Source organism: Geotrypetes seraphini, chromosome 3, assembly GCF_902459505.1.
Source record: "Geotrypetes seraphini chromosome 3, aGeoSer1.1, whole genome shotgun sequence".
NCBI classification, from domain to species: Eukaryota; Metazoa; Chordata; class Amphibia; order Gymnophiona; family Dermophiidae; genus Geotrypetes; species Geotrypetes seraphini.
The window spans coordinates 236,643,769-236,715,857 of record NC_047086.1 but is presented as its reverse complement, the minus strand read 5'-3'; positions in this window follow the sequence as shown (position 1 = coordinate 236,715,857).

Sequence of the window (72,089 nt, the reverse complement as noted above, 5' to 3'; positions counted from 1 at the left end):
ATCAAGATGGTTCACAATAGAACAAAGTTACAGACCCAACTCTTCTGAGAATAACAGAGGCAAGAAAACGCAGGTATTATTATGGGATTATGTTTGTTTTGTTATGAGATGTGATGTTATTCAATCGATTATTACCTGTCTTGCCACCATTGATTCACAAGTCTATGCAGATAGTGGGTAAAACTAGGACTGGATCAGCCTGTCCTGAAACATGGAACCAACTGGCAACCCTATTTATTCCATTCACATCATTTACTAATCTACTGTGTTTTCTTGCCTCGGTTATTTTCCTAAATGTCACACTCATTATTCTTTGTGTTTTCTATGCAGAACATTGTTTTCAAATTGGTTAATCTTATCGGGTCTGAGCAACACTTGCAAACTATGGTGTAGGGAGCATTTAATAGGCTGCAGATAAGAATGAAGCAGAATACATACCCATATTTATATTACAGATGTTTACAATGAGATTTACTTTCCTTCTGCCATTATTTGGTTTACATTTCTATAGTTGCATCCAACACGTATTACTTTTTGACTCCACCGATAGAAACTGGAATCAAGGCAGCACCTCGTTTTTTAAATTTACTTATTTCAATTCAGAAAAATAAACTCATTCTCTACCCCCACAACTCACATTCAGCCCTGTCCATTTCTTGAGAATGCTGTCTAGTCTGCTAGCAGGACTTTTCACAGGAAAACATCTAACCTTGACCTTTCAAAAGATTTCTTGTTTTTCTATGTAAAGGAACGAAAAAAAAATGTCAGTGCAGAATTTGCCTGGACACACCTATAAATTAGACATAGAAGTTAAGTGGCATCTTAACTTAATATGGTACACTCTATTCTGTCAAATGAAATAGAGGTTTTCAAGGTTGTAGTCTTATTCATGGGACTGGAATGCCTCTTTTCTCTGACAATGGCATACTGGAGTCATAGCCAGGAAATTTGGCACCTAAAGTTAAGAATAATAGTGCACCAGCCTATACATATGGCATCATGGGCTGGGAGACTCAAGAATAAACCCCGCCCCCCCCCCCCCCATGGCTTTTTACTAAACCATGATAGTGTTTTTTAGCGCAGGGAGCCGTGCTGAACGCTGCGTGCTGCTCCCAACGCTCATAGGAACTCTATGAGTGTCTGGAGCAGCGCGCAGCATTCAGCATGGCTCCCTGCACTAAAAAACGCTATTGCGGTTTAGTAAAAAGGGGGGATCGTTTTATATTATTAATTTAAAAATGACATTATTATTGTCTCTAATTACAGCTTCTATTCTTTATTGTTTATGAAATATAAAAATAGATGGGGGGGTTTCCTGCTAATTACAGGTTGTTTGAGGGCATGAAAAATCCATGTTAGCATATTTGTAGTACAGGTATTACGGCTGGATATCTTTTATAATTGAATCAAATATACATATTTGTGTAGTTGAGGAACCACCAGCATAGAAATGGCCTAGAAAGAACGTGGAGAATTGAAGGAAGATGAAGAGAGAAAGAGTACTAGGGGAAGTGGGGATTTCCATTATCTTTACGGAATGCGCTCCCAAGCATAGGATGAACACAGAGGATCTCTAAGCAGAAAATAATGGTATATATTGAAGAATTAAGCCCAGTACTGGGCAGCCTTGCATGTTCTGTGTCCCATATATGGCCATTCAGTTGAAGATGGGCTGGGGAGGGCTTTGATGGCTGGGACAGTTTAGATGTGCAGTTGATGGAACCTAAGCACAGTACTGGGCAGAGCTCTGGTTTTCTGACCCAGATATATATAGGAAAAAGGACAATTTAAATTAAATCAGTAATTTAAAGAGAGGGTATGGTTGGACAGACTGTATGGACCATTTGGGTCTTTATCTGGCATCATTTACTAGGTTATTATCCAACTAGTATTTAAGCCCATTTCATTAATGGGTGCTAGAATAGATGTGTCTGTCTGTCTTTCTTTCTTTTTGTCACTCTCATTGGCCGCTATCTGTCTGTCTGTCTTTTTTTCTGTCTCTCTCTCTCTCTCTCTCTCTCCTTGGCCACTGTCTGTCTTTCTTTATTTCTATCTCTCTCCTTGGCCGCTATCTGTCTGTCTTTTTTTCTGTCTCTCTCTCTCCTTGGCCGCTATCTGTCTGCTGCCTCTCTCTTGGCCGCTGTCTGTCTGTTTCTCGTGCCCCTTCTCCCACCTAACTGTCTTTCTGTGTGTGTGTCTTTATTTCTGTCTGTCTGTCTATCTCCCTGCCCCCTGCCTGTCTTTTTATCATGCCTTCTCCCACGTACCTTTTTTGTTGTTTGTTTAGAGTGCAAAGGGCAACAGACGCACAGAAACCGCCCCTGGCTCAGCTGTAGGAAGCATAGTAGGAAAGCGCTGAAAACCGCCACCTGCGCACGCGTTGAAAAATGCCACCCACGACGCTACTACCATTTCTCTGCCACGGAGCTACAGATCACGGATCCAGAGATCATGGAGGTAGGAGTGCGCATGTGCGCTTAGGGTTTTATTATTATTGATGACCACTGATATTACTTTTTTGCCATCATGTTTATGTGTATTATCAATTAATCTACCACCTTTAATACCATGGACGTCGAAGTGGTATATAATACTAATGGAAAATAATAGGAAGAGACTGGAAACTGCACTATTAGGACCTGATTCTGGAAGCAGTGCCTGCTGCAGCAGGTGACTGAGAAACGGGCACCTGCCATGTGTCAATCACCAACAAGTGCTATGTCTTCTGTAGAATCAATTTTCCATACAGCACCCACTTTCTTATTATAACGTTTTTGTGAGGATCATCAATATATATCTCACCAAGATGTGTACCCAGACTTAGTACATATCACAAACTCCTCACATCCAACAGTAAATCCCCAGCTCCTCAGAAGTACTCCCTGGGCTCAAAGATTTTCACTGCCCTAGGCTTTATGTACTATCTCTTCACTGGAGCGAAGAAACTTTATTTTTGTTATTTTTATAATACCTCTAAGGGGATATTCTATCCTTAAAATTACTTAGCTTTTAATGTGGTCTTCCATTGAGGGATATAGGAGCCAACATGTTTCACCCGAACAAGGTTTTCTCAAGACTTATCCCTAGTTAAAAAGAGAAACAAAACCGTTTCCATTTTCCTTTGAAGTGTTTTTAATAATTAAATATACTAACAACTATATTTTAATTCACTCCCCACACTCCCAGTGTTATAAAAATATATGTTAAAATCAACTCAGTCATACCTTATTGGAACTTTACTCCTTCACGCCAGACCACTGAATGTAATTCAACATGGCTGTGGCGTCTTTTTTTCTCCCTTATACATCTGCCCGTACCAATCAGCTGATGCTTATGTCATTGTTATACTTTACAGTGAAAAGGACCAGGGAGCCTACAAAGGGGCTATTCTTGTGTTGGATTTGAACAAATTTAATAAGAAATTATAAAGCACTATCTATTCACAAAGATAAGTTTACCCTGACATCCACCCCTCAAAGTAAAGTGGCCCATTCAAGCTCCAGATTTAATCCTGAGGGAACAACAGTATTTAATCGATAAATCCACCTCTGTTCAGCAAAGTTAAGTTTTTCTTCCCAATTGGAATCAAGCTTTCTTTTTAACATGGGAGCCTTAAATGTAGGCCAGCATTTTAAAGGCCTATATTTAAAGGTGCCTGTCTCATGCCTGCGGAGGTACATAGGGACGCCTACAGGCATCTAAGGCCACTTCCGGTGTAAACCACGCACACACTGGCCTTAGGTGTCAGTAGGCATCTCTATGTGCCTCCATAGGCGTGAGACAGGTGCCTAAGAATAGCACTTGCATTAAAAAAAATAGTGACCTGATTGGTTTGTTAGATGGCGGTAGGATGCTTAGTGTGTGGCGCAGTGGTTAAAGCTACAGCCTCAGCACCCTGGGATTGTGGGTTCAAACCCCGCCTGCTCCTTGTGACCCTGGGCAAGTCACTTAATCTTCCAGAGCCCCAGGTACGTTAGATAGATTGTGAGCCCACCGGGACAGATAGGGAAAATGCTTGAGTACCTGAATGTAAAAAACCGCTTAGATAACCTTGATGGCGGTATATAAAATCCTAATAAACTTGAAACTTTAGCACAGTGTTTGGAAACTTTGGCCCTTAGTGTTTATTAGCTGGATGCGAAAATCAGAAATCCTAAACACAAGCTACAAAAAGACACAAAAATGACATTGATCCTAAACTTGTGACCTTTAATTTCATCCAACTGATCAGTAGTCTCTACCTTGATTAAAATAATTGGGCCTGCATTCAAAGTGATTTAACTAATCACCGACTGGTTAAATTGCTTGGTCGGGGCTAGCTGCTAATATCCAGCGGCACATAATCGGCTAAGTGTTACTAAATATCACGGTTAGCGCCTAAGTCAAAGCCAGCTTCGTTGGGGGCATTCCAGAGGAGGAGTCAGCACTTGACCGCTTAAGTGCTGATATTCAGCCCTTAAGTAGCCAGGTATATTGCATAAATGGGACCACATAAAAATCTGCCCTATTTTTACGCAGTAACCCATGGCTGCTTAAGTGCTGAATACTGACTTGAGTGGCTACATGTTAGTCAGCATAGAAAAAATGGATATTCAAAGGGAGGAAGATGCTGTCAATGGATGGTAGGAAGGGAAATGAGAAGGAACATGCTGAATATGGATGAAGAGGAAGCGAAGTGAAAAGAGAAGAAGATGCTGCCCAAGAATGGAGGAGAAAGGAAAATATGGAAATGAGATAGAGCTGAAGAGGCAGAAAATTGGAAGAAAAATGAATATGAAAAATGTACAGGAAGTGAAGAAGAGGAAAAAATGAAATAGTGAATAGAGAGGAGGCCCAGGAAAGTGAGTTCAGAGCAGACACTGAGAAGTCTCAAAACATACTAAGGGCTCTGTTTACTAAGGTGCCCTAGCGGTTTTAGCATGCGCTACAATGCCTCACATGCTAAGTGGTAATGCCTCCATAGAGCTTGCGTTAGTATTTTTCATTTAGCATGTAGTTAGCGCCTGCTAATCTATAGCGTGGCTAAAAATGCGCACGCCTTAGGGCTCCTTTTATTAAGCCACGCTAGCGGAGTTAGCGCACGCGACTTTTAATCATGCGCTAACCCCCGCACTGGCCAAAAAACTACCGCCTGCTCAAGGCAGGTGTTAGCGGTTAGCACGGCTGGCAGTTTAACGTGTGCTATTACGCACGTTAAACTGCTAGCATGACTTAATAAAAGTAGCCCTTAGTGAAAGGTGCCCTAAGCTTTAGTAAACATGGCCCGATATTAGCAGATAATTGATGGTCAAAATGTAGTCTTCATGTTCAAGAAGGTTTGTGGGCCGGTGCCTGGACCTTCCTTCTCTTTAGTTGCGGCGGTTGGCTGTCGGCAGCGGCGGCAGACCGTGGGGTGGGGGGGGGGGTTTGAAGCGGTGGTAGGCAGCAGCAGTGGGGGATGGTCTGGGGGGGCAGGCTTCAGCTGGCTTTAGCGCAGCAGGGAGGTAGGCTGGCTAGCTTCAGGAGAGGGGGTGGAACAAAGGCTGGTAGCCAGTGAGGGGGACATAGGAAGAAGGCACTGGGGGCATTAAGTTCATAGGAAGAGGCACTAAGGACATAGGAAGGATGAACTAACATAGTAACATAGTAACATAGTAGATGACGGCAGATAAAGACCCGAATGGTCCATCCAGTCTGCCCAACCTGATTCAATTTAAATTTTTTTTTTTTTTAATTTTTCTTCTTAGCTATTTCTGGGCAAGACTCCAAAGCTTTACCCGGTACTGTGCTTGGGTTCCAACTGCCAAAATCTCTGTTAAGACTTACTCCAGCCCATCTATACCCTCCCAGCCATTGAAGCCCTCCCTTGCCCATCCTCCACCAAACGGCCATACACAGACACAGATCGTGCAAGTCTGCCCAGTAACTGGCCTAGTTCAATATTTAATATTATTTTCTGATTCTAAATCTTCTGTGTTCATCCCACGCTTCTTTGAACTCAGTCACAGTTTTACTCTCCACCACCTCTCTCGGGAGCGCATTCCAGGCATCCACTACCCTCTCCGTAAAGTAGAATTTCCTAACATTGCCCCTGAATCTACCATCCCTCAACCTCAAATTGTGTCTTCTGGTTTTACCATTTTCCTTTCTCTGGAAAAGATTTTGTTCTACGTTAATACCCTTCAAGTATTTGAACGTCTGAATCATATCTCCCCTGTTTCTCCTTTCCTCTAGGGTATACATATTCAGGGCTTCCAGTCTCTCCTCATACGTCTTCTGGCGCAAGCCTCCTATCATTTTCGTCGCCCTCCTCTGGACCGCCTCAAGTCTTCCTACGTCTTTCTCCAAATACAGTCTCCAAAACTGAACACAGTACTCCAAGTGGGGCCTCACCAATGACCTGTACAGGGGCATCAACACCTTCTTCCTTCTACTGACTACGCCTCTCTTTATACAGCCCAGCATCCTTCTGGCAGCAGCCACTGCCTTGTCACACTGTTTTTTTGCCTTTAGATCTTCGGACACTATCACCCCAAGGTCCCTCTCCCCGTCCGTGCATATCAGCTTCTCTCCTCCCAGCATATACGGTTCCTTCCTATTATTAATCCCCAAATGCATTACTCTGCATTTCTTTGCTGAGAATTGGAGTTCCTGGGAAGGTTTCAGCCAAATGATAATTTTTCCTAGGTGTTGTTCTCCCTGAAGATGAACATGAAACCCAGCTTGGGTCGGAGGGCAGTGAAACATCTGATTTAGTTGCTAGCATGATTATGTTATTTTAATGTGACACTGGACAACACTTTATCACACAAACACTTTATACGGTTTAATTCAATGTGGTTCATGACACAGGATAGTTAAATGCTGAACAAGGATGGCAACAAGAACAACAACAAAATAAGTACAGTTTCTAACATAATTTTGATAGGAAGTTTAAAAACAACTGTATAGGTAATCGGAATAATAGTGATTTTTTCCAAAATGTCCTGGATGGAACTTAGATGCTTTTAAAACAGGTCCAGCCCCAAACGTCTAAGTGTCACAAAAGTATCCAAACTGACAAGATGACCACTGGATGCATTAAGGTATGACCCCCCTTGCACACTCCCCCACTCCTCACTAACTCCCCACCCAAAAAAAAAACCTCTATAACAGCAGCACTTGGTATAGTAAAGCCTAGTAAATCATCCCACAGGTGTCTTAAGTAGCCTGGTAGATGGGCTACTGAACCACAGAGGAGGACCCAGGCCCATAAGCCACTCTTACTACTACATATATGGTGGAAAGTTTTAGCCCACCTAAACCCATTAAAATCCTACTCTACTGCCATATAGGTGTCACCTGAAGCCATGAGGGCTATTGGAGTAGTAGACAGGTGGGTCTAGTAGGTTTTGGGGGAGTTTTGGAGGGTTCACCATAAATTAGAAGGGATATATGGTGAGATGCATTTCTGGCACTCTTTATGTGAAACTAGCTGATGCCCCGGCGTTGCACGGGTATTTAATTATAGCAATAACACTGTAAATGGATTCAAATAAAGATACTTTATAGTGGTGAAAGAAAGTATTTTTTTACAGCTTAATAAAAAGTACAATATTCAAATAATAATGTGAAATATTTGACAAAATGAATACAATACAACTAACGCAAAACGTGATTATAAACAACAATTTTAGTTTCACCTCCTGGAGCAAGAACATATAAATTCTTGGGTGAACCCACCCTTGAGCAAGCAACATAGAGTTGTGGGCCGCGAGACCCCCAGAACATATCACCCCAGGTAGTGAGGGATCTGCATACCAAGTTTCGTTAAAATCGGTCAAGCCGTTTTTGAATTACAGTGAGAATGGCAGCTTTTTACATATTTTCCATTGACATGAATGGATGAAATCTGATTTTCTGTTTGTAGCTCTGCCCACGTGTGCAGGAGGGCCGTGAGACCCCCAGAACATATCAACCCAGGTAGTGAGGGATCTGCATACCAAGTTTCATCCAAATTGGTCACAGTGAGAATGGCAGCTTTTTACATTTTTTCCATTGACATGAATGGGTGAAATCTGATTTTCTGTTTGTAGCTCCGCCCACGTGTGCAGGAGGGCCACGAGACCCCCAGAACATATCACCCCAGGTAGTGAGGGATCTGCATACCAAGTTTCGTTCAAATCGGTCAAGCCGTTTTTGAATTACTGTGAGAATGGCAGCTTTTTACATTTTTTCCATTGACATGAATGGGTGAAATCCGATTTTCTGTTTGTAGCTCCGCCCACGTGTGCAGGTGGGCCGCGAGACCCCCAGAACATATCATCCCAGGTAGTGAGGGATCTGCATACCAAGTTTCGTTCAAATCGGTCAAGCCGTTTTTGCGTGATTGCGGCACATACACACACACATACATACACACATACATACCTCCGATTTTATATATATAGAAGATTCATAGCAGTGCCTTCTAAGGTGACCCACTGCTCTGCTGGCATGTATGTGTGGCTAGTCCATCACAAAGATGGCCACTTCCATATCCAAATCATCTGGATCTGGACGTTTTTAACTTGGATATTTCTTTGGTCGAAAATGTGGTATAAAGCTAGGTATCCTAAGGGCTGGACATCCTGTCAGCCTAGACATCCAAGTAGTTAAGTTTTGAAAAAAAAAATATATTGGGGGGGGGGGGGGGACGTCTAGTGGTTTGGCTTTTGAAAATGTATGTTTCTGTGCTTCTGACTTTGTATGTTTAGTGGGAGATATCCAAATTGGACTTAGAAATTATTTTTGAAAATGGCCCTCTATGTGTTCTGTAATTTTGTTTCTTATAATAGTTTCTACTATTTTGCCTGGCACTGAAGTCAGGCTTACCAGTCTATAATTTCCCAGATCAACCCTGGAACCCTTTTTAAAAAATAGATGTTACACTGGCCACCTTCCAAACTTTAGTTAGTACAGATGATTTTAACGACAGGTTACAAATCACTAATAGCATGTCAGTAATTTCATGTTTGAGTTCTTTTAGTACCCTAGGGTGCATGCTATCTGGTCCAGGTGATTTACCACTCTTTAATTTATCAATTTGGTTCAGTGTATATTCCAGGTTCATTTGTACAGTCCTCCTGAGATCTCCATAAGTATTAGTACTGGTTGTGCTCAGTTAGGTGATTTGCTAGTTCCATCTTGTTTTTTGTCTCACTTCCTTTGTACCATGTTTGTGCACTATTTTATATTGCTGTTTATTTGATTCTCATCACTATTTAAATAGAAGAACAGAATTAGCTGTATTGGAGAGAATCCCCGTACCCCTCATTTTTATTTCTCCTCATATAGTGCGTTTTGGTACAAACTGAGGAGGAGCTGGAATGAAACCCAGAGCAGGAGGTGGAGCTGAAGAAGCATTAACTCCTACACAAATTCGCAAGTAGACATAAATAACCTACTGGTCAAGACTCCTGTACCCTTTGCATCAAAAAGTTTATATTGCTTCCTTAATTACTGTGATCTCTGCTGTGGCAGAATTGTCAATATCCCCTATTTAGAAGCATGGCTCACTTATGTTTTTGGTTAAAGGGTTCACTATGTTTCCATTGTATTCTTCTTGCAATTTGTTTTTCTCCAATGCTTATCAATGGAAGACTAAGATGTTTCTATCTTTACTGCAATAAATCTCGTGCATACTTCCTTGCTGAAACATTGTAACAATTTTCTAACACAGAGATAATATGCCCTTAATGGATGCCTTTAGAACACTGTCCCTATTTCACTGCCGAATAAAGAAAGGAGGGAGAAAACAATTTGCCTTCCTTATTGTATCTTCGAGATATGCTGCACTCAGTTTAGCAGGAATGCCATTTAGAAGGAAGAGAACTAGATGTGAATTGTGCATGCATAAAATGTATACATTTGTTATTTATTTACTTAAGTGTGAATGTTATTTTGAGACAGTCCTGGAAAAGGGGGAAGAACATAACCTCTGAAATATTGCTAAACAATTTACTGTAACAGAGCAAGAAGGAAACAGCGGGGAGTGGTGACATTGTAGTTATTCAACTGGCTGGGCACAGCATTCCTGCCAGCAAGGTAAAATGGAAAAATGATGGGGTCCTGAAGTTCTAGAGGGGGCCCAGCCACCCCCCCCCCGCCCCGCCCGTGGCTACACCCCTGGTAACAGAAGAGCTCTCATGAATTTGTATTCTGGACACAGAGCTAATTCCCTGAGGTTCTATCTTTAGTGATTTCAGTTTTAGAATTTCCTTGATTTAGGTATTGGTCCTTCCCCACTGTGGGGAGTGCATGGTACAGTGATTAGAGCTCCAAAAACCAGACCTGCTCTCTATTTTCCAGACACCTGAAGGGTTTCGGGCTAAATGAGCCCCTTATACCAAATGTTTGTTTGGAAGTTGTAAACAGAGTGCTACATCAGTAAGTGAAAACTCGTGTGGAAGGTTTTATCTGAGTTCACCAGGGTTCAACACCACCAAATGCACCAACGTGCTTGGCAGACATTACCCATTCACATCATTTTAAAACACTCTGTGGGCTAATCTAAAAATCTTAATTCATAGTGCAAAAGTTTTTTTAAAACTGCTTTTTTTTCTTTTTTCTCTTAGACTATAAGTGAATGTAACAATTGTTATCAATCGCCCAAAACCCTGGTGTCTATGTAGTGTAGAGAATTAAATTTAAATAGGATTGAAATAAATAAATCAACAATTCAACAATGCTTTTAAATGGCATTGATGAAAAAGCTCCTGAGAAATAGAAAGCCTGGTGAATTTTAAACCCTTAATAAAATGGCTGAAAAACAGGAACTTATCTGCAAACCGCTGTTTATTATATCCTGCAGGGTGCCAGCTGATTGTACTGGTTAGAGCTATAGCCTCAGCACCCTGAGGTCTTAGGTTCAAATCTCACACTGCTCCTTGTGACGCTGAGAAAATCACTTAGGGCTCCTTTTACAAAGCTGCGATAGCAGTTTTAGCACACGCGGAGCGCGCACTGAATTGCCCCGCGTGCCAAGACGCTAACGCTAGCATTGAGCTGGTGTGGATTTAACGCATGGTAAAATGCTGCGTGCGCTAAAAATGCTATCGCAGCTTAGTAAAAGGAGTCTTTAATCTCCCTTTTCCAAGATACATTAGATAGAGTGTGAGCCCACCAGGACAGATAAGGGGAGAAATGCTTGAGTACCTGCATGTAAACCACTTAGGCTATAAGCAGTATATGAATAAACTAGTCTTTAAGCCTGTTACATTAACAGGTGCTAGAACAGATGTGTCTGTCTGTCTGTCTGTCTTTCTTTCTTTCTCTCTCTCTCTCTTTCCTTGGCTGCTTTCTGTCTCTCTGTCTTTCATTCTGTCTCTCTCTCTACTTGGCTGCTTTCTGTCTGTCTTTCTGTCTCTCCTTGGCCGCTGTCTGTGTCTTTTTTTCTTTGTCTCTCTCTCTTTGACTGCTGTCTGTCTTTCTGTCTCTCTGGCATTTTTTCTGTCTGTGTCTCTCCCTGGCCCCCTGCCTGTCTGCCTGTCTTTCTTTATTTCTCTCTCTCTCCTTGGCCGCTGTCTGTCTTTTTTTCTTTGTCTCTCTCTCTCTCTTTGGCCGTTGGCTTTCTGTCTACCTGTCTCTCTGGCCTCCCTGTCTGTCATTATTTCAGTCTGTGTCTCTCCCTGAGCCCTTGCCTGTCTGTCTTTCTTTCTGTCTGTCTCTCTCCCTGGCCCACTGCCTGCCTATCTCTCTCTGTTGCATCACGCCTGTCTGCTCTCCTTCTCCTCCTACTTTTGCCATCTCTGTAAATACTGTCATTGTTCCAGTCTCCTCTGCTCGCAACCTTGGAGTCATCTTCGATTCTGACCTCTCATTTTCTACATATATACAACATGCTGCTAAGAATTCGTCTCTTCATCTCTGAGCACATTACCCGGACCCTTGTCCAAGCTCTCATAACCTCACACTTAGATTACTGCAATCTACTCCTAACTGGTATTCCTCAGTGTCGCCTCTCCCCCTTGCAATCTGTGCAAAACTCTGCTGAGCGACTCATCTTCTACCAACCTCGCTACACTCCTTAAGTCACTTCACTGGCTCTCTATCTGCCATTGCATACAGTTCAAGATCTTTATTGCTGACCTACAAGTGTGTTCATTCTGTTGCCCCTCAATATCTCTCCTCGCTTCTATCTCCTTATACAAATCCCAGAGAACTCCGTTCCTCAGATAAGTCACTCTTAGCGTTACCCTTCTCCTCTACTGCCAATTCCAGACTTTGTTCCTTTCATCTAGCTGCCCCCTATGCCTGGAATAAATTACCCAAGTTTGTTCGTCAGGCCCTTTCCCTTGTTTAAAAAGCAGACTGAAAACCCACCTTTTTGATGTGGAGGGGCATAATCGAAAGGGACGTCCAAGTCCGTTTATGTCCAAAGTAAAAAAACAGCTTAAGACACATTTTTGAAAAATACGTCCAACTTTTTTTTCATTTCGAAAATCATCTAATTATACATCCTGCCAATCTGATCGTCCAAACCGCTAAATCGTCCATCTTTATACCACATTTTCGTCCAACTTTCCATCCAAGTCCAAAACACCTAGAATAAGCCCTGTTGAATGTGGGAGGGGGTCTGCAAAGTGATGGACTGCACACACAGACATGCCACCTAAATAGTGGTATCTTACAGGGCACTGCTGTGTACTTCACAGAAAGGGTGCCCTGTCTTCTCCTCCCTACAGCTCCCTTATAGGTTACGGTGAGCCCCCCTAACCACCTCCAGAATCCCCTAGACCCACTTATCTACCACCTCAATAGCCCTTTTACTGCAGGAGCCACTTATATGCCAGTAAAAAAGGGTTTTGGGGGTGTATAGGGTAGTGCACGTGTTTAAGTATCAATGCAGTGATTACAGGGGCTTATGAGCATGGGTCCTCCTCTCTATGGGTCCCTAATCCACTCCCAAGATGACCTAAGCTGCCTCTGTGCTGGACGACTAGGCTTTCCTATGCCAGGCGGCCAGGTGATGATGGTCTGGAGGCGGAATTTTAAAGATGTGATTAATATTTTTATGGGGGTGGGGGGGGTTCAGTGATCACTGGGGTAGTGTGTGGGGGTCTGTATTATGTGTTTTCAGTGCTTATCTGGTGAGTTTAGGTGGGTTTTTGTGACTTAGACCATGTTTCACATGGTCTAAGTCACAACGTCCAAGTTCCGTCGATCGTGGGCTGTATAACTTTCAGTTATACCTGCTGTACGACTAAGTCTAAGCCGGCCCACATCCTGCCCAACTCCCACCCTCAACACTCCTCCCAAAATGCCCTGTTTAGCTTTGGTTGTTCAGTGGCACTATGAAGGCCTAGGTCATTTAGAAATACGTCCAAAACCCGTTTTTAGTATTGGCACTTGGACGTATTTGAGAAATGTTCATCCAAATGCCGATTTAGGCTGGTTTTTGGACATATTTCTCTTTCGATTATGAGCCCCATAGCCTTCATTCCTTAATCCTACTCCTCTACCCTCCAATCCAGCCAGCTGATTAACCGTTTTCCTTAACTGTATCCATGACATCCTGTTTGTCTGTCTTGTCTGATTAGATTGTAAGTTTTTCTATGTGACTATGTACAGTGCTGCGTGCGTCTGGTAGCACTATAGAAATAATTTCTAGTAGTAGTAGCAGTAGTGGGAAGAGTTTCAGTCTTTGGGAAGCAGAGCTGAGATTGTGATGTCATAATGCCTCATTCCACCAATGCCTAAGAGCCAACCTCATCAGTGATGTCACAATGGCTTGATTGTCCTGTAATCTCTTTGCCCTCCAACCCAGCCAACTGATTAACTGTTCCCTTTAACTGTATCCATGACATCCTGTTTGTCTGTCTTGTCTGTTTAGATTGTAAGCTCTTTTGAGCAGGGACTGTTTTCTTACTCTTTGTGACTGTGCAATGCTGCGTGCGTCTAGTAGCGCTATAAAAAAATAATTAATAGCAGTAGGAGTAGTAAAACTGCTATTGACTACCCTTTATGTACATAGAACATAGAACATAGAAGATGACGGCAGAAAAGGGCTACAGCCCATCAAGTCTGCCCACTCTGCTTACCCACCCCCTGTCTATGCCCTAATGACCCAATTTTCTTATCTTGACCCTCATAGGGATCCCACATGGGTATCCCATTTATTCTTAAAGTCTGGCACGCTGTCTGCCTTGATCACCTGCACTGGAAGCTTGTTCCAATGATCAACCACTCTCTCTGTGAAGAAATACTTTCTGGTGTCGCCATGAAATTTTCCGCCCCTGAGTTTGAGCGGGTGCCCTCTTGTGGCCGAGGGTCCCTTGAGAAAGAAAATATCATCTTCCACTTCGACACGTCCCGTGAGGTACTTAAATGTTTCGATCATGTCTCCCCTCTCCCTACGTTCCTCGATAGTGTAGAGCTGCAATTTGTTCAGTCTCTCTTCATACGAGAGACCCTTGAGCCCCGAGATCATCCTGGTGGCCGTCCGCTGAACCGATTCAATTCTGCGCACATCTTTACTGTAATGTGGCCTCCAGAATTGCACACAATACTCCAGATGAGGTCTCACCATGGCCCTGTACAACGGCATTATGACTTCAGGCTTTCGGCTGACGAAACTTCTATTGATACAACCCAATATCTTCCTTGCCTTAGATGAAGCCTTCTCCACTTGATTGGCAGTTTTCATGTCTGCACTGATGATTACTCCTAAATTTCGATCTGCTGAAGTCCTAGTTAAAGTTTCTCCGTTCAAGAAGTACGTCCTGCATGGATTTCCGCTTCCGAGGTGCATGACCTTACATTTCTTAGCATTGAAGCCTAGCTGCCAGGTTGAGGACCAACTTTCCAATGTAAGCAGGTCCTGTGCCATATAATTCTGTAAACTGCATTCACTTACTATATTACATAGTTTGGCGTCATCGGCGAATAGTGTTATTTTACCTTGAAGCCCTTGAGTCAGATCCCCTATGAATATGTTGAAAAGGAGTGGTCCCAGGACCGAGCCCTGCGGCACTCCACTGGTCACCTCCGATGTTTTAGAGAGGGTACCACCACCACCACCACCACCACCACCCTCTGAAGTCTGCCACTCAGCCAATCATTGACCCATGCAGTTAGTGTCTCTCCTAACCTCATCGATTCCATCTTGCTTAGCAGCCTGCGGTGTGGGACACTGTCAAAAGCTTTACTGAAGTCCAGGTACACGACGTCCAAAGACTCTCCCAAGTCCAACTTTCTTGTTACCCAGTCAAAGAAGCTGATGAGATTGGATTGGCGGGACCTGGTAAATGGAGCAGAATCTTATGCTGTCAAACCAGTTACCTTTTTTCTATCAAGGAATATTTCATTAATTATAGTGTGAAAAGCCACAGATAGATCTATAATGCATTTGTCTTTTGTAATACTAGTGTTTCTAAGAACTCTCTGTCCTTCTCAAAAATCCAACCCAAAACTTGCCTATCACTATGAAGGTGTTCTTCGTAATTCTTTAGGACAGATTAAAAAAAAAAAAAGTCTCCCTTTCTCTGTGATTTGCTGCTTTTGTCCATCTATGGTCATTTCCTCATTTTTCTCCCCTGGGATTGGATTATTATCTATGTGAAGATGATGGACAAAGTTTTTCTGCATTTCCATCACTTTCTCTATTCATACCTGATCAAATCTCTGTCTCTCTCTCACTCATTTCATCTTTGATATTTGTGTCTTTTTCTTCTTTTTTTTTCCAATTCAACCTTTAAAAGATTGAGGCTTTTTAAATTTCCATCTCTTTCCTTTTCCTTCCATTTCACTTTAATCAGCTACTCCATTCACTTGTCACTGTCAACTAGTGCTCCCAACCAAGTATATTATTTGACCCAGACTGTACAGTTAATTTCTACATATATCAAGTGCTTTAAAGATGTTGCTACTTTATAAATACAGTAAAACCTTGGTTTGCGAGCATAATTCGTTCTGAAACCATGCTTGTAATCCAAAACACTTGTAAATCAAAGCGAATTTCCCCATAAGAAATAATGGAAACTCAGATGATTCGTTCCACAACCCAAAAACTTTAATGCAAAATACTGTACGTATGTACTCGTATTGCAAGACCTCACTCATTTAGAACAGTCGCTACACTCCTGCGGTGTCAGAGAGAGAAGAACCATCGGCTCAGTGCATACTGTATGTACTCGTATTGCAAGACATTGCTTGTTTATCAAGTTAAAATGTATTAAAATATTTTGCTTGTCTTGCAAAACACTTGCAAACCAAGTTACATGCAATCCAAGGTTTTGCTGTATTGCTATATGCTCCCTGACTCTTATCTGAACCTTTTTGGGGTGTGGGGGGAGGGTAGCAGTTGGAAGTGGGTCTGGGAGCTAAATTCACCTAGCCCTGTCAATAAAATATCTAATATAATCTAATCTAAATCTTGGGTTTATATACCGCATCATCTCCGCAGATGGAGCTCGACACGGTTTACATGGTTAGGGAAGGAACGGAACTCCAGTGGAATTATATAAGTATGAGAGAAGAGAGGTTGGTGTGAGAGTGCCAGGAGCGGGACGGGGTTACGTTCTGGAGAAGAGCCAGGTCTTCAGATGCTTACGGAATGGTAGAAGGGGGCTCAAATTGCGGAGAGGGGAAGGGAGACTGTTCCAGAGCTGAGTGATTCTGAAAGGGAGGGAAGAGCCAAGTTTACCAACAAGGGAGATGCCTTTTAAGGAGGGGTAGGATAGTTTTAATTTTTGAGTGGATCTAGTGGAGGTTGGATTTGAGGAATTCCAGGATAGAGGGATAAAAGGAGGAAGGATACCGTGGAGGATCTTGAAGGTTAGGCAGGCACATTTAAAGTAGACCCTGGAAATAACGGGAAGCCAGTGGAGTTTGGATAGGAGCGGTGTGACATGGTCAAATTTACTTTTTGAGAAGATAAGTTTGGCCGCGGTGTTCTGGATTAGTTGGAGTCTGTGGAGGCTTTTCTTTGTTAAGCTTAGGTAAATGGAATTGCAATAATCCAATCTGGAGAGGATAATGGATTGTACGAGGACGGCAAAGTGTTTTTGGTGGAAGCAGGATCTCACTTTCCTCAGCATGTGAAGGCTGCAAAAGCATTTTTTTATCAGGGAGTTGAGGTGGTTGTTGAAGGATAATGATGAATCTATGGTGATGCCCAGAACTTTGCTAGAGAATTCCAGCTGTAGAGCGGAGCCTGTGGGCAGTGGGATGGAAGTGGGTAATTGATCAAGTTTAGGGCCGAGCCAAAGTAGTTTAGTTTTGGACTCGTTCAATTTCATTTGTACAGTGTGAGCCCAGGATTGAAGTTTGGTTATGCAAGAAGAAATATCATCCTTTAAGTGGGAAAAACCCTTAGAAAGAGTTCCCTGAATGGTGAAATTTAAAAGATCAGTATAGTTTGCCAGTCTTATGCTTCCCATCATCAGGCTGCCCAATGGTATAAATTGATATCTGAATTTGTGAATAAAAAGCCAAAAACTAGTCTTAAAGACAGTTGGAGCACTGAGACAAAGCAGCAGATTTCATCTCAATGGTCACGAATTTGGAATTGGAGGATGAGGTGTACAGCATCAGCATCTATGAGACAGACTTGGTTTTTCTTGTTGCATAGATCTTTTTGAAACCCTGTTAGGCTACAAAGGTTAGATAGTTCTAAGTCTAATAGATGCTGGCACTGTCATCTTGCTATAGGGACTTTGGATCATTTGCTATATTATTGTCCCCTGATACTCAAATTCTGTAAAAATCTATTTGGGGGTCAAATGATTACAATATTGGAAGTTCCACTTTCGTTATTATATGACATAATACTGTTTGGAATGATACTATTACCTAAGAAACCAAATAATGCAAACCAGAATAAATTGTTCCTCATCAAGACAGGAGTAGCCATGCAGTTCATAATGAAAAATTGGAAAAGCTGGGATAATTTAAAATATAGTTTCTGGTGGGAATCATTATGCCAGATTTATAAGTTTGAAAACATTAATTCTTTGCAGAGAGGGTACCATAGCAAATTCAAGGAAATTTGGGGCCCGTTAACAAATTATTGTAAGTTATGAATGTGACTTATTAATATTATTATTATTAACATTATTTCCCTTTGATTCATGAAAGATTGTTATACACATCCAGGAGGGGTGGGGGGAGGGTTAGGTTGGGGGGGTAAAAAGCTTTATATTATTTGTTGGAATAGAGTGCAGTATGTTATATTACTTGATTGTTCATATGTTTGCACTATGTATTTGATGTCAAAAATGAATAAAGAATAACAATAATTAAACAAGTATAAAGTGCTTTACAACACAAGACTGATATAACATATTTCAATATATGCACAGAGACCTGGAGACTTTTATAAGATTTTTGTCTCAAAATATAGGGGTCCTTTTATCAAGCTGCGGTAGGGGTTTAACACGCGTTAAACCGCCTGCCGTGTTAGCCGCCAACCCCTGCATTGAGCAGGCGTTACTTTTTTAGCCAGCTGCGGGGGTTAGCGTGTCCCTAGATGTCTCCGCATGGTGTGGCGGAAGTTTAGTGATAAGAAGCAAGCTCATCAAAACAAGCAAGTTAATTGAATGAATTCATCTTTTGGAAACATTCAGGAACCTGTTATTTGAAAATTGATTTTGAGGTGTCCTGATGCAGTATGCGAAAGGTGGTTCATGTCAGGGCCCTATGAATGCCCTTTAAGATAAGTTTGTTTTTTGAATTAGTAACAGTACCCATAGTATTATAGTTGAGGAATAAAGTGTGCACCATTCACTAGTGAGAATGAATGGTGAAGTATGTCAATGGCATGAAGAACGTGATATTGTATGATATATATATATATATATCAAGAGCAGAAAAGCCTTGATAAACTAAAAACACCTTGGTATGGTGTGCGCTTGTGATGATGTTAAAAAGAAGAGTGCAGAATGGTGACAAAGTGAGTAGTGATTTTTAGGTATTATCCCAATTATAAGCGAAAGAGGTCTGTGGAAATAAATGGAGATGATGTGATATGAATAAGACATTCCATGATGCTCAGTACTTCACTAATCAATATCTATGTGGAGTACAATTCGGAATAAAATTCTTAAAATAACCCCCCCCCTTTGAAGACCCATAGCAGGAGAGATGCACACTCCCTCCTGCCGGAACCCCTGAAGCACCCCCCAACTGCGATAGGCAGGAAGGATGCACTCTCCCTCCTGCCTGGCAGGCACCCCTGAACCACCAATATCCCGAACCCCTACCCTGACACTCCCCAAACCCCCTGACCCCCAAATGCCAATACTCCTGATACCCATTAAGCCCCAACCCCCATGATCCCCCCCCAGGGGAGAGGCCTAAGGAAGTGGCCTTAGGTATCTGGCCAATCGGAGTCTTAGGCCACTCCCAGTGCAACCCAGAATGCCTAAGACTCCGGTTGGCCCAAGTGCATAAGGCCCCTCCTATGGGGGAAGGCCCACCATTGTGAAGAGGTGGGCCTGCCGGCTGGAGGGTATAGGCATCCAACTGGCTAGACTTACAGCATAAGGTACAGGGGTGTTGGGGCTTGTGGGTGTCAGGAGTATCAGAGTCTGGGAGGCCATGGGTTCAGGGGGATATTGGCAATTAGGGCAGGTCATCAGTTCAGGCAGGTGGGAGTGGGCATCCCTCCTGCCATGGGACTTCAAAGGGGTTTTGGGGTTCTGGCAGGAGGGAGTGGGCATCCCTCCTGTCCTGCTGATGTCGGGGGTCCCCTATTGCAGCTGCAGCTTTGGAGAGTACTGCTGGCTCAGCTGATCAATTATAACTTCCCCTGCTGTAATCAGTTAATGGCTGCTGTGGCCTGTCTTTAGGATCCCGCAGCGGCATAGATAGGTGTCTGAAATGTAGGCCAGAGTTTTCTGGGCCTACATTTTAGCCGCCTATCTTGGCTGAATTTAGACACGATTCTGTAACTGGTGCTGTTGTGTGATTGACACAAGATCGGTGACTGCTTTTTAGGCGGCCACCGACATAAGTGCCGGTTACAGAATCCGGCCCTTACTGAGTAAGTACTCCTAAGTGAAAGTAAAAGTATTGTAGAATAAACATCTGCATTTTCAGACATTTACTTGTATAATCATCACGCTTGCACAATGGCAAACAGAGTAGGCACCTATTACAGAATCACGCCTAAACTAAAACATAGGTGCCTGTAATGTAGGCCAAGAGACTGCCTCAAGAACAAACATAATATACCACACACATATACACTTCACATCATACCACATACACCACTAGCACCCAACTGAGACACATTTCAGCATGCCTCCTCCCACAAAATCCTCCTTGGACATGCCTGAATTTGCAAAAGGATGAAGGAAGCATACTTCATCATAACAGACTGCATGCACTTTCCATATTGTTTGGTTTTGATGTAGTTGAATTTTTAAAAAAAATTATTAGTTGTTACCCCTTTAGTAAGTTTATTTTCAGGTTCTCTTTTAGCTACAGTGGCAGTATCAATTTTTTTACATCTCATTGGCAGCATTTATATCCGTTTAAGTTTCCTTCATTAGGACCTGTTTTACATTTTTACAGTACATCTTCTTGGCCTTAATTGGCTTAAAAAAAAAAAAAAAGATGACTGGAATACTGAGTGCTTAGTCTGCAGTTCTGGCACCTATAATTCAGAAGCATATAATGGTGCTGGTGATTTACAAGTTCACACAGACTCAGATAAGTATAAGAAGTCAAAGAGAGAGCTCATCTTCCAAATTAACATTATTGTAAAATATAGAGGCAAATTGGAAGATGAAAAAAATCTGCAGCTAAAGGTGTTTTTGCTTTCCATACTGTTATAAGTCATGTCAATGGCCTGAATAGCTACTGTATATCTTTATTTATTAAAATTTGCATACATACCGAGTCAATAAAGTTCCGAGTTAATTACACTTCTCCCTCCGTATTTGCGGGGGTTAGGTGCAGAGCTGGCCTGCAAATAAGTTTTTGGCTGGTTCGGACCTACCCCCACCTCCCTCCTGTGTCCCTGGACCTTACCTGGTGGTCTAGCGGTGACGAGGGGCAGGAGTAATCTTCCTATGCTCCTGCCCCGTGCAAAGCCGTCATCAATATGGCTGCCGTGAGTTCCCATTCTCGAGACTACAATGGAACTCATGGAAGCCATTTTAATGATGGCTCTGCACGGGGCAGGAGCATAGGAAGATCACTCCTGCCGCGCGTCACTACTAGACCACCAGATAAAGGTCCAGGGAGGTTTGGACAGCCTAAAAATAGAAGAAAAAATAGACAAAAAAAATCACGAATAATTGAATTTGCAAATATGGAAACCGCGAATCTGGAGGGAGAAGTGTACATCCAGATAAGGGCAATATTTATTTGCCAGTATTTGTTAACCACTCTTCTCAAAACACATTAATGCTTATAATTGGTAGCTAATGTTGCTCAATAAGAGGTGTAATATGGTTAATTTTTTTTGGTTTTTTTTTAAGTTCTTTATTTATTTATTTGTTACTATTCAATAACAAACATACAAGAATATCCATTTTGGAACAACATAAACAAATGTATCGCAAAAAAAAAAAACAGTGCAAAATAAACATTACCACCGTATTTCCTCACATATAGACTGCCCCCTTTTATAGGCCACCCCCATGTACAGGCCGCAGCAAACGGCTTTCTATGTTTTAAAACCGGTAGATGAGCCGCCCCATTGTATTAGCCGTGGCTTATCTTACCTGCAGTCAGCTGCCTCCTTGAATCTCACGGCAAACTGTACAGGGCAGTTGCGATCTTTCCGGCATCTAGCCTGGCCCCACACCACTTGCTGAATGGCTGCTGTGAGTTCTTACAGGACTTGTGAGTCTTGCGAGAACTCACGGCAGCCATTCAGCAAGCGGTGCGGGGCCAGGCTGGATGCCCCAAAAATCGCAACTGCCCTGTACTGCTTGCCGTGAGATTCAAGGAGGGAGTTGGCAGTGAGGGACGTATTTCAGGGGGATTTAAAAAAGGTACAGGGGAGGGCCCAAGGCATCTCAGCCAATCAAGGACTTCCTTAGGAAGGAGCTTAAGAAAGTCCCTGATTGAGGCCTGTTTGGCCAATCACTGACTTCTTTAGGCTCCTTTCTAAGGATGGCCCTAATTTGCTCAGATGCCTCAGGCCCCTCCCCATGCATCACATGATGTACCAGAGAGGGGCCTAAGATCCAGTGGCGTCACGAACGGAGGAGGATCAGGAGGTGTTTTAGGGTTCGGGGGAGGGTGGCTCGGGGGGGCTTTTTTAATGGGATACTTGTGCGTGTTTAAGTCGCGCAGAACATCTGTTCCATTAAAAAAATCAGAAGCCCTGACAGCAGTGACAGAAGGCTGCTTCCCCTGTCACTACTGTTAGAGCTCTGCACAAGTGTCAATCGCTCACTGAGTCAGTGTCAGTGGGTTTGCATGCAAATGATTTGCACCTCCATGCAAATCATTTGCATGCAAACTTCGAAACATAGAAACATAGACACATGATGGCAGATAAAGGCCAAATGGCCCATCTATTTATTTATGTATTCAATTTTCTATACCATTCTCCCAGGAGAGCTCAGAACGGTTTATATGAATTTATTCAGGTACTCAAGCATCTAGTCTGTCCATCTACAGTAACCATTATCTCTTTCTCTCTCTGAGAGATCCCACGTGCCTATCCCAGGCCCATTTGAATTCAGACACATTCTGTGTTTCCACCATTTCTGGGAGACTGTTCCATGCATCTACCACCCTTTCTGTAAAAAAGTATTTCCTCAGATTACTCCGGAGCCTATCACCTCTTAACTTCATCCTATGCCCTTTCATTGCAGAATTTCCTATCAAATGAAAGAGACTCAGCTCATTCACATTTATATTATGTAGGTATTTAAACGACTCTATCATATCTCCACTCTCCCGCCTTTTCTCCAAAGTATACAGATTGAGATCTTTAAGTCTGTTCCCATATGCCTTATCACAAAGCCACATACCATTTTAGTAGCCTTCCTCTGGACCGACTCCATCCTTTTTATATCTTTTTGAAGGTGTGGCCTCCAGAATTGTACACAATATTCTAAATGAAGTCTCACCAGAGTCTTATACAGAGGTATCAATACCTCCTTTTTCCTACTGGCCATACCTCTCCCTATGCAACCTAGCATCCTTCTAGCTTTCACCATCACCTTTTCAACTTGTTTGGCCACCTTAAGTTCATCACATACAATCACACCCAAGTCCTGCTGTTCCGTCATGCACATAAGTTCTTCACTCCCTAAACTGTATCATTCCCTCTGATTTTTGCAGCCCAAATGCATGACCTTGCATTTCTTAGCATTAAATTTTAGCTGCCAAATTTGCCATAGTAACTTGCTGCCATATTAACTTGATAGTGATTCAATCGCTGTTGGAAAATCGGCCAACAGTGGATTGAGCATTTATCTTTAATGAATCTAGCCCTAAGAGTCCAGCATGTACGTTATATTCTAGAAAAGGACCTTTCAATAAATACCTACTGTATTTTTTGCTACACTTCTAAAATTTACTCAACATATTTCCTCTCCAACACATTCAGCAGGGCACACCTCAACCTTACAAACTCTTCTCTACATTCTAATAAATCAAATTTGAAACATATATTGCTTCCATGAACTGATCAGTTAGTACGTTTTACATTGTTGGACTCTTGTTACCCTTTCTTTGTGTAATGTTGTCCACCAAAAAGCTGGACCTATTTATTTATTTATTTACCCATGAGATTTTAGACAAGGAATTTCAATTAATTTTGATTTGTTTTCCACCTTGTCTTTAGAAGAAAAGATTATGCATTTAGCATTAGCAAAGATTACAGCATTTAGCTACAAACTTGGTCCTAGACAAAATAACTCCAGGTAAGACACTTTCTCATAATCAAAAAGTATACAATCATGATATACTCCTGAATTGTGTTTTCTTAAGAGTCAGTTACGCCACAAATAGTGTATTTGGAGAAATTGACTTATCTAAGAGACACTCATACTAACATAGTAGATGACGGCAGATAAAGACCCAAATGGTCTAACCAGTCTGCCCAACCTTACCCACTCTTTAAATTACTGATTTAATTTAACTTTTCCTCCTTCTTAGCTATTTCTGGGCCAGAACCCAAAGCTCCACCCAGTACTGTGCTTAGGTTTCATCTATTGAAGTCTCCATCAAAGCTCACTCCAGCCCATCTAAACCATCCCAGCCACTGAAGCCCTCCCCCACCCATCCTCAACCAAACAGCCATATACAGACACAGACTGTGCAAGTCTGCCCAGTATTGGCCTTAGTTCTTCAATATTTACTATTATTTTCTGATTCGAGATCCTCTCTGGTCATCCCATGCTTTTTTGAACTCTGTCACCATTTTCCTCTCCACCATCTCCCTTGGGAGCGCATTCTAGGCATCCACCTCTCCATAAAGAAGAATTTCCTTACATTGCTCTTGAGTCTACCACCCCTTAACCTCAAATTATGCCCTCTGGTTTTACCATTTTCCTTTCTCTGGAAAAGATTTTGTTCTACGTTAATATCTTTTAAGTCTGAATCATATCTCCCCTGTCCCTCCTTTCCTCTAGGGTATACATATTCAGGGCTTCCAGTCTCTCCTCATACGTCTTCTGGCGCAAGCCTCCTATCATTTTTGTCGCCTCTGGACCACTTCTTCTTATGTCCTTCGCTAGATACAGTACCCAAAACTGAACACTATATTCCAAGCGGGGCCTCACCAGTGACCTGTACAGGGGCATCAACACCTTCTTTATTCTACTGATTACTCCTCTCTTTATACAGCTCAGCATCCTTCTGGCAACAGCCACTACCTTGTCACACTGTTTCTTCGCCTTTAGATCTTCGGACATTATCACCCCAAGGTCCTTCTCTCCATCCGTGCATATCAGCTTCTCACCTCCCAGCACATACGGCTCCTTCCGAGATTACTAATCCCCAAATGCATTACTCTGCATTTCTTTGCTGAGAATTGGAGTTCCTGGGAAGGTTTCAGCCAAATGATAATTTTCCTAGGTGTTGTTCTCCCTGAAGATGAACATGAAACCCAGCTTGGGTCGGAGGGCAGTGAAACATCTGATTTAGTTGCTAGCATGATTATGTTATTTTAATGTGACACTGGACAACACTTTATCACACAAACACTTTATACGGTTTAATTCAATGTGGTTCATGACACAGGATAGTTAAATGCTGAACAAGGATGGCAACAAGAACAACAACAAAATAAGTACAGTTTCTAACATAATTTTGATAGGAAGTTTAAAAACAACTGTATAGGTAATCGGAATAACAGTGATTTTTTTGAATAAAAATTAAACCATTGCACATTGCACTTTATGGAAGGAAGGGAACAATAAAGTGAATGATGATTCCATGACTATCATGGTCTGAACTAAATTAGCAATGACCTGGTGGTGGCACTGAGCACTTTATGATTATTTATCTATATTTATTTATATTGGTAAAGTAGTTATTTGGTCATGATTTCAATATTTAAATATAAGAAAATTGAATTTTGAATTATAGAGGCATTAGTGTTAGAACTATTGAATTTTAGTTGCCAGATATTAGACCATTCACTCTTGGCATACTGTCACAGGGAACCCCCCCTGTGAAGGCAAAGGAATCCTTGCAATGCCCCAGAACTGATGAGCAAAGTAGGGAACTGTCCCAGGAGAAAACAGTAGATAGGCCTAAAATTCCTCCTAAGGCACTGCCATGAAAGAAAATGCCTTTGCATAGCAGTGCGCAGAAGGAGGTAGAGACTCCTCAAGCCTGTTTACCTTTTTCTAAGCAGCAAGTGAAAAGCAAGGTAACAGGACTACAAATCCCATCAGGCCGAGGGCAGAGAATTCCTAAAGCCAGGACTGGAATGGCTCCAGTGCCTAGGAAATCCAGAACTGGTTTGAGCCAGCTCAACAAGCACCTGCGCTCAGAATTAGCCAGAACTAAGGGCATACCTGCACTCCAGCACAGGCAGATAGCCACTGAAAGAGAAAAGGGTGGGGCTTCTAGTTGCAGGGAGCCATACAGGAGAAACCCAACAGGAAGAGAGAAGGGAACCAGACTTTCCCTGCTAGGAAACAGAAATGCACCAGAAGGGCAGGTAGGACCTCAAGATTGGGAGGATTTTGTTGAGGACTCCTACACAAATTTAAATTTCTCCAGAATTCTACTGTTCAACGGCTCCCCCATCTGCTTCTATTCCTTTCTCTCCTCTCTTCTACCTTCCAAAGTATTTAGATCAATGCTGTCTTGTTAAAATGTTTATTTTATTTTTATTTTTCCTCTAACTCTACTTTTCACTTCTCTATTACCCTCCAGGTACTTTAGTTAGATTGTGAGCCTTCGGGACAGTAAGGGAATTTTTCAAGTACCTTTCTTATTTCTAATCTTAATGTATATTTTCTGTAAACCGCTTAGAACCTAACGGATGTAGCGGTATATAAGAAATAAATTACATTACATTACATTACACAAATGAAGATGATACAGAAATGAATGAGGATTTTTCATACACTACTGACCCTGATTTAATGGAGTGGGGCTGAGGAACAGTAGAAAAAGTTTATAGTTATCAAGAGAAAATTGTTGGTGAAGATTCTAGACTAGCTAGGCTGTATTATTTAAAGCCTCTGGCTGAAAGAGGTTTTTTTTTTTTCACTTGTATGGAACTTGCAGGGAAAACTGCACAGCCTAAATCCAAGCAGGACTGAGTTTTGTTTTTCTGTTATGCTGTTTGGGGCAGTGCATGAAAACTGGTTACTTAAAGCACTGCTGGCCACAGGACATTGAGGAACTCTTTATTCAAAATCTAGTAGGCTCTTGGTTGAGATTTTTGTACACCAAAATCTACAGGGTGGGTACAGATCCCAACACCTCGGGGGGTATTTTGGTTCATAAAACCCCAAGGTGAACTTTTCCCCAGTGAAAGGACTTACAAGAAGTCACAGCAGAGTCTGGTTGAACAGGCCAGATGGAAAACAGTGGCTGGGCCAGGAAAGGCCTAGTTCTGTGTGGCAGGTGTAGGTCGGCGAGCCTCTGAAAGGGCCATTGAAAGGCTAAAATAGAAGCCAGTGGATGGCAACAAGCCAAATAAAGGAAACAAATGGATTGGGGGTTTTTTGTGACAGGACTATTGTTTGCTTGTATTTTGGGAACTCACTTTGAATTGCTACTAACCTGAGCTACATGCGCCAAGTCTGGTATGAAATAAAGATTTATTTTGTGAACTTTAATGCAGTCCTTCCCAACTACCCATACCTTGCTTTCGCTCGGCCAAGGTCTATGTGGCTTAGGGTATTGGTCACGCCCCGTCACAATACAAATATCATTGATTTGCATACATAAAATTACATCATCTATGAAATCATACTATTCAAATATGATAAAATCTGCTCCAAATTCTGGCAAACATTTTCAGAGAGAGGTATATTTTCAAAACACCCCTCCCTTTTACAAAACCGTAGCACGTTTTTTAGCGCCGACCGCAGCAGTAACAGCTCTGACGCTCATAGTAATTCTAGAAGCGTTGGAGCTGTTACCACTATGGCCAGTGATAAAAACCATGCTACAGTTTTGTTAAGGGGGGGGGGGGTTAGGCTTACAAAGTTCCATAGTAACTTGTAGACTTTTGTAAGTCTATGTGCTTTGAGAATGAGCTCCATAGTCAAATCTCTTACACTGCCCAAGAAATGTTGCTCAGATGTAACCGCTCTAGAGCATGGGTTTTAGCTCACCATTTTAAAGAAAAGGTCTCAAATTTACAAAGATAAGTTATACTTTTTATCCTCAAAATCTATTACCGATTGTTAAAAGTATAATACAACCTTATCCTTTTTCTAGTCCCCTCTCTAAATTTAATCTCTCAAACCCATTAGATATGCAGAAAGCTCTTATACTATTAAAATTACAGTAGCTCTACACGACTCATTACCATCCTCATTAATAAAAGAAATTTAAGGTCTTCTACCTTCTGTTTCCTTGACTTTATCACTCTACCGGGAGGCCATTCTACTCATCCACCACCCTTTCTGTATAAAAGTATTTCTTTAGATTACTTCTGAGCCTACAATCTTACAGCCTACCAACTGTCCAGTAAAATCTTTTTTTGGTCATTATGATAAATGCTAGATCTTTTAGGAATAAACTAGAATTAATATACAGTATGATTCCATTAGGGATACCAAGCTTGATTTGTTTTATATTACAGAATTATGACTCATTGTTACAGATATGATCCTGGCTAAACAGTTATGCTCTCCATCCCTAGAGTTCATTGACAAGGCAAAGGGTTGTTAATAATATATGAGTGGATTATATTAAGATGGATACAGCTTTGTCTAAACATAAGTAGCGCTTTCCTATTGTATTATCCCCCCTACTTTTAAATTCTTCCCCTGTGTTCCTTTATTTACTGTACTGTTTTGTTCTTATTTTATGTTAAGATTGTAAACTGCCTAGAAGGACTTCTAGTAGGCAGTAGGGGTAGTAAATGAATAAAAACTTGAAACTTCTGAAACATGGACAACTCAGGTAGGAGGTCTAATTTCCAATATCCACTTGGAGGGGGGGGATATAGATATGATTACCCATCTGAAACAGGCAAAAATATCTAGCAGCAAATTTCTGCATCTCAATGGCCACAAATTTGGTCTTGGAGAATGAGATGTACAGTATCGGCATCTATGAGGCAAACTTGGTTCTTTTTGTTGCATAGAGTATTTTGGACCCCCTGTTCATTTACAAAAGTTAGATAGCTCTAAGTCTAATAAATGCTGGCATTGTAATCTGGAAGCGGGGACACTTGATCATTTAATTTACCGTTGTCCCTGTATAAGATTATTTTGGAATTCAATTTGGACTCAAGTAAATTGTCTATTAGAAAACCATGTTGCATTATCCTATGATACTATTCTGTTTGGTATGGCTATGAGGAAAAAAAGTCAAATATCAGCACATAATAACAAACTATTATTAATCTTGACTGGGGTTGCTATTCAGCATATCACCAATAACTGGAAAAATTATACTAATCTTAATTATACATTTTGGTGGAGTTCAGTATGCCATATTTTTAAGATGGAAAGAGCAATTGCAATACAGAAAGGGAACTATAATAATTTTATAAAGATCTGGGGGCCATTGGAACGATATTGTAAGGAGTAAACATCATTTTCCTTGGATGAATATATGTAGAGAAAGTAGAGTAGATGTTCTCCTTTCTCTAGATCAGGGGTTCCCAAACCTGTCCTGGGGGCTCCCCAGCCAGATTTTCAGAGCATCCACAATGAATATTCTTGGAAGAGATCTGCATTTAAGGGTGAACATAAGAATTGCCACTGCTGGGTCAGACCAGTGGTCCATCGTGCCCAGCAGTCCATTCCCACGGTGGCCCCTAGGTCAAAGACCAGTGCCCTAACTGAGACCAACCCTACCTGTGTACGTTCAAGTTCAGCAGGAACTCGTCTAAACTATGTCTTGAATTCCTGGAGGGTGTTTTTCCCTACGACAGCCTCCGGAAGAGCGTTCCCGTTTTCCACCACTCTCTGGGGGAAAAAGAACTTCCTTACGTTTGTACGGAATCTATCCCCTTTTAACTTTAGAGAGTGCCCTCTTGTTCTCCCTACCTTAGGTGGTATGGAGGTCTGCAAATAATTGTGTCCATACAGCCAATAGGTGGTGCCACAGTTGTGGCAGCACAACACTTGAAAGCAGAAATGTATTTCCAAACATTGAAAACCTTTTGAAAAGGTGGTGGTCATGACATTTAATCTCTATCCCCATGGAGGATTCGTTATTTATAAAGGTCAACCCTTTCAGAACATCAAACAGGGCTCTCAGACAGGAGAAAGCTACTGCAATATGCTTATTAAAACAGTTCTTCTTTTAACTCATGACTTTCTCACAATATAATAGTGACATCTTCTGTTCTTCACCACTTTCACACCATCCTTAGTACTTGATTGCATCTCAAAGACTCAATCCAACGCACCCAGGAAATATATAACTTCTTTTTGAAATATAAAGCTCAAAATAAAATATCGGCTTTGCACAGCTTGGGGGTCTCTCTTTTCTTTCTCTCAACATCACAAAATATCTCCCTTTCACAGTTTTGGAGTTAGACCAATAAGAATCTTCTGAACTCAAACATACCAGCCCAAATAACTTTTATACACAATGGGGCCCATAATCAAAAAACATAAACATCCAAAAAAAGCATCCTAAATCAGCATTTGGACGTTCTAATTGCCAGGATGTCCTAGTACTGATAATTAAAATTGTCTTTTATGTTCAGAGAATGAGATGGGCGTGGTGGAGGTGGAGGCATGTTATGGGCTTTGGGCGGTCTCAAGGGCAGGTTAGACATGGATGTCTTGCAGCGATAATCAAACATTTTGCAAGACGGAACTTATACGTTTGGAACTAGATCTGTTTTAGAAGGGTCTTAGTGCCACAAAGGTGCCTAAACTGACTAGATGCCCACTACATGCATCAAAGTAAGACAACCCCACATTCCCCCAGTGCTCACTGACCCCCTTCCACCACACAAAATGAGAACAAAAAGGAACATAGCTGCAGGACAGGATTAAATCTTCGAGGGCCCCAAGTACACAAGTACACTGCCCCCCCCCCCCCGCCCTGCCCCACCCCCCCCCCCACCCTGCCCCACTCCCATTTATTTACTTCTTTATTTCCACTTTTTTTAAAAATACAAATCAAACAACAAAGATTACCATGCCAGTGTAGGTTTTTTTTGTTGTTGTTCTTATTTATGCAACCCCAAACATCTCTGAACAAACTCCCCCTTCCTTCCTAGAAAAAGAGATCTTCAGCCGACAGGGCATTGGGAAGTCCACCTATATATATATATATATATATATATATAGCATATGGGTAGGAGGCATGGGGCATGGCGGGAAGAAAATTTAGTGCCCGCCATTTTATTGGAATACTACATTTCTCAATTAGCTTTCAGAGGTTAAAACCTCTTTCTTCAAGTCAGTAAACTATACTGCTGTTACAGTATCCCTGTCCTGACCTGAGGAAGGGAGTTTTGGCCTCTGATTTAATAAAAAATGTATTAAATTTAGTCCAATAAAAAGGATCACCTTATTTCCATTTTCTATTTATAAATGTTTATCAACACAACTACAATAATACTTTATCCTAAAGCAAAAATAAATAAAGAAAAAATAATACTATAAATATAATTTTTTTTTTCTACCTTTGTCTGGTTTCTGCTTGCCTCATCTTCTCATCATTCTCTTCCTTCCATCCACTGTCTGCCCTCGCTCTGCCTCGTCCATATGGCATCTGCTCTCTTTCTATGCCTCTTTCAGAAATTGTCTGCCTCTCCCTTCCATCTCTCCCTCCTCCCCATTGGTCTGGCATCCATCTACTTCCCTCTGCTCCCCCCATGGTGTGCATCTGTCTTTTTCCATTCCATCTCTCCCAGCAGATTTTAGCATATCTCTCTCCTCCTTTCCTCCCCCAGATCTGGCATCTGTCTTTTCCCCCTTCCCCCATTGGTCTGGCATCTCTCTTTCTCTTTCTCTCTCCTGTCCTTCCTTCTCAATTTATTTTCTGCCTCTGTCTAAATTTTTTCTTACTATCCAGTCCTCAATTTCCCTCTTTCATTGTGTCTACCTACAGCTTGCCACCTCTTTCCTTCAGCCCTTCCAGTATCTTAACGCTATCCTCTTCCCCCCAATCCAGCATGTGCCCTTATTTTCTCTCTCCTCCCCACTTATTCCAGCGTCTGTCCACCTCTCTCACTCCCCACTTCCAAACAGTGTCTGTCCCCGTCTCTCACACCCCCAATTCCATTTAGCATCTCCCCCCCGTCCATTCAGCGTCTGTACCCCTCTTTCACCCCCCATATACATTCAGCATCTGTAACCATCTTTCTCCACACAATAAATATAAAGTGCCATTCAACCTGTTCCCCTTATCGGGCCATCTCCCTCCCTTCACCTTTGCGGATGCTTTCCAAAACCAAAGTTCTCTCTGCCAGACGGGGAAGCCATTCTTACTAGTTGCATGCAGCTGCCCCGAAGCTTCTCCTCTGATGAAACTTCCGTTTTCTGCCGGATCGTGTCAGAGGACAAGCTTCGGGGCAGCTGCACATGTTCAACTAATGAGAATAGTTGCTGCATCAGGGCCCCTCTGAGAGAGAAAACTAGTTTGGAAAGGACAGAGATAGCCTGACAAAGGAAAGACATGCCCAGACAGTGGGACCCAGGGCAGCTGCCCTGTTTGCCCTCTCCTAACACCAGCCCTTGTCATAGCACCACACCAGTGGGCCCCCCTGATGTTTTTGGACCCTTTAATCCGGCCCTGCATACTTGTCTCTAAAACAGCAGCTTCTGGTATGAGGCATCCTAGTAGAGTTGTGCATATATGTCTGATGTTTTTGGACCCTTTAATCCGGCCCTGCATACTTGTCTCTAAAACAGCAGCTTCTGGTATGAGGCATCCTAGTAGAGTTGTGCATATATGTCTTAAGTAGCCTGGTGGGTGGGCTAGAGAACCATAGGAGGACCCAGGCCCATAAGCCACTCTAACACTACATTTATGGTGGAAAATATGCACCCCAAAAAAACCCTACTCTACTGCCATATAGGAGCCACATGCAACCATAAGGGCTATTGGGGGTTGTAGACAGGTGGGTATAGTAGGTTTGGCGGGGCTCATCATAACCTATAATGGAATTCTGGTGAGATGTTTATCAGGCACCCTTTTTGTAAAGTTCACAGCATTTCCCTCCAAGGTGCCCCACTGCTCTGTTGCCATGTCTGGTGGCCAGTCCATTACAGGACTGGCCCCTCCCACATCCAAAAGTCTTGGTCTGGCCTTTTGAGACTTGGATGAAATTTTGTTCAAAAATGTGGTATAAAGATAGAAGTCCTGATAATCATTGGACATCCCAATGGCCTGGATATCCAGATATCGGATTAAAATAAAATAATTTCTAGACATATGGTGGTTTTGTCTTTCAAAATGGGCATTTTCTTACTGCTGACTTTGGATGTCCAGCGCCATACGCCCAAATCGGACTTAGACGTGTGGTTTAAAAATGCCCCTCTATGGCTCTGGATTCCCTTGCATGCATTCTCCTTCAACATGTTAAGGTTGAACTGTAACCAGATTTCTCCATGCTCCCTTTTACCAGCATCTAGGGCTCTACTTGTATATTGACAACCTTGTCTGCCTTAATGTAACCCCCCTCTATTTTTTGTTTTACCAAAGTGCTGAGGATCCTAAACTGTAGTCATGGTATCCAAGTGGCTTAGCTCAACACCCAGCCAGAAAAAGAGGAAAGTCAGAAGAAAAATGAACACTAGCCACTCTTAACTTGGATTTTAAGAGAACTGGCTAGGATTAAATGTTTTGAAAATCAGATAAAATATACAAAGGTTATAAACATTGTAATGAATAGCCAGACTAGATGCAAGGTGCAAAAACAAATTTATTGCACCACTTCAATAATTTGTCTTTAAAATGGTTAAAAGCAAATAAAATCTTTTAATAAGTTATAAAGTGCTTATCATTATTATTTAATAACATATGCCTAACTGGATCCAGTATTCTAATATTCTAACGTGTTTCAGCATTCACTATTTATCACTAATACATACTGATGACTGAACAACAGTGTTTCCTTTACAGTACAGAAACCTTTCTTTATATTACACGGTTCTCAGGGTCATAAATGTCATTTAAAGTCATAGAGTCTTAACTTCAGGTAGGCAAAGTTGTTCTTAGCAGAAATTAAAATGACTTCTGTCTTTGGTGAATTTTACTTATCTTTGTTCTTCATTCTTCAATCTTCAGGCCTCTTTCCTTCATCTGTTCTTCTCCCTACACCTCTTCTCATTTATACACAGAACAAAACCAGAACCGTTTTCCCTTCTTCAAAGACAACTCAGTCTGTTTTTAACTGTCACAAGACAGTTGATGTCCCTGCAGACTTGTGCAGCCAATCAGAAACATTCTTACATTAGCATAGATTCTCAACACATTCTAATCAATATCTTTACTAAAATAGCACTGCATTAGGAAACTACCAACAGCACCTCTGCTGAATGTGGGCTCAACATTCCACAACACAACACCAGCACAAATACTCCACAGTATCTGACACAACACATGGCCATATGCCTCTGGAAAATGGATCAGGTATTTAATTTATATTATAACCTTGGTTATATTACTCCCTGGCAAATAAAAAAATGTTTAACAAAAACATTTTTTTTTTAAATAAAACAATATAAATTCCCTCTAACACCTAACTACACATAATCTTATTAATGTATCATCCCACATTTTGAGTAACACTAATCTCAAGATCAGTGTTTTACAGTCATATTTTTTTTCATTCTAGTACATAATGTTCCATCTTATATTTAGGTGGGTTACCTCTTGTTTTTCTCAAGTTATAGTTTTTATCAAAATCTGACTGTAAACTTTCTTGTACCTCTGAAGCATCAGAATATGAACTTCCACATCCCGTATTATCATCATTTAGCACTGTTTGAATTACATGCCATGGACAAGTTACAGTAGACTTATTCACAACATCAGTTTTTTGTTCAAATTTAGATCTAACACATAGTGGTACATTTGTTATATTTTTAAGTTCATCATTGTATACATCCCATGACACTAATTTCAATTGGTTACGGTGCAATATTTTTTCTACTCCTTCACGACTTTTAAGCCTGTATACATTTTTTTTGTACACCCAACACTTGTATAACTTGGTATGGTTCTGTTTCCCATACATTTTGAATTTTGTGTCTTTGCCTGAAATTATGATTCCTTATCAAAACCCAATCATTGATATCGAAAGGACTTCCTCGAGAATGCCGATCATAAGTCTTCTTAATATTTTGAGAAGCTTTTTCAGATGCTTCAGTCACAAATTTATGAGCCTTCTGAAGTTTCAATCTATGCTCTTTGAACCAATCATCCAAATTAATTTCAGTATTGTCCAAATCAGACTGATCAAATAGTTCTTTATGAGGCAATAATCTTTCTTTTCCCAACAACAAATAAGCTGGCGTATAACCAGTTGCCCCATGAATGGTGCTATTATATATCTGATTCACTTCTTGTAAATACTCTGACCATTTCTCTTTCTTCTGTTCACTTAATGTTCTCAAAATTTGGTGCATTGTTCGATTGTAACGTTCGCACCTACTATTGCCTTCTGGATGGTACGGAGTAGTTCGGCTTTTCTCTATCCCATACCACTTGCACACTTCTCTAATTAATTCGGCTTCAAAAGCACTTCCCTGATCTGTATGGATTCTTCGAGGACAACCATAAACTGTAATCCAGTTTTGGATTAATTTCTTGGCAACAGTTTTGGCTGTTTGATTTTTAGTTGGTATTGAAATTGCAAATCTTGTAAATAAATCCGTAATAACTAGGACATTCTGGAATCCATGACAATCCCGTTCTAACATTGTAAAATCTAAGGCTACTATTTCTAAAGGTTCTTTTACATTAAAACATTGCATCATAGCTCTCTCTTTTGGACAGGCTTCTTTCGAGAATGCACAAGACTTGCATCGAGAGATCCACTTTTGTATATCTTGGTGTAAATTTATCCAAAAATATTTTTTCCGTATATTTTTTCCTGTGATGTCTGTGGCATAGTGCCCTCCAAAATCATGATATTCTCTCAAAACATCATGATGAAATTTTCTTGGCACCACAACCTGGTATATAGGACATCCGTCTCTCGGATCAAATATTTTTCTATATAAAACATTATTTCTGACTACTAACTTATTTCTTTGACTCCATAGTTTTTTAAACTGCCAACTGCGATCTTCCAAATCTGGGATTTTATTATTCTGAATTGCTTCAATTATTTCCACTATTTCTTCATCTTCCCTTTGTTGCTTTTCAGTCTCAGTTTGATAATTGGTGGTACAAACTTTACCCAGATAGCTCTGCTGTTGTACAGAATCATCCGACTTCACCTCTTTACTGTTTTGGAATAACACAAGGAAATCCTTTCCATCTATAGATTCCTCTTCATTCAATTCACTTTCTGGTGAATTAGGTAATCGGGACAAGATATCAACATTTCGATTCAATCTCCCAGGCTTGTACAATACTTCAAAATCTAACTCTGCCAATTGGGCTAACCAACGTTGTTCCGTAGCATGTACTTTAGCACTCTTAAGGTATTTTAATGGATTATGGTCTGTGATAACTACAAATTTCTTATATTGTAAATATTCTCTGAATTTTTCCGTAGTGGCCCATTTTAATGCCAATAACTCCAACTTGAACGCACTATAATTTTGATCATTTCGCTCTGTTTTCCTTAAGCCTCTACTTGCATAGGCTATAACGTGCTCAGTGCCATTTTGTATTTGGCTTAGAATAGCACCTAGTCCCCTATTACTTGCATCTGTTGTTACAATAAAAGGTAGTTTGAAATCAGGAAATGATAATATAGGAGCACTACTTAATTTCTCTATAAGATGTTCAAATGCTTGTTGACATTCCTGAGTCCATACAAAGGGCTTCTCAGTTCTATTTTTCTTTGGGGAACCTGTCAATTTATGCAAGGGTGCAGCAATTTGAGCAAAGTCTTTAATAAATCTGCGGTAGAAACTGGCAAAACCAAGAAAACTCCTCACAGCTTTTCTTGAATCAGGAATCTTCCATTCCCTTAAGGCTTTAGTTTTCTCAGAATCTGTTGAAATTCCTTGTTTGGAAATGATGTACCCCAAAAATTTCACACTTTTACACAATAATTTGCATTTTTTAGGCTTCAATTTTAGACCAGTATCTTTCAAACGTGTAAAAACTTTATCTAGTCTATCCAAGTGCTTTTCAAACGTATCTGAGTAAATTAGTATATCGTCCAGATACAATAGTAAGAGTTCATACACATATTCATCTAACACAGTTTCCATCAGCCTTTGGAAACTTGCAGGTGCATTGCACAGTCCAAAAGGCATTCGCAGCCATTCGAAAAGTCCAAACGGAGTTGTAACAGCAGTTTTCTCTATATCCACTGGAGCCATTCCCAACTGAAAATAGCCAGAAGTTAAATCCAGGGAGGTGAACCAGCAAGCCGATCCCAGTGCATCTAAAGCTTCATCGGTCCGGGGTAAAGGATAGGCATCCTTTATTGTCACTGAATTTAGTTTCCTATAGTCCACACAAAATCTAAGACTTCCATCTTTTTTTCTGAGGACTACTGCTGGGGAAGCCCATGGACTACTACTCTTCCTTAAAATTCCCTTATTTACCAATTCATAAATATGATCTTTGAATTCCTTAAACAAATGTGGAGAAACCCGTCTATAGGGTAATTTAAAAGGTGGAACTGTCCCAGTATTTATTTTATGTTGTATGATATTTGTAAAACCAATATCACTGTCATCCAATGAGAAAACTTCTTTATGTTTTTTCAGCAGGGCCTTTAATTTTCCACTTTGCTCTGCATTCAACTCATCCCAGTTTACTTCAACAGGAGGAATCTCATTATCTTCCACTTGTATTTGACATTCCAGAATTGATTCATTTTCTAAAATCTCAGTTTGATTTATTACTGCACACGGTTTATACAATTCAGCCACTTGCATACGAGATGGAAGTATTATATCTTTACTGCTTATGTTAATCATGCGCACTGGGACCATACCTTCTTGTGGTGTCACTAATGACCTTGCTACCATAATTCCTAATGGTAGATTCATCGCTCGGGTAGCAGTCAGTACCATATCACACATAGACATATTCTTTACTTTGTTGCATACTCCCATCACAACTTTCTCAGTCATAGCTGATAAAATATGTTTTACATTCCCAATTGTTTTTACAAATCCCAGTCGTGTTTCTACAGCAGTTTCTTCATATTCTTTTACTCCCTTAATCGTTGCCAAAATTCTATTCACTTGTAATTTTGTCTCTTTATACTGGTTATTAGACAATTGCAAAATCCTAGGAAGACAATTCCCCATATGTTTTAAAATGTTCATACCAATTAATCCCGGTGCATAATCTTCTCCCAACTCCTCAGGTGATTGATGATCTCTCACTATGAAAACATAACTGTTAGGAAAATCTTTTTCTTCAAATTGCACCTTTGCTTCTATACATCCAAGTACCAAATATGGTGTGCCATTCACAGCTGTTAGTTTCATCCAACTAGCCTCTTCCATTTTTTCAGGATGAGGGAAATGTTTGAAAAAATAGCTTGCTACAAGAGTTGATACCACTGATCCGGTATCTACTGTACACCGGGTTTTTATTCCATTGATAGTAATATCTATTACTGGGGATTGCCCCACTGCCTTTTCCTTACGGGCTTCCCATTCAGAATCTTGCCACTTATCCTCACAGATTATCTGGACAGGCCTCTGTAAAATATTTTTCGTGGGAGCACTCTTTGATTCGTTCCTCTGGGTTTGACCTTCACTGGTTGGTCTTTCAACATGAGAATTTGTCCCAGCCCCTCTCTCAGAATCTTGAGAGTTATCTTTCTTCTCATTCCAACAATTACGAGCAATGTGCCCCACTTGATGACAATTATAACATACTACATCTCCTCCACCATTTCTACTGGAGTACCCTCGGAATCTTCTCTCAGTCTGATCTTCTCTTCTTTTTGGTGATTCAACTTCTAGTTCTCGTAAAACTCTTTGATTAGTTTCTAACAATAATTCCTGAGAACGCTCTAAGCGATCTAGACAATTGGACAGATTGCTCATCAAATTTTTCCCAGAAGTGGTAGGGACAACCTCTTCCTCACATCTTTCCAATCTGTCAAATCCATCACTTCTGCTCTTCTGACTTTTCAAATTTTGATTATCCTTTTCTTCATCTGCCCACCTAATAGCTATATGTTGTAATTCTCTGAAAGTCATCCGTGGACGTTCTTCCATTTTTAGACCCAACATTTTCCGCAAAATGTCATCTCTTAATCCAAATACGAATTGTTCTTTTAATGTGATCTCCACATTACCTATTCTCTCGGGATCACGGTCTCTGATGACACAAAATTTACTTTGCAGTTGATTTGCATATTCCCGGACTGACTCTCCCGATTTCTGTCTTCTTTCGTAAAACTCTTTTATTCGCAGTCCCAAATGAACTCGATCACCATAAACTTCCTTCAAGGTCTCAAATAGCAGATCCAAAGTACCCACATCCTGAGGCAAGGCAAATCTAATTGTCTCCTTAGCCTGCCCCTTAATGTGACATAATACAGTATCCAACTGGTCTTCTTGGGCCACATGACGAATTCGAAGAACTTTTTGTGTATCCTCAATCCACTCTTCTACACTCAGGTCTCCGGGTCTACCGGGAGATCCATAAAAATCCTGAATATTCCTCTCCCCGGGACATACTATTGAATTAAAAACCTGTGGATTCCTCATAACTTGAGATGATGTCTGCTGTTGCTGCTGCTGTTGTTGCTGAATTTCTTCTATCATTCCTCTCATTTCAATCAATTGTCTTTCCAGATTTTCCATGTTAGAACGAATGGGTTTTGACCTGGAAACAAAACTATCAAACAAAATAGCACAAAAATACACAAAACTTCCTGTATTGTTACAACACACTTAAATGTTCCTCTGCAACACAGGTTCTTTTTCACAGCATGTGATTTTTCAGAATTTTTGAACTGAAAACTAGTCCAAAAAATCCTGCCGACTACGCCAAATCTGTAACCCCCCTCTATTTTTTGTTTTACCAAAGTGCTGAGGATCCTAAACTGTAGTCATGGTATCCAAGTGGCTTAGCTCAACACCCAGCCAGAAAAAGAGGAAAGTCAGAAGAAAAATGAACACTAGCCACTCTTAACTTGGATTTTAAGAGAACTGGCTAGGATTAAATGTTTTGAAAATCAGATAAAATATACAAAGGTTATAAACATTGTAATGAATAGCCAGACTAGATGCAAGGTGCAAAAACAAATTTATTGCACCACTTCAATAATTTGTCTTTAAAATGGTTAAAAGCAAATAAAATCTTTTAATAAGTTATAAAGTGCTTATCATTATTATTTAATAACATATGCCTAACTGGATCCAGTATTCTAATATTCTAACGTGTTTCAGCATTCACTATTTATCACTAATACATACTGATGACTGAACAACAGTGTTTCCTTTACAGTACAGAAACCTTTCTTTATATTACACGGTTCTCAGGGTCATAAATGTCATTTAAAGTCATAGAGTCTTAACTTCAGGTAGGCAAAGTTGTTCTTAGCAGAAATTAAAATGACTTCTGTCTTTGGTGAATTTTACTTATCTTTGTTCTTCATTCTTCAATCTTCAGGCCTCTTTCCTTCATCTGTTCTTCTCCCTACACCTCTTCTCATTTATACACAGAACAAAACCAGAACCGTTTTCCCTTCTTCAAAGACAACTCAGTCTGTTTTTAACTGTCACAAGACAGTTGATGTCCCTGCAGACTTGTGCAGCCAATCAGAAACATTCTTACATTAGCATAGATTCTCAACACATTCTAATCAATATCTTTACTAAAATAGCACTGCATTAGGAAACTACCAACAGCACCTCTGCTGAATGTGGGCTCAACATTCCACAACACAACACCAGCACAAATACTCCACAGTATCTGACACAACACATGGCCATATGCCTCTGGAAAATGGATCAGGTATTTAATTTATATTATAACCTTGGTTATATTAAGCTATACTGCAAACCAGGCTTTTCTTGCCATCTTGACTTGACTTGTAGTCATATGAGTAACTGGCCCCCAAAATAAAAGAAAATATGGTGAGCCACACAGACTGTGTCTTTATCTGCATTGCTTAGACAATCTGGCTATCTGCTACTTTATATAGCATACTAGATATACTACAAGCTATCCAAGTTAAGGAATGACTTTGATATCCATTGATGGACTGGTAAAGTAGTCATTGGGACTTACTAGCGTATGATTTATGCTTGCCCTAACTTCTAAATCTCATGCTGATACTAAAGAATTTGTAAAACATTCTTTGTACCTTGTTCCTTTCTGAGGTTCAGAGGTGGAACACTGTGTATATGTACCATAGATATAAGAAGGAGGCAGAGGATAAGAGTGTTTTGAATAAGAACAAGTGTCACATGTGGGAGTTGTTAGATAATTACTTGTCTGGGATGTGACTAAGCAAGTGGTTATTATTCAGTCACAAATTTTGGTCGTTGAAGCTTTTTTTTTTTTTTTTTAATACAGCTAATTCTTGTTAAATTTGAATAAAGATTTGAACTTAGATGAACAAGTGGCTCTTGCATAGTGGATCTGGCTCATTCTGTCCTGTCCTAACACCTTCCAGGTTGTTCTCTCAGCACAGCATAGCCCAAAACAGAAGCTATTATTTACTCCCCTGCATTTTATGGAAATCCTGCCCTGCTCTAGGCAGCATTGACCCCTTTTCTTGATATTAGCTGAACAGTAATTTACCAGGGTGCTTCACATTAACCCCCCCCACCCCAAATAGAAACCAGTAGCTTACTTCACCTCTGCCCTCTCAGCAGGGGCATAGCTACCATTGAGTGAGCCTAGCAAAAAGCGTAGGGCCACCCAATAGTAGGGGTCACCTGCTGTGCCACTCGTCTTAGCATTTGCTGTTAGCTCCCTGCTGGTTCTGTAATGTCTTTCTGTTCCCTGCACCTCCCATGGTTCCAGCATCTTTCCTTCTACTTCTCCAACTCCCTCCTCCTCCCCTCCCCTCATTGCCCTGCAAACTTACAGTGAATCACAAGCAGTGGCAAAGATGCAAAGATCACACAAAGAGGAAGAAAGGCAAAAATATCTGGAAAAGTTAAAAGGCTGGTCGTGTAGTCAGGAAAGCAAAGATGAAAATGGAAGGAAAAATAACCGACACGGTAAAACAGGGAGACAAGACATTTTTTAGATATATTAGTGATAGGAAGAAGTGCAAAAGTGGCATTGTCAGACTCAAAGGTGAAGGGGAGAAGTATGTAGAAGCTGATAAAGAAAAAGCTGAATTGCTTAACAAATATTTCTGTTCTGTGTTTACGGCTGAAGTGCTGGGAGTGGGACCAAAGAAGACATACATCAATAGAGATGGAGGAGTGCTAGACCCTGATCAATTTTCAGAGGGAAGGAGAGAGGAAGGGCTTGCCTCATATGGATGGAGGAGAGGGGAATGCAGTGGCGTACCAAGGGGGGGGGGCGGGAGGGGCGGTCCGCCCCGGGTGCCAGCCCTGAGGGGGTGCTCCCGGCCTTGCCGTTCAGACCCCCCACCCCCACCCCCGAAGGACCGCTCGCCCCACTGACCTTCCTGCACCACCTGTGAAGCAGCCCGCAGCGTCAGTGATTCCTGAACTGCTTGGGCGCTGCTTTCTGTGCCGCGGTCCCGCCCCTCCTCTGACGTCAGAGGAGGGGCGGGACCGTGGCGCAGGAAGCAGCCTAAGCAGCGCAGGGATCGCGTCGCGATCCTGCTGCGGCTGCTTCATATGTGGTGCAGGAAGGTCAGTGGGGCAAACGGTCCTTCGGGGGTGGTGGGGGGGGGGGACTGAACGGCAAGGCCAGGAGCATAGGTAGTGCTGCTTCATAGATGGTGCGGGGAGGCCAGGGGGCGAGCGGTCCTTCGGGGTGGGGCGGGCAGGCAGGCAGGCTTTCAAGGGGAAGGGGGGTGACAGGCAGGCAGGCAGGCCTTCAAGGGGGAACAGGCCTTCAAGGGGGGGACAGGCAGGCCTTCAAGGGGGGGGACAGGCCTTTGGAGGTGTGTGCAGACCTTCAAGGGGGAGGGACAGGCCTTCAAGGGGGGGCAGGCAGCCTTCAAGAGGGGGAAAGGTCTACAAGGGGGTGGGACAGGCCTTCAAGGGGGTGGGACAGGCCTTCAAGGGGGGGACAGGCCTACAAGGGGTGGAACAGGCCTTCAAGGGGGGTGCAGGCCTTCAGGGGGTGCAGACCTTCAAGGGGGTGCAGGCCTTCAAGGGGGGGACAGGCCTTCAAGGGGGGGACAGGCAGGCAGGCCTACAAGGGGGGGACAGGCCTACAAGGGGGTGGAACAGGCCTTCAAGGAGGGTGCAGGCCTTCAGGGGGTGCAGGCCTTTGGGGGGGGGGTGCAGGCCTTTGGGGGGGTGCAGGCCTTTGGGGGGGGGGGCAGACCTTCAAGGGGGGGACAGGCCTTCAAGGGGGGAACAGGCAGGCAGGCCTACAAGGGGGAGACAGGCAGGCAGGCTTTCAAGGGGGGGAGACAGGCCTACAAGGGGGTGGGACAGGCCTTCAAGGGGGGTGCAGGCCTTTAAGGGGGGACAGGCCTTTGGGGGGTTCCCTGGTTTAGAAGTACACGGAGGGAAGGGGGTGTTCAAAGAGACGTGCATATGCCAAACTTTGGGGGGGGGAGGAAGAAATAATGGGTCTGAAAATAGAGGAGAGGGAGAGAGATGATGGACCATGGGATTTAGGGAGGGAAGGAACAGAAAGGGAGGGAAATTGGACACAAGGGATGGTGTGGAGGAGTGATAGAGATACTGGATAGGAGGGTAATTGGGAAAAGAAAGGGAGAGATGGTGGACTCTGGGGTGGTGGGGAAGGAGGGAGAGATGCCGGATGAAAGGGTAGTTAAGAAAAGGTGGATCTGTGGAGGGAGATGAAAAAAAGGAAAGATACCAGACTTCCTGGGGAGGGAAGGGAAATGGAAAGGGAGGACAGAGTTGGCAGATGGATGGTTAGCAAGAAGAAAGAAGGAGACCCTGGTAAGCAAGTTATCAGAAGAAAACCAGAGCCTTGGACCAACAAGATTTGAAATATAACCAGACAACAAAAGGTAGAAAAATTAATTTTATTTTCTGTTTTGTGATTATAATATGTCAGATTTGAAATGTGTATCCTGCCAGAGCTGGTGTTGGACTGCAAACGTGAGCTAGGATTTAACAGAGAGAGGAAAAGTCCTTTTTGTTTCTTTATTTTATTTACACCACAGCGCCAGTGTGGTTAGGAGAAGCCAAAGGGGGTGAAAAAGCTATAAAACCCACCAGGAGTTTTGAAAAAAATCACCCAACTGGGCAGGAAAATCGAATTGAAAAACCAATTCAATAGGCTGAATCGAATCAAAATTTTTTTTCCTGAATCTGGCAGCATTAGTTTGCGCTACTGTCTTAGACTTTAGGACCTGGGATTGGGGAGAGATTGCATCCTCAGTACTTTATAATGCAAGTGAAACGAGGATTTGGTCAGACTTTTGAAGGGTCTGCAGAAAAAAAATATTGTATAGGCCGGGGACATGAGATAGCAGGAAATGGGAACTTTTCTTCCTTCTATTTTTGTGAATGGAAAGGCTGAGGATGTCAGAGAGTTCAGTTAAAATATGTGCTTTATAAGAAAATATAATAACGTGTTTTATAAAGTTTATAGCATAGCTGGCCTACCCAGTGAGGTGTTCCTAGTGGTTGTGGTGGCAGCGTGTCAATGTGTTGAGAGGAAGAGGTGGTCTGGGAAATTCTGCTGAGCAAACTCCGGGCCCATTTCCACCCCCCAGTTAGTCCACTCCACTCAACTGGTTCACACACTGAGTGGGTCTTTGGGTGTTGTGTTGGGATCTCTTCCAGTGGTTTATCAGTATCTCCTTCTGGTCCAAGGAAGGAAACTTTGTTATCCTTAGCATTGACCTACAGAATATGTTTGTAACAGCGCTGCTTGTGTGGCATTAGGCTATGTAGTGATGGAAAGAAAAAAACAGACCTTTGCACTATATGGTGCACAGCTAAGTCCTGCACAGCTAAGTCCATGTGAAGTTACCTTGTGCTGTATTTGACATCTAGCAAGGTCTCTGTTTGAAAGGAAAGATCTAAACTTAAAAATGAAGTGGCCAGAAGTTATGGTAAAAGCAGATAGTGTAGCTGGTTTTAAGAAAGATTTGGACAAATTCCTGGAGGAAAAGTCCATAATCTGTTATTAAGACATGGGGAAAGTGTCTGCTTGCCCTGGATCGGTAGCATGGAATGTTGCTACTCTTTGGGTTTTGACCAGGTATTAGTGTCCTGGATTGGCTACCATGAGAATAGGCTACTGGGCATGATGGACCATTGGTCTGACCCAGTTAGGCTATTTTTATGTTATGTTCTCATCTGTAGGGGCCTTTGTTATTTTAATGTATTTTTTTTCTGGGAACTTATCAGTGTTTTTTATAATGGGAACAAAAATGGAAGAGAATTAATGTGTGTGGGATGAGGGGGTAACTAATTTCTTCAGCTAAATAATTCAATCCACTTCAAACAGACATAGGAGAACTCACGCACCATTCACACACCCTCCAACCAAAAACGTCAAAAGAAAAAAACTGTTCGACAACCTCCTAGCCATTCGAGCTGCAACACTCGACCCCCAACTCTATAACCAATTGACATCGACCACAGACTGCAAAACCTTCAAAAAGAAATAAAAACCCTTCTATTCAAAAAACACATAAAACCGAACAAACACATAAAACCGAACTAACACAATCAGAACTGTCCCAAGCATCACCTGCAACTACTCCATATGTACTTCTGATGTCATGACAATTCAGACATAATTTATGTTATGTTTGGAATATAAGAAAATTTTCACTGCCTGTTTCTATTCTGACCATTTATTCCGTTTCATGGTCATTACAAAAAATATTTTTTTACATGGGGGTGGGTGTCAAAAAATGATGGGCCCCGGGTGCCACATACCCTAGGTACGCCACTGGGGGAATGAAAGAGATGGAAAACTAGATTTGAGAAGAGGCACAGAAATGGAAGAAAATTGAAATAATAAGTAGTAGTAGTAGAATGTGAATAATCAGTGTCAAAGATGGATGTAGGAGAGAAAATAAGAGAAAACCAGGAGTGAAAACAGAAATACCAAAAATGGACAGGAAGCCCTGGAAACTGAGTTAAGAACACTGGGGGAAGGAGAACCATAGTTTGGGACCAGCGTAATTAGAAAAATAAAATCACCAGGTAGAAAAAGTAATTTTATTTTAATTTTAGTGATTGAAATATGTTAGTCTAGTCTAGTCTTCGGTTTATATACCGAGTCGTCTCCTAACAGAGCTCGACTTGGCAGTGGCGTACCTAGCATATGTGACACCCGGGCCCATCTTTTTTTTTTTTTTTTTTTACCTCCCCCCCTCTGTATGAAAAACATGATTTTTAGTAACAATCCACACGTCACACATGAATACCTAGGAAAAGGCAGCATCTTACATACTGCAGTGAGCAGTACATCAATAAACCCATTGTAAAACTAAACAAGCCAGACTAGTACAGATCAATCCTACACAGTCAATCCTAACAGAAAACCATCTTTTTGAACACACAGAACACAGAAAACACCTTCGCCTAGTATGTAATCACAATCTAACCCCTCCCCCTTTTACAAAACTGTAGTGTGCTTTTTAGCCACGGTGGTAACAGCTCAGATGCCAACGCTAAACACTCTACAGTTTTGTAAATGGGGAGATAGAATAAAAATATATAGATAAAGGTTAAACTGAAGCACTAAGAAGCTGGACTCTGCATACAATGCAACTCCACAGAAACAGCAATGCATCTCACCTAAAGCAATAAATAAATAAATAGAATTTTTTTCTACCTTGTCTTCTCTGGTTTCTGCTTTCCTCATCTTTTTGTAACTCTCTTCCTTTCATTCACTGTCTACACTCTCTCTGCCCCTTCTATATGGCATCTTCTCTCTTTCTATTCCCGTTCTAGAAACTTTATGCATCCCCTTTCCATTTCTCCCTTCACCCCCATTAGTCTGGCATCCATCTTCTTCCCTTCCCTCCTCCAATGGTCTGGCATCTCTCCTCTCCTCTTCTTCCCTTCCCTCTCCCACACCCACATGGTCTGGCATTTCACTCTCTCCTCTCCCTTCCCCCCCTTCCATCAGCATCTGCCTCCTTTCTCTCCCTCCAACCCAATTCCATGCAGTATCCTTCCCCCTTATGTCTCTTTCCCTGCAATTCCATCAGCATCTGCCCCTTTCTCACTCTTCACCATGATTCTATACCACCCTGACCCCCCCCTTTCTCACCCTTCACCATGATTGCATACCACCCTGTCCCCCCCTTTCTCACTCTCTCACCATGAATCCATACCACCCTGACCCCCCCCTTTCTCACCCTTCACCACCCTACTATGCTTCTTTCTTTCTCCATCCCAAATCAGCAAGGTCCCGCGATGACTGCTTCTGCTCCAGATGGAAGAGGTAAGTGACGTCGGAGGGGGCTGGGCCAGCAGATTCAGGGAGTTGTGGCAAGATCCTGTGATGACTGTGGCTGCCGGTCCACCCCCCCCCCACCCCCGTTCCCGACGTTACTTACCTCTTCTGGAACAGAGGCGGTAGACGGCGCAGCCATCGTGGGACCTTCATTCACTTCAGCGCGGCTACCAACTCTGCTCTGTTATAAGCATGGCAGCTGCACTGAGGTGCCGGCGGGAGGATCCGACCGGTTGTGCACCCCCTTGGAGTGTGCAACCGGGGTGGACCGCCCCCCTCCCCCCCCGCCCCTTGGTACGCCACTGCGACTTGGTTCACAAATAAGACCAGAATATATAAAAAATACGAACCTGAGAAAGTGAATGTGAAAATGTTATCTATTTGCCACTTCAGTAGGTAAATCATTAAGATATTACAGAGTCAGGGAGTTTGTTCAAAGTTTCTTTTCACGTTTCGACCAGTTTGAACACAAGAGATTGGCTAAGTTTCCCTAATGATTTAATTCTTCTAAAAGAGGGGAACAATTTATATTTCTGTGTAATCCTCAAGTGGCAAGATCTAGTAGTGTTCCAATATAAGGGAACTAAAGGGTCAAATATTCCATAGAGAAACTTAAAGATAACATGTACACACCTCACTTCAACTGCTGGAGGCAGGCAGGTAAAGGAGAGAGGCTAAGGCTGCATCGTCTAGGAGCAGGTGGATGGGTGCATTCCCTGTCTACCTCTAGTAGCTGCAGGTTTAGCCCCTTTCCTGTTGCCTTAGCAACAGCAGCCTAAAGCCTATCTCCATTGCCAGATAGGTTGTGGGTGGGTCGGCAATTGTGAAAAGCAGTATCTCTTATCCACCTCCTCTTCCTTGCTTTTGTAATAGATAGCTTGCTGTACCTCACAATGAGCAAGTTATGAAAATGTGATTTACAAATGTGCATAAATAATTCCAATAATTCCGAATCTGGCTGGTAAATTTTTGGGCTGGCTCCTAAAGCCTAAGAAAATGTCTCGAGGCCTGTTTTCAGGTATATAATTCTGACGCAGTAATAATTTAATGATGTTTTGAAGCAAGAACAATAATATTGGCCTGATCAGTTCTGGCGACAGATGCTTTTGCAGAGCCACATTTTTGGGGATTTATTTGTGCATTTAAATTGGCACGTACTCCAAAATAAAAAGAAGAATGCATTCAATCGCATATTACTCTAAAAAAAAAAAAGTTTTGAAACGCTGACCTGCCACATGACGTTGCACTGTCAACCCATTATTTTTATCTTATAGTGCAAGCCTTTCATTTCTCAGGGAGTGCTAGTCAAATCAGCAGCAGTTCTAGGAGCGTGATGTACAATAGCATATGATGAGGTACTCGCCATTTCTGTGACAATATAATAATCAGAAGCATATTAAGCTATTCAAAAATGCCATAACCAGTAACAATATGGGTAATAATGAGATAATTGCTGTTACAGTGTCTCGGAAAAAAATATGATCCATGTCATTAAATGTATAATATGGATATTAACAATGGCTGAATAATTGAAGCAATTTTGTTCTGCTTGTTACTGTAGGAGTTCACATTTTATTATAGGCAATGAAAGCTGCACAAAACTAGAAGTGGCAGTAGACAGGATTGCTGTATTTCTTTCTCTTTAGAATTGTACACTTACGTTTATATTTCTGTTTTGCAGAACTTTACAAGGATAAATAAGGCTTATAGAGAGTACAAGTCAAGGCTGTGTTTATTCCGGGTCGCTCTCGTTTTTGGATTCTTAAATCATCCGGCTCAGTTGCAGTTTGTCCATGAGACTTCTTTCTTAACTATTCAAGCTCTCCACTACACATAGGGCTCCTTTTATGAAGCCACGTTGGCGGTTTAACGCACGTAATAGCGCGCGCTAATTTGCCGGCCATGTTAGCTGCTTCCGCCTCCTCTTGAGCAGGCGGTAGTTTTTCGGTTAGTGCGGAGGTTAGCACGCGCTAAAAAGGTGCATGTGATAAAGCCGCTAACGTGGCTTCGTAAAAGGAGCCCATAATATCTGGTCTGGTCAGTTTATTTATTTATAAATTTAAAAGTTTACAATATCAAAAGATACCAAGGACAAAGGTTACTTACACCAAATTTTAACAATCATATACAACACAAACATTTCTTTTCAAGCCCACAATAATTGGAGAGGCATACAACTATCTAACTAACAAAAATAAAGAAAACTAAGAATTAGAAAATCATTTCTGTTCTCGAGTTATTAAGAATTGTTGAAAATGAATTGGAACCCAAAAAATATATTCAATGTCTTGTAGTTTAACAAGACATTTGCATGGAAATTTTAAGTAAAAAGATGCCTCAAGAGCTAGGACTCTCGTTCTTAATTTCAAAAATTCTTTCCTTCTTAATTGCGTAGCTCTTGAGACATCAGAAAAATTCTGACTAAATCTCCACAAAATTTTGTCAACCTATTTTTAAAGTAAAGTTTCATAATTAACATTTTATCTATCTCACTCATGCATGTTAATACCATGGTGGACCTACTCTGAATAACATTCTGAGTATCTTCCAAAAACTCTGTCAGATTTATTTCACTTGCTACCAGGTGGTCCACCACCTGGTCGGATTGTATTAAAATTTATAAACTGCTTTATGCCAAGGAGGGGTATAAAAAATGTACACATTAAAACAAAATGGACGCAGCATCATACGAGCGTCCAAGCCACAGTGACCCATCAGAACTGATTCTGTACAAACAGATGTTGCTTCAAATGACCCAATTTGAGCCAAATTCTTTTCCTGGCGTAGTACCACAGGTGATATGTTCCATGCAATTGAGCTATCTGCAGTGACAGCCTAAAACTGGGGGGAACGTGATAAGGGCTCCTTCAGAAACCCTGCAGTCATGGCCCGGTCTAGACCCTAAACCATTTACTATCTATAAAGATTTATAGCAATGGCATGCGGAGACATTTATAGCAGGGTATTCAGTAGATGAGCTCAGCCAGGGGTGACCAACCTTGGCTCTCAGGATTTTGACATCCTCTTGTTCCCTTTTATCTGCTTCACATTACCACATTTCTACTCTCATATATTCATCTCCTTGACAACTCTCCCACATTGATCCACCATTTCTAACATCGCCCCTTCTTATCGCTTACTCCATCGCTTTCCTCTTTCTTTCTCTCTCCCTCCTACAAGTGCAACATCTTTTCTTTCTGCCCTTCCACTCCTTCCTCCCAAGTCTGACATCTCTTCCCTCCCCCCCCCATGTGCCTAAGGCCGCTTCTTGGCTGGAAAATTGCTGATATTCCCATGGCCGAATTAATGACCACAGGCTAAATTTTGGCATTGGTGTGTGGCTATTAAAAAACCAAGAATGAGTGTCTACTGTCTCCTATTTTGTAGGCTAACCCTGAGCTAATAAATTACCATGCAGCAAAACCTTATGAGCTGATTACCGCCATGTCATCCACTCTTTGACCCCCAACATGCCCCCTTGCAGTAAAGTACCACAGGATGCTGAAGTACTTAATGCAGTTTAGTAAAAAGACCCCAAAGATAACATAAGAACATAAGAACATAAGAAGTTGCCTCCGCTGAGGCAGACCATAGGTCCATCCTGCTCAGCGGTCCGCTCCCGCGGCGGCCCATCAGGCCCATTGACTGAGCAATGGTCTATACCTATCTATACCCCCCAATCCCTTTTTCTTCTAGGAATCTATCCAAACCTTCTTTGAAACCATTTAGTGTTTTCTTGTCTACAACAGCCTCTGGGAGCGCGTTCCATGTATCTACCACCCTCTGAGTGAAAAAGTACTTCCTAGCGTTTGTTCTAAACCTGTCCCCTTTCAATTTTCCCCAATGCCCCCTTGTGCTTGTGGTGCCCCTTAGTTTGAAAAATCTGTCCCTGTCTACTTTTTCTATGCCCTTCAGGATCTTGAAGGTTTCTATCATGTCTCCTCTAAGTCTTCGCTTCTCCAGGGAGAAAAGTCCCAACTGCTTCAATCTGTCTGTATATGGGAGATTTTCCATTCCCCTTATCAGTTTGGTTGCTCTTCTTTGTACTCCCTCAAGTACCGCCATGTCTTTCTTGAGGTACGGCGACCAGTACTGGACACAGTACTCCAGATGCGGCCGTACCATTGCACGATACAGCGGCATGATAACTTCCTTCGTCCTGGTTGTAATACCCTTCTTAATGATACCCAGCATTCTGTTTGCTTTCCTAGAGGCTGTGGCGCATTGCGCCGATGCCTTCAGTGTTGCGTCTACCATCACTCCCAGGTCTCTCTCCAGGTTACTAACCCCTAGTGGTGTTCCCCCCATTTTGTATGTGAACATCGGGTTCTTTTTCCCCACGTGCATGACCTTGCATTTCCCCACGTTGAAGCTCATCTGCCATTTTTCGGCCCACTTTTCCAGCTGCGTTAGATCCTTTTGGAGATCCTCGCAGTCTTCCTTGGTTTGAGCCCTGCTGTATAGTTTGGTGTCATCTGCAAATTTAATGACTTCACACTTAGTTCCCGCCTCTAGGTCATTTATGTAGATATTGAACAAGAGCGGTCCCAGCACCGACCCCTGCGGAACTCCGCTCGTGACCCCTTTCCAGTCTGAGTAGTGGCCCTTTACGCCAACCCTCTGCTTCCTGTTTGACAGCCAGTTTTTGATCCATCGGTGGACCTCCCCTTGTACCCCGTGGTTCCATATCTTTTTAAGCAGTCTCTCGTGTGGCACCTTGTCGAAGGCTTTTTGGAAGTCAAGGTAAATGATGTCTATAGATTCCCCTTTATCCACCTGGCTGTTCACTCCCTCAAAGAAGTACAATAAGTTTGTGAGGCATGACCTACCCTTACAGAAGCCATGTTGACTTGGTTTTAGCTGCCCATTTTTTTCGATGTGCTCACAGATGCCGTCTTTAATCAGTGCCTCCATCATCTTTCCCGGGACTGAGGTCAGGCTCACCGGCCTGTAGTTTCCCGGGTCCCCCCTTGCGCCCTTTTTGAAGATGGGCGTGACATTTGCTATTTTCCAATCCTCCGGGATCTCTCCGGTTTTTAAGGATAGGTTGCATATCTGTCGAAGTGGCTCCGCTATTACGTCTTTTAGTTCCTTGAGTACCCTTGGGTGAATGCCAAGATAGTATCTCTAGTATGTCTCAAGTTAGGATAAAAACTTTTATTAAAAAAACAAACAAACCTTATACTGTAACTATGGCAAATTATAACCTGTTAACTGTATATTATGTATGTTAACCTGTAACCCATCTTGAGCTCTTTGGGGAGAATGAGAGAGAAAATAAATTAAATAAATATCCTTTGAATATCTTGCCCTAATGTTTTCTTAGAAGATATGGGAGAAAGTTCAACTACTTCTGGTTCACAAAGCTCTTCAAAATGATGCCCCTGCTTATCTTTCCTATTGTAAAGCTGGCCTGCTCAATCAGGGGGGAATGCAATATCACAATTAGAGAATGACACGGTGACAAAATTCATCACCGTTCCCGTCCCTGCGGATAACCGCGGGAAATAATCCCATGTCATTTTTTAGTGTCTATTTCAATCTCGGGCCTTCTACATTGGCATTCTTCAAAGCAAAGCTTGAGGGTCAGTGGTTGTGGCCATTCGTATTCTGATTCTTCCCTCTCTCCTTAAAGAATGACATGAAGATGGTTTCCCGTGGTTATCTGCGAGGATGGGAACGTTGATGAATTTTGTCACCGTGTCATTCTCTAATCACAATATTTTACTACTCTTGCAATACATAAAATTTACTTTTCTGAAACTAGAAGCTGCATATTTTCCATAGCTGGAATGGAATAATTTAGCTGTGCAACTCAGGCTTTGACTTGATACAGATGCTTTAAAAAAAAAAAAAAATTGAAGTCCTTTGCATTTACACTGGGCATTTGCTTGATTTCCTGATTTGGTTTTCTGTGCTGGCTAGGTTATATTTTAGGATCTACTGATTTGCTCAGGATCGCTATCCTACAGGGTGGCTCAAAGACATTGTAATTGGTGTTGTATGTTAGTGTCTGTGGGGTTCCTATACTAAGCTGCGGTAACAATAGGCTTTAACTTTCCCTTATGCAGGTCTTTCCTGCATGCTGAGACCACTTTTACCACAGCAGTAAAAATCCGATTTTCTATTTTTTTCATCAATGGTCTTGTACACAAACTCCCCTATTATTATGCTACGGTAAAGGTTTCTACCACAGCCCAGAGCGCTAAATGCTCTGACACTGCTCCAACGCTCATAGAATTCCTATGAACGTCGAAGCAGCGTTGGAGCATTTAGCGTCACTGGGCCATGGTAGAAACCTCTACCACAGCTTAGTAAAAGAGGGCCAAAATGAAATCTTGTGCTAAAATAACCCGACTTAACAGTAGCTCGCATTGATTACGTCTGTCCCCCTGTCGGAGCATTTACCACAGCGACTCGCAATTTTAAAAAAACCCTAACAGTTTCATAAAAGGGGGCCTTATTTTTGTTACATTATTTAGGCTTCATTTTATAAAGCCACGATAGAGGTGGTGGAGAGGGAAACGGTGACATAAGAACATAAGAACATAAGCAGTGCCTCCGCCGGGTCAGACCATAGGTCCATCCTGCCCAGCAGTCCGCTCCCGCGGCGGCCCAAACAGGTCACGACCTGTCTGAATCACCAGAAGGGGCCCCCTTGCCACCTTGGTTTCCCATTGAGTCCTATCTTCCCATCGAAGTCCTAACGGAGTTCAAAAAAGCATGGGATGAACACAGAGGATCTAGAATCGGAAAATAATAGTAAATATTGAAGAAATAAGGCCAGTACTGGGCAGACTTGCACGGTTTGTGTCTGTATATGGTTGTTTGGGGGAGGATGGGCTGGAGTGGGCTTCAATGGCTGGGAGGGTGTAGATGGACTGGAGTGAGCTTTGACGGAGACTTCAGTAGTTAGACCCTAAGAACAGTACCAGGCAGAGCTTTGGATTCTTGCCCAGAAATAGCTAAGAAGAAGAAGAAAAATTTTTTTTAAATTGAATCAGGTTGGGCAGACTGGATGGACCATTTGGGTCATTATCTGCCGTCATCTACTATGTTACTATGTTTCTAGCACAGGCCATCGAGATAAATGCTCCGACCCTCATCGAAACCTCTACCGTGGCTTTGTCAAAGCCAGCATTATTTATATATTGGGATTTATTAACCACTTTTATGAAGAGATTCAGCCAAGGCAATGTATATAGCAAATACAGTTCAATATAAAACTTGCAATTCTGTTGACAACATAACAATAGTAAAATGATCAAATATAAACTTTAATTGCAATGAATGAGTAAAACTCAAAATCAGAAAACTGAAACTTAATAATAGGACACAGCTCCCTTTGGAAGTTTTCAGACTATTAAAAAGTCTTAGACTATTATATAAAGTAAAATCCTTTTAGCAAATGAAATGCATTTAGCTAAAATTATCCCTCACCAATTAATTACAGGGCAAACTTAGATTTTCCAGACTATTAGACATTTACATGTAAACCAAATCTTTATGTAAAAATTAATAAAGGCAAGCCAGGGAGGAAGCTGGTTTCAGGGACTTATATCCCAGCTCAGATGATGAATTACTAGAATGATTCATTAAGAGTGATGGCTGGTAAAGATTTGCAGCACTAAAGCTGACCTTGTTTGGTAAGTTTATAAAAGAAGATTATAACCTTTATTTTAATGAGATGTGGAATACAAGGTCACATTAGAAATATTGCTCATAATGGGCCGTGAGTCTGTGGATATTTCAAAACTGAAGAACATTTCAGAAGTTCTTCAAGAGGTTATTTTTATTATGTCAAAATACAGTTGGAAACTCATAGAAAGTGAGCTTTTTTTTTTTCCCCTCTATAGATTGGTCATAGGCTAAAAACAGGCAATGGGGTAAAACTGTAAACAACTAGTTCTAGCCCTATATTAATTCATATTAAATTTATACTGCAGTAGTTTCTAATCGATTAACTCATTTAGAAATCCTAGCCTTTAGGGCACTAATGATGGTGTGAAATTAGCTAAAGATGGCCATATGGGTATGCCAAAATATCTGTTCCATTAGTAGCCTGATCTCAGAAGTTGCCCTGCAAACCAATAAGTAATCCCAACTGAAATTTTTTAAATTAATGTCACCAGACAAGGATCAACTATACCTACACAATTACCTTTACCATACTTGCTCAACATCTTCTGGGTCTGCTGGATTGAGCCAAAAGTGATCAACATGCTCAAAGTCCAAAGATCATGAGAAAATATCCCTACATGGCAAGGTAGATGGTAAATTAGCAATGGATCTTTATAGTTGATCTGGGTTTATCCTTTGCTATGTGTAATATTGAATTTGGAACCTCATTGGTTCATAAGAACATAAGAATTGCCACAGCTGGGTCAGACCAGTGGTCCATTGTGCCCAGTAGTCTGCTCATGCGGCGGCCCCCAGGTCAAAGACCAGTGCTCTAAATGAGTCCAGCCTCACCTGCGTATGTTCCAGTTTAGCAGGAACTTGTCCAACTTTTGTCTTGAATCCCTGGAGGGTGTTTTCCCCTATAACAGACTCTGGAAGAGCGTTCCAGTTGTCTACCATTCTCTGGGTGAAGAAGACCTTCCTTAGGTTTGTATAGAATCTGTTCCCTTTCAGTTTTAGGGAGTGCCCTCTCGTTCTCCCTACCTTGGAGAGGGTGAACAATCTGCCTTTATCTACTAAGTCTATTTCCTTCAGTATCTTGAATGTTTCGATCATGTCCCCTCTCAGTCTCCTCTTTTCAAGGGAGAAGAGGCCCAGTTTCTCCAATCTCTCACTATACGGCAACTCCTCCAGCCCTTTAACCATTTAGTCGCTCTTCTCTGGACCCTTTCAAGTAGTACCGTGTCCTTCTTCATGTACGGAGACCAGTGCTGGACGCAGTACTCCAGGTTAGGGTGCACCATGGCCTGGTACAGCGGCATGATAACCTTCTCCGATCTGTTCGTGATCCCCTTCTTAATCACTCCTAGCATTCTGTTCGCCTTTTTTGCCACCACCGCGCATTGCGTGGACGTCTTCATCAACTTGTCAATAAGAACTCCCAAGTCTCTTTTCTGGGAGGTCTCTCCAAGTACTGCTCAAAAGCATGTACCATAGAAGAAGCCAGTATGTGGTAAGAACTGTTTAACTGCAACCACCCTCCAAATCGCTAATAAGAGGAGACAGGCAAAGGCTATAGGCAGGTTGAATGAGGCGAGGCAACTCAATGCTGATTTCCAAAGAGCAGCCAGGAAAGACAAGAACAACTTCCTGAAAGCTCAATGCATGAACCTCAAAGAAGCCCATAAGAAGGGCCACACCAAGTAATTATTTGCCATGGTGAATCAAGTGAAAAAGCCTTTCTCAGCATGCCAATCAAAGACTGTGATGGGAATAAAATTAGTGACCAGCAGGACATCAAGCAGAGATGGAAAGAATTCACAGAGGAATCGTACATCAGCACCAGCACCAGCATTGACTACCCTGAAGAGCTTGGGAGTCAAGAGGAGGCAGAACCAGACCTATTGGAAAGTGAGGTAGATTGGGCACTGAGGCAGCTGCCAAACAACAAAGCACCTGGCATTGATGGAATCACTGCAGAGCTGCTCAAACCAGTCCCAACAGCCACACTGACAGCATCATGCCAGAAGATCTGGAGGACCAGCACATAGCCAAAGGACTAGAAAAGATCAATTTTTTTCCCACTGCTGAAGAAAGGTAATGCCAGAACTTGTCTAACTATAATAATAATAATTTATTTTCTTATATACCGCCCCACCAACAGTTCTGGGCGGTTCACAAAGTGGAGAGCGGCCGCACGATACTTAAAGTCCTAGATTTCAAACGTACGGACTTTAATGCAATGGGAAAGGACCTGAAGAAAGAGCTTTTAGGATGGGAGGACATAAGAGAAGTGGAAAGACAGTGGTCTAAGCTGAAAGGAGCGATAAAAATGGCTACGGACCTTTATGTGAAGAAAATCAATAAAAACAAGAGAAAGAGGAAGCCGATATGGTTCTCCAACCAAGTGGCTGAGAAAATAAAGGCGAAAGAGTTGGCGTTCATGAAATATAAAAAAACCCAAGAAGAGGAGAGCAGAAAGGACTACAGGGTGAAACTGAAAGAAGCCAAGAGAGAGATACGTTTGGCGAAGGCACAGGCGGAAGAACAAATGGCTAAAAATGTAAAAAAGGGAGATAAAAATTTTTTCAGATATATTAGTGAAAGGAGGAAGATAAAAAATGGAATTGCTAGGCTGAAAGATGCTGGGAACAAATATGTGGAGAGTGATGAGGAGAAAGCAAATGTGCTAAACAAATACTTCTGTTCTGTGTTCACAGAAGAAAATCCTGGAGAAGGACCGAGATTGTCTGGCAAAGTTACACGAGAAAATGGAGTAGATTCTGCGCCATTCACGGAGGAGGGTGTTTATGAGCAACTTGAAAAACTGAAGGTGGACAAAGCGATGGGACCAGACGGGATCCATCCCAGGATACTAAGGGAGCTCAGAGAGGTTCTGGCGAGTCCTATTAAAGACTTGTTCAACAAATCTCTGGAGACGGGAGTGATTCCTGGGGATTGGAGGAGAGCGGATGTGGTCCCTATTCATAAAAGTGGTCACAGGGATGAAGCAGGAAACTACAGGCCGGTGAGCCTCACTTCAGTTGTTGGAAAAATAATGGAAGTGTTGCTGAAAGAAAGGATAGTGTATTTCCTTGAATCTAATGGGTTACAGGATCCGAGGCAACATGGCTTTACAAAATGTAAATCGTGCCAAACGAACCTGATTGAATTTTTTGATTGGGTGACCAGAGAGCTGGATCGAGGACATATGCTAGATGTAATTTACTTGGATTTCAGCAAAGCCTTTGATACAGTTCCTCATAAGAGGCTGTTGAACAAACTGGAAGGGCTGAAGTTAGGACCCAAAGTGGTGAACTGGGTCAGAAACTGGCTGTCGGACAGACGCCAGAGGGTGGTGGTTAATGGAAGTCGCTCGAAGGAAGGAAAGGTGACTAGTGGAGTCCCTCAGGGTTCGGTGCTGGGGCCAATCCTGTTCAATATGTATGTAAGTGACATTGCTGAAGGGTTAGAAGGAAAAGTGTGCCTTTTTGCAGATGATACCAAGATTTGTAACAGAGTAGACACCGAAGAGGGAGTGGAAAATATGAAAAAGGATCTGCAAAAGTTAGAGGAATGGTCTAATGCCTGGCAACTAAAATTCAATGCAAAGAAATGCAGAGTAATGCATTTGGGGATTAATAATAGGAAGGAACCGTATATGCTGGGAGGAGAGAAGCTGATATGCACGGACGGGGAGAGGGACCTTGGGGTGATAGTGTCCGAAGATCTAAAGGCGAAAAAACAGTGTGACAAGGCAGTGGCTGCTGCCAGAAGGATTCTGGGCTGTATAAAGAGAGGCATAGTCAGTAGAAGGAAGAAGGTGTTGATGCCCCTGTACAGGTCATTGGTGAGGCCCCACTTGGAGTATTGTGTTCAGTTTTGGAGACCGTATCTGGCGAAAGACGTAAGAAGACTTGAGGCGGTCCAGAGGAGGGCGACGAAAATGATAGGAGGCTTGCGCCAGAAGACGTATGAGGAGAGACTGGAAGCCCTGAATATGTATACCCTAGAGGAAAGGAGAGACAGGGGAGATATGATTCAGACGTTCAAATACTTAAAGGGTATTAACGTAGAACAAAATCTTTTCCAGAGAAAGGAAAATGGTAAAACCAGAGGACATAATTTGAGGTTGAGGGGTGGTAGATTCAGGGGCAATGTTAGGAAATTCTACTTTACGGAGAGGGTGGTGGATGCCTGGAATGCGCTCCCGAGAGAGGTGGTGGAGAGTAAAACTGTGACTGAGTTCAAAGAAGCGTGGGATGAACACAGAAGATTTAGAATCAGAAAATAATATTAAAGATTGAACTAGGCCAGTTACTGGGCAGACTTGTACGGTCTGTGTCTGTGCATGGCCGTTTGGAGGAGGATGGGCAGGGGAGGGCTTCAATGGCTGGGAGGGTGTAGATGGGCTGGAGTAAGTCTTAACAGAGATTTCGGCAGTTGGAACCCAAGCACAGTACCGAGTAAAGCTTTGGATTCTCGCCCAGAAATAGCTAAGAAGAAAAAAAAATAAAAATAAAAATAATAATTTAAATTGAATCAGATTAGGCAGACTGGATGGACCATTCGGGTCTTTATCTGCCGTCATCTACTATGTTACTATGTTACTATGTTACAACAAGAATAAAACTGAGTAGTTCAGCGAATAATATACAATTCCACAATGATATATATTGTAAACAATCAATATAGCAATGGCTAATATTCAATTTAAAATCCTAAAATCTAATGAAAAAAGATGCATAATATAAAAACCAGTCTGCAGCTAATTCTACTAAAAACTGGATCAACTCTAGTTAAAATTCAATTTAGAAAAGATTTTAAAATTAGAAGGTAAAGAAAAAAATAATAATTAAACACATTGCAGTTAAAATCATTATTCTAGTTTATCAAATAAATACGATTTTAAAGATTTTCTAAATGTAAAATAAGAATAAGTTTGAGCGATCAGCGGGTGTAACCAGGAATTCAACTTCCCAGCCTGATACTCCATGCCAGCATACCTACTAGTTTTTACAATTTTTGGATGTCTGCAAAGTACATTCAACGCAGTGGTCTCAAACTCGCGGCCCAGGGGCCACATGCAGCCCACCAGGTACTATTTTGAGGCCCTTGGTATTTTATCATAATCACAAAAGTAAAATAAAACAGCTTCTTGATCATGTGTTTCTTTAGCTATAAATAACAATATTATTATTTAGACAGACAAAAAGGAAAGATTTATAAACTATATAAAGAGTTTACTCATGCAAAATTGTCATTTCTTCAATAAGACATTACCTATTTATTCTGAGGCCCTCCAAGTACCTAAAGTCCAAAATGTGGCCCTGCACAGGGTTTGAGTTTGAGACCACTGATTTGAAACCCACCACATTTCTGCCATCTCTTTCTCTGAATGTACATGAATAAATGATGCTGGACTGTTATCAATTTCCTGCTGATTGACTGATATAATTCATGGGATTTAGGAGGTGTATCATGGCTAGGCTTGTTAGTCTGCTTGTCAAAATATTCAACATGATTTGTAAAGTGACTCCTGCTTCATGCTTCTTTCCCTTCCAAACTGATTGCACTGTGTCTGGCTACATAGACCACATTTTTCACCAAAAATGAATAGCACAAACAGAAGGATAAAAAAAGGTCATGGATTTGAAATACCACTTTCTGTGGGTACAACCAAATTGTTTTAACATATTTTATATACAGGCACTTTCTCTATCCCTAGTAGGCTCACAGCCTATGGATTCAACTCATTTCAGAAGTGTGGAGGGGCATAAAATAAAAAAAATGTCTAAGTCCCCTTTTGGCCTAAGGCCCCAGGCGTCCAAAGAATACAGCAGGGAAATTTCCATTGTCAAAAAAATGTCCAAACTGTGCTTTTTTTTTTTTTTTCAAGAATGGCCTACCAGTACGTTCAGACTGCCACTACATCTACTTTTTAAGCCCTATTCTCAAAAAAAAAAAAATTGCCAAAGTCCCAAACACCCAAAACAAGACCTTTTTAGGCATGGGAGGGACCAGGCCTTCACTTAAAACCACGATTCTCTTACCGGCGTCTATCATAAGCGCCGGTTAGAGAATCGTGGAACCGTTCCCCCCCTTCCCCCCCCCCCAACACAATGATCACCCAGTCCCTCCTGCCCAGCAGTCACCATGACCCCCCTGCAACGATCGTGGCAAATCACCCTGCAATCTTCGCCAGCAGGAGAGATGCCAAATCTCTCCTGCCAGCACCCCTGAATCTCCCCTCCCCAGCAATCTTTGCCGCCAGGAGTATTTACTGCAGCGACTCGCAATAAAAAATTCCTAATATAGTTTCATAAAAGGGGGCCTTATTTTTGTTACAGTATTTAGGCTTCCTTTTACAAAGCCATGATAGAGGTTTCTAGCACAGGCCATAAAGATAAATGTTCTGACGCTCATAGAAACCTTCCCTTTCCCTTCCCCCACCCAGCAGCACCTCACCCTCTCCCCATGATCAGCAGAACCCGTTCTCCTTTCCCTTTCCCTCCTCCTCCTTCCCCCATGTCTAGCAGTACCCCTCCTCCCTTCCCATTCCCTCCTCCCCTGTCCTGCAGCACCTCTCCCTCTCCCCCATGTCCAGAAATACCCTCTTCTCCCTTCCCTTTCCCCTCCTTCTCCTTCCCCCATGTCCAGCAGTACCCATCCTCCCTTCCCATTCCCTCCTCCCCTGTCCTGCAGCACCTCTCCCTATCCCCCCATGTCCAGAAATACCCTCTTCTCCCTTCCCTTTCCCTCCTCCTCCTTCCCCCATGTCCAGCAGTATCCCTCCTCCCTTCCCATTCCCTCCTACCCTGTCCTGCAGCACCTATCCCTCTCCCCCATGTCCAGAAATACCCTCTTCTCCCTTCCCTTTCCCTCCTCCTCCTTCCCCTATGTCCAGCAGTACCCCTCCTCCCTTCCCATGCCCCTCCTCCTCCTTCCCCATGTCCAGCAGTACCCCTTCTCTCCCTTCCCTTTCCCTCCTCTCCTGTCCAGCAGTACCTCACTGCTTTTAACTTCCCCACATGCTGCCACTAGCATTAATTTAGCCGCAATTTCATCAGGCAGCCTCGGAGCCTTTGCTAGGCTGGCAAGCCTCTGATGAAAGAGGAAGTTGTTTCATCAGAGGCAGGCCGACCTAGCAAAGGCCCCGAGGCTGCCTGATGGAATCGACAGTTATCTAACGCTAGCGGCAGTTGTGTGGGGAAGTTTAAAAGCACATAGTGAACTGCCACTGCTGGTCCAGGGGGAAGCTGGGGAGAGAAGGCATGAGATATGCAATGATAGAAGGAAGTTGTGAGACATACAGCGCCAGCACTGTGTACCCCCTAACAATGGTATGCGTACTCCCTGGGGTACGTATATCATGTGTTGAGAACCTCTGAAATAGATTATATGAACTTGTTTTGATGCTATTCTGAGAGCTATGTATAACTTTTAAACAACTCCACTTTAAAATCAAGCCCCAAAATAGTCTCCAGGGCTCAAGCCAAGTCCATAAGAAGACCATCCCAATTCAGAGCTTAATTCCAATGCCTAATTTAAGCAACAGCTCTGATAAGTTCTAGCTTGTAGAACACTTTAAAGCTTTTGTCAGGTCAACACAAAGTCCTCGGACAAGTAAAAGAAAAGAAGTCTGCCTACTAGGCAGCTTCATACTGGCCTAGGGAGATTTTCCACCAAGACTCCAGTGAAACAAAATGTACCCCGCCCCCATCAACCCACCTACCTACAAATCTCTTAGCAGAGTTCAAAACATTAGGTGGGAAATTCATCCCCTCAATAGAGTACAGCCAGTCTCACAAACTCTCGGTCATAGGAGCCAATTTTTGAAAATGATTGGGGGTGCTGAATTCATAATTCACAACAAATTTTCTCTCGCCCAGTAAAGAAAAAAAACCAAACAAACCAACTTTGAAGATATTGGGAGTAACACTGGACCAGAGCCTGACCATGAAAGACCAGGTAGATTCCCTGATTAGAAAGATCTTTCTCACCCTCTGGAAGCTTCGGTCCATCAGAGCTTACTTCGATGCCCCATCATTTAGAATTCTGGTGCAATCTCTTCTACTGACTCAACTCGATTATTGTAACATCGCCTACCTGGCACTCTCCCAGAAGAACATGCGGAGACTGCAACTGGTACAAAATGCATCGGTTAGGTTACTTTGTGGACTGAAGAAGTTTGATCACGTGACACCTTCCTATCGACTTCTACACTGGCTGCCAATGGAGGCACGTGTGAAATTCAAGTTTGACTGTTTTTGCTTCAAGGTACTTTACGGACTAGCCCCTAAATATATAACAGACCTTTTCTCCTTCACAACCAACAAATTCAGGAGAACTTTACATCCAAACTTTGTTTCTCCACCGGTTAGAGGTTGTAAATTTAAAAGTTATCACCAACATCTTTTCTCACATCAAGCAGCATTATGGGGTAAAGACCTGGAACAACTGCTCGTGCCTACTACTTATAGGGAATTCAGGAAACGCCTAAAAACACATCTGTTCCTGAAGTACTTAGGTAACTGACCTATACAATCTTAGTCCTCAACAAATGTTCTTTAGAAGTATTATTCACCAACTCTGAACTTTGTTTATTCCACTTGACCTGTAATATCTTTTAATCATTGTAAACCGCATAGAACTTCACGGTACTGCGGTATATAAACTGTTATTATTATTATTATTATATACATCTGATGGTAGTAAATGACCAGCCTGTATCTAAATGTCAACAACAGGACAGGTTATACAGGCAAATAAAAAGCTAAGGTCCTGCCACACTCTCCTCCCCTTCATAGCTACACAGAAAAAGAAAGGAGGGCTACTTCAGCCCACTGCAACTGCAGCAATGCCCACTGGGATCAGGCTGTTTACATATCTTAATCAATCTGCTCGCACTGAAAATTGCACCTAACTATAGGGAGTGAGGTGCATAATTGCAACCATGCTGTAACTCATGCACATTAAAATGCTTGGTGGGAGGGAAGAGGAGGTTAAACATTGGGGAACAGAAAAGGAACTAGAAAAGGTTCAATGAAGATTAACCAAGATGATAAAAAAGGGATGGAACTCCTCTCGTATGAGGAAAGACTAAAAAGGTTAGGGCTCTTCAGCTTGGAAAAGATGCAGCTGAGGGGAGATAGAACGGCTACAAGTGGATCGATATTTCACTCTGTCAAAAATTAGAAAGACTAGGGGACACTCAATGAAGTTACAGGGAAATACTTTTAAAACAAATAGGAGGAAATATTTTTTTCATTCAGAGAATAGTTAAGCTCTGGAACGCATTGCCAGAGGTTGAGGTAGGAGTGGATAATGAAGCTGGTTTTTCAAAAGGTTTGGATAAATTCCTGGAGGCAGTGGCGTACCTAGGGTATGTGGCACCCTGGGCCCATCATTTTTTGACACCCCCCCATGTAAAAAAATATTTTTTTGTAATAACCATGAAACGGAATAAATGGTCAGAATAGAAACAGGCAGTGAAAATTTTCTTTTATTGAACCTCATATAAGTAACCATTATTCCAAACATAACATAATATAAATTATGTCTGAATTGTCATGACATCAGAAGTACATATGGAGTAGTTGCAGGTGATGCTTGGGACAGTTCTGATTGTGTTAGTTCGGTTTTATGTGTTTTTTGAATAGAAGGGTTTTTATTTCTTTTTTGAAGGTTTTGTAGTCTATGTTCGAGGTCAATAGGTTTATAGAGTTGGGGTTCAAGTATTAGGAGGTTGTCGAACAGTTGTTGTTTTTTTCTTTTGACGATTTTGGTTGGAGGGTGTGTGAATGGTGCATGAGTTCTCCTATGTCTGGTTGAGGTGGATTGAATTATATAGCTGAAGAAATTAGTTACTCCCCATTCCACACAAATTAATTCTCTTCCGTTTTTGTTCCCATTATAAAAAACACTGATAAGTTCCCATAAAAAAATACATTAAAATAAGAAGTGAAAACAAAGGCTCCTACAGATGAGAGCATAACATAAGAATAGCCTAACTGGGTCAGACCAATGGTCCATCATGCCCAGTAGCCCATTCTCATGGTAACCAATCCAGGTCACTGGTACCTGGTCAAAACCCAAAGAGTAGCAACATTCCATGCTACCGATCCAGGGCAAGCAGACACTTCCCCCCATGTCTTAATAACAGACTATGGACTTTTCCTCCAGGAATTTGTCCAAACCTTTCTGCTTTTACCATAACTTCTGGCCACTTCATTTTTAAGCTTAGATCTTTCCTTCCAAACAGAGACCTTGCTAGATGTCAAATACAGAAAGAACAAGGTAACTTCACAAGGACTTAGCTGTGCAGGAAATGTGAATCTCCTCATACACCCACCATATAGTGCAAAAATGTGCAAAGATCTGTTTTTTTCTTTCAATCACTACATAGCCTAATGCCACACAAGCAGCGCTGTTACAAACATATTCTGAAGCTCAATGCTAAGGTTAACAAAGTTTCCTTCCTTGGACCACAAGGAGATACTGACAAACCACTGGAAGAGATCCCAAAACAACTACCCAGGCACAACATCGAAAGACCCACTCAGTATGTGAACCAGTTGAGTGGAGTGGACTAACTGGGGGGTGGAAATGGGCCCAAGAGTTTGCTCAGCAGAATTTCCCAGACCACCTCTTCCTCTCAACACATTGACACGCTGCCACCACCACCACCATTAGGAACACCTCACCGGGTAGGCCAGCAATGCTTATAAACTTTATAAAACACATTATTATATTTTCTTATAAAGCACATATTTTAACTGAACTCTCTGACATCCTCAGCCTTGCCATTCACAAAAATAGAAGGAAGAAAAGTTCCCATTTCCTGCTGTCTCATGTCCCCGGCCTATACAATATTTTTCTTCTGCAGACCCTTTAAAAGTCTGACCAAATCCTCGTTTCATTTGCATTATAAAGTTCTGAGGATGCCATCTCTCCTCAATCCCAGGTCCTAAAGTCTAAGACAGTAGCGCAAACTAGTGCTGCCCGATTCAGGAAAAAAAAATTTAAAAATTTTGATTCGATTTAGCCTATTGAATTGGTTTTCGATTCGACTTTCCTGCCCAATTGGGTGTTTTTGTTTTTTTCAAACATCATTGTGGGTTTATTTTATAGCTTTTTCACCCCCCTTTGGCTTCTCCTAACCACACTGGCGCTGTGGTGTAAATAAAATAAAGAAACAAAAAGGACTTTTCCTCTCTCTGTTAGACCGCAAACGTGAGCTAGGATTTAACACCAGCTCTGGCAGGATACACATTTCAAATCTGACATATTGTAATCACAAAACAGAAAATAACATTAGTTTTTCTACCTTTTGTTGTCTGGTTATTTTTCAAATCTTGTTGGTCCAAGGCTCTGCTTGCCTTCTGATAACTTGATTGCCAGGGTCTCCTTCTTCCTTCTTTCTGCATGCTAACCATCCATCTGTAATCTTTGTCCTCCCCGTTTCCCTTCCTTCCCCAGGAGGTCTTGCATCTTTCCTTTTTTCGTCTCCCTCCACAGATACATCTTTTCTTAACTACTCTTTCATCCAGCATCTCTCCCTCCTTCCCCACCACTCCAGGGTCCACCATCTCTCCCTTTCTTTTCCCAACTACCCTCCTATCCAGTATCTCTATCCCCCCCTCCACACCATCCCTTGTGTCCAACTTCTCTCCCTTTCTGTTCCTTCCCTCCCTAAAAACCATGGTCCATCATATCTCCCCCTCTCCTCTATTTTCAGACTCATTATTTCTTCCCACCCAAAGTCCGGCATATGCGCATCTCTTTGAACCCCCCTTCCCTTCTGTACTTCTACACCAGGGCCCCCCTCCCCTGAAGGCCTGTCCCCCCCTTAAAGACCTGCCTTCCCCCCCCTTGAAGATCTGCCTGCCCCCCTTTGAAGGCCGTCCTTCCTGTCCCACCCTTGAAGGCTTCCCCCCCTTGAAGGCCTGCCTGCCTGTCCCCCCCCTTGAAGGCCTGTCTGCCTGTCCCCCCCTTGAAGGCCTGTCTGCCTGTCCCCCCCTTGAAGGCCTGTCTGCCTGTCCCCCCCCTTTGAAGGCCTGTCTGCCTGTCCCCCCCTCTTGAAGGCCTGTATGCCTGTCCCCCCCTCTTGAAGGCCTGTATGCCTGTCCCCCCCCTCTTGAAGGCCTGTCTGCCTGTCCCCCCCCTTTGAAGGCCTGTCTGCCTGTCCCCCCCTCTTGAAGGCCTGTCTGCCTGTCCCCCCCCTCTTGAAGGTCTGTCTGCCTGTCCCCCCCCTCTTGAAGGCCTGTCTGCCTGTTCCCCCCCTCTTGAAGGCCTGTCTGCCTGTCTCCCCCTCTTGAAGGCCTGATACCCTGACCCACCCCGAAGGACCGCTCGCCTACCAACCCTAAAGGACTGCTCATCCCCCTGGCCTCCCCGCACCACCTACGATAGAGAAGCAGCCCGCTGTGGGATCGCGATGCCAGCAATTCCTGCGCTGCTTCAGCGCTGCTTCCTCCGCCATGGTCCCGCCCCTCCTTTGACATCAGAGTAGGGGTGGGACCGCGGCAGAGGAAGCAGTGCAGGGATAGCTGGCATCACGATCCCACTGCAGGCTGCATCTCCACCGCAAATGGTGTGGTGGGGCCGGGGGGAGAATCCGGATGTCGGAGGCGGGGGGGAACCGGACACCAACGGCTTCAAGGTCGGGAGCACCCCCTCAGGGCTTGCACCCAGGGCGGACCACACCTGCCTCCCTTGATATGCCACTGCCTGGAGGAAAATTCCATAGTCTGTTATTGAGAAAGACATGGGGGAAGCCACTGCTTGCCCTGGATCAGTAGCATGGAATGTTGCTAAACTAAACCAAACCTTAGGTTTGTATACTGCACCTTCTCCACAATCATAGAGCTCGGCACGGTTTACAGGGCTGGGATAGAAAGGAACACCTATGGAGGGTTATAGGATTAAGTGTAAAGAAGGTTTAGAGGGGTTTAGGGTACCAGAGAAGTTACAGTGTTACAGTTACAGTTACAGTTTTGAGATAAGCCAAGTTTTCAGATGTTTACGGAAAAGTTGGAGGGAGCTCGAATTTTGAAGCGGGAATGTAAGGTTATTCCAGAGCTCAGTGATTCTAAAGGGGAGGGATATCCCTAGTTTTCCTGCATGGGATATACCTTTTATAGAAGGGAAGGATAGTTTTAATTTTGGGGAGGATCTGGTGGAATTAGGATTTGAGGAATTCCAAGATAGTGGAATAACGGGAGGAAGGATGCCATGTAGGATCTTGAAAGTTAGGCAGGCACATTTAAAGTGGATCCTGGAGATAACTGGAAGCCAGTGAAGCTTGGACAGGAGTGGTGAGACATGGTCAAATTTATTTTTGCGAAAATAAGCTTAGCCGCGGCATTCTGAATCTGCTGAAGTCTATGGAGGCTTTTCTTAGTTAGGCTTAAGTAGATAGAGTTGCAATAGTCCAATCTGGAGAGGATGATGGATTGTACAAGGACGGCAAAGTGTTTTTGATGGAAGCAGGATTTCACTTTCCTCAGCATATGAAGGCTAAAAAAACATTTTTTTACTAAGGAGTTGAGGTGGTCATTGAAGGATAGTGAAGAGTCCATGGTGATGCCCAGAACTTTGCTTGAGAACTTAAGCTGTAGTGTGGAGCCAGAGGACAATGGGATGGAGGTGGGTAATTGGTTTAATTTTGGGCTGAGCCAAAGTAGTTTTGTTTTGGACTCGTTCAGTTTCATTTGTACAGTGAGGGCCCAGGATTGGTGGTTCGTTATACATGAGGATATGTTCTCAGAGAGGTTAGTCAGGTTCGAGTCGGTCTCGAGAAGGACAAGGATGTCATCAGCATAAGTGTAAAGTGTTTCTAGGGGGGATAGATGGAGAAGTTTCAGAGAGGACATATAGATGTTGAAAAGAATAGGAGATAGAGGTGAAACTTGCGGGACTCCACATGTCGGTTTCCAGGGGGAGGATGAGGTGCCGTTCATGTTAACGGTGTAAGAGCGGGAACGTAGGAATTTCGAGAACCAGTCTAGAACTGTGGAGTTAATGCCTATCTCGGAGAGTTGGAAAACAGCGTCAAAAGCTGCAGCGTCAAAAGCTGCAGAAAAGTCGAATTATAGAAGAACAGCGAACTTATTACGAGAATGAAGTTGTTGAACCTTAGAGATTAATGAGGCCAATAGGGATTCGGTGCTGAATTTGGGTCTAAAGCCATATTGATAAGGTAGGAGAATAGAGAATCTTTCTAAGTAGGATGAGAGTTGGGTAGATATGATAGACTCTAGCATCTTGGTTAGGAGAGGGATATTTGCTATTGGACGATAGCTGGATGGTGTGGAGGGGTCTAGGTCAGCTTTTTTTAGTAGTGGGGTCAAAGCAATGTGTCCCATTTCAGAAGAGAATAGGCCCGATAGTAGGGCAGAGTTTATAAGTTTGGTAAGAGATGCGATGGCCTGTTCGGGAATTTTCTCAAATAGGTAGGAGGGGAATGGGTCCAAGGTTCAGTTGAAAGTTTTCAGTTTGAGGCAGAGTTTAAAGACCTGCGATTCGGATACGAGCTCAAAGGCAGTCCAGGATCTGTCGGCTGGGATAGGTAGGATAGGGTTGGAATCGGTGGGCACCAGGGAGTTGTAGGAGACTGCAGGCGGGAAGAAGCATCTTAAGGTAGTAACCTTTTCATTGAAGAATTTTACTAGAACATCGGCTGACGGAGAAGAGTGGAGCAAGGTGGAGTCATTTTTAGAGGTTAAGGAGCGCCAGATGTTAAACAATGCACTATTCTGGTTGTTGGATCTGGAGATCTTGTCACCATAGAAGTTTTTCCTTGCTTTTTTTAATATTGTATTGTAGAGCTTAATATTGACCCTCCAGGTCTGTCTATCTGTAGGGAATTTAGATTTTTTTCCATTTGCGCTCCAAAGCTCAACATTTCTGCTTCAGTTCTCTGTGATGTGGAAGGTACCAGGGGGCTTTACGGGGGTAGGGGATGGTTTTAGTGGATAGTGGGGCAAGGGAGTGGTAGGTGGATTCAGAGAGGGCGATCCAGTTGTGCCAATTGGTTTCTGAATCTACAAGATTAAGAACGGAGGAGAAATGATTGAGGAATTTGGTCCAGAACAGATCGCTCGTAATTTTTTTACGGAAGCTAATAGAATTGGAGGAACGGGATGGGGCCCCAAGATGCGTCATGAAAATGGGGAGACAGAAAGCGCCTAAGAAGTGGTCGGACCAAGGGACGTGTTCTCAACGAGTGTCATCGGCTGAAGTTTTGTAAGCGGTAAGATCGAGGAAACTGATGAAGTCTAGTGTGTGCCCCTTTTCATGGATTGGAGAGGAAGCAGGGGGTGGGGGAACCTAGAGAGGTGAGGAAGTTGTTAAATTCAATCGCATCCTTGCTGGTGATGTCATCAAGGTGGAGATTAATATCCCCAATTATCAGTAATCTTTGAAATTTAAGGAAGGCATTTGTTATGGTCTCGAGGATGAGATCGAAGGATTTGATCCAAGGGGTAGGTGGGCGGTATAGTAACAAGATACCCAGTGGGTGAAGGCGGAGTTCATCGTTAACTGAGGCTAGCGTATATTCTAGTGAGGCGTGGCTGCCCTTTTCAAGGAGCTGGACATCAAAGAAATATTTGTAGAGGAGTGCCAGGCCGCCTCCTTTTCGGTTAGATCTGGGTGAGAAGAGGCCTTGGTAACCATGGGAGCAGAGTTTGTTTTGTGTAAATAGGTTGTCTTTAGTAATCCATGATTCCGTGATGCACAAGAATCCAGGGTCAAAATCATCGAGAAGGTCCTTCACAATTTGAATCTTGTTGCATGCGGATCTGGCGTTGCACTAAAGTGTCGGGACTGGGGTGAGAGAGTCAGAGGCATGGTTGGGAAGATTAGCAGGAGGCAGAGGCTTTAAAGAAGCATGGTTGACTTTTTTTGGGTTTTTTTTTTTTTTAAAGGGTGACTTCTGGTGCGCATCAGCTTGGGGATTTTGAAGCCAGGGCAGATATTACTGGCATTTGAGGAGTCAAGTAGGTTGGGAGAGGGAGGTTTCAAGCAGAGGGAGGTATTGAAAGATGAGCAGAGTAGGAGAAGAAGGAGCCAGAGGGGTGGCTTCATGGTGAGGCTAAGGGAAGCCTTAGGGGCTGGGAGGCAGGACTTATTTGGTTCATGTGTAAGTAATCTCCAGCAGAGGAGAGGCTTAGCGTCAGCTCAGGGAGGGAGCTAAGGCCTTATTTAATCTCTGAGAGGTGGTTTAAATCAGGAGGACAACATGGTATCTAGTTGAGTAAGTAAGACAAGAACGGGGAATTAAGCGTCAGGTTTTTTTTTGTGTGTGTGAGAGCAAATCAGAGGTAGAGCCTTAGCAGTGAATACAATTTAGCAACTAAACAGTTTTCACGTAGGAACTTAAAACAGGAAAAACTTAAACCAGGAGAAATTAAACAAGGAGAACTGCACAATCAGGAAGCCTTCAGCAGCCCTCGAATGGTCTGGAGAGAGGCAGGGGCTCAGAAAGTGAGCACTAAGCAAGATCCTTAGCAATGAATACAATTTAACATCTGACAATTTTCATATAGGAATTTAAACCAGGGAGAAATTTAAATATGGAGAAAACTGCACAGTCTGGAAGCCTACGGCGGCCCTCAATGGGCTGAAGAGAAGCCGGATGCTGAGGTGGGCAGAGACAAGCCCAATTGAACTTGCACAGTCTTCGGCAGCCCTCGGATGGGCTGGAGGGAAGCAGGGCTCAAAAAGTGAGCAGAAGCAGGGCCGATCCCTCCTGCTCGAGTGGTGTCGGGCGGAGGAAGGAGGGACAAGATGGAGGAAGCTTCCTCCTTCCTCTGCCTTGGAGAGTCGCTGAGGAGAGAATCCCAAAGTTTGGATTCTAGAATCTTGCTATTCTTTGAGATTCTGCATGAAATGTTGCTACTTCTTGGGTTTTGGCCAGGTGACCTGGATTGACCACCATGAGAATGGGCCACTAGGCTTGATGGATCATTTGTCTGACCCAGTAAGACTATTCTTATCATCTTATTGAGCTGCTAATCTCCTAAAAAATAATATGTAAGACATCAACCTTTACCCACTATTATGGTATTTTTTAAAATATATATTGTAGTACAATACTGAATATCATACAGCTACCACATAGGGATATCTTTCACTCGTATCTGATTTTGACCCTGTGAATAGAATCTTCAGCTCATGCTCCCCAAATCCTAATTCAGCTTTGCAGATAAATGAACAACTTTCTCTCTAAACCATCAAGGCAGGACATTGAAATGAATGTCAGGCTCTAGACA